The following is a 72,089-nucleotide window of genomic DNA, read 5'->3' on the forward strand; positions in this document are numbered from 1 at the left end:
AAGCTTTAATGGAATATACCTCCTGGTGTTAGACACAAGTTCTGCTGAATTGGTTCCTTTGTTTCTGTCACCCAAAATGAAAGCATAGTATCTAATAGGGAGTTAAATATATATAAATTTACATTATAGAATGATATATAATTATATTTTACATATTATTTTATATTTATTTTATATAGTTGTATATATTTATATAACATTTTATATATTATATTAAATGTATTTTATGTTATATTCTATACTTAATATAAATGTGTAACATTTTATAAAAACATAATTATATATTAAATATAAATAGGTATAAATTCACAGAGTCGGGTGTATTTTGGCGAACTTGTTTTATGTCACTATAATTAAATTCAGACTAACCTGCGAAGCACCATTCATTCCAATGGCAGATAATTTTGTCTTCCCATTTCCACTCTTTGTTTTTGTATTAAATTTCAACAGGGTTTCAAGTACAGAGAACATATCGGGTATTGCTCTATCTCCCTAATTTGTTTCTAAATTCTCTACATCTTTTGTCTTCTAATGCTCTCAAGTCACCCCTCCATGCAGCTTCCTGAAGAGATTTTTATTCTCGTTTCCTCACTTGAGGTAGGGAAAACTGCTTTTTCTATCATCACAATTTCCTTTTCACTCACAGTTTATGGCACCAATTCAAAACTCTGATTCCCTTGGAATTTCCTCATAACACACAAAGCCACGTTTTGAGAATTCCAAAAATCCTTTACTTTATTAAAATCAAGCTCTTGCTAATAAAGTGCTGTGAATTTTATTTTTACTTTCTATGCATTCAAAAAAATTCTACTTAGAAATTAATATGTTCTCTCTGCTCTAAGCTGATCTCCATCCCTACTTGAGGTAATAAATGCCAGTGGGTGGAGGGTTAGGAACAAGCAAAGGTTACTTTCTCAAAAGATCCTGCTAGACTACATCTATTTCTTGGCTCATCACCCCAAGAAAAAGGCTCAACACTGATGTGATGATGTTTCTCCTGGATGAATTCTCAGGGACTGAGGAGGACCACTGAGGACATGTCTCAGGGACCAGGAAGCTTCAGAGCCTTTTCTCTATCATCTCCTGTCCTGGGGAAAGTCTCTGCTTAAGCAAGTTGGCTGTTTTTTTATAGTTTGAAGATGTTTTCTTTTATTATAAGAGCTTTGTGAATCTATTTTTGTGCTTTACAAATAAATCTATCAGTGGAAAATTGCCTGTTTGTACAAAGTACTCATTGTCAGGTCTTAGCATCTAATGCCAAAACTCCCTACCACCAACACCATCTCCATCAGCATCTCAGCATTTTATTTTTGCTTTTCAATATAACCAATTTCTGATTCCCAATTGTGTGACATAGTCTCTCTATTATAGACTCAGAGCCCTGGGAATGAGTTCTCTGGCATCCAACAGCTTTCTGTCAATCTGGAATAGTCATTATATATAAATCATGCTGGAGGCTTTCCCAGGAAGGTATGGATCCAATTATAGGGATTATAGAAAGACGAAGAGTATTTGTCTACAGAAATGGATGAAGCGTTGCTGAAAGCCTTCCGAAATAAAAATCTCCACCAGTCCATTCTGTGTGGCTCAGTAGGATTAAGCTGTCACAAAAATGGGTAGGTAGTGAGAGAAGAGCACAGAACAAAGAAGGAAGTTTTAGTCAGAAATGACACACTTAATCAGAGATCAGGCTTGGGTAATGCCAAACATGGTAAAGCATGAGAGTGGAGGGTCTTGGTTTGCTCAGGGATGACACTAGATTACTCAGTATGTGATGGAGGGACTAATAAAAGGGAAAAACAAAGCCTTTCAGCGAAGGATGGAGAAGTCCCAAATTTCAGACAGTTGGTTAGTTACTCTTCAAGCTTTATGGGTTTTAATACTATGTGCTCCCTTACAATAGTAGAAATTAAGTACACTGATGCTAAATTCTCAAAGTTTATCATAATGTGGAAATGTTTTGTCATGAGCCTTCTCTGGGGACTGGATGACAATATGGATTGAAACTAATATGGGTTAGTGTCAGGATCTCAGCTGAGCTGTCAGGTGTCAGAGTAGCTGATTAAAGAAACAAGCCCAATATGAAAGAGTTAATCACTTTAATCACTTACTGTAAAGGTATAAGAAAAGGTCTAAAACCAGAGAAAACTCTGGGTTTTCCTTTTCCATATTCCCCTATGGAATCAAGTACCAGGTCAGGGTCAGGTGAATCAGCACAGATGTGGGGTCATCTCACTGTAGAGGGACCCCCAAACAGAGACTCTGGCAGTTTTATGGACCGTGAGCTGAGAAGTAGGGGGAGGAGGGCTAGAAGTGGAAAAATACATGGTGATGGTCAGAGTGCTGCAAGTGTCTTCAAGGTCTTCTCCCTCTCTTCCTCAGTCCCATAGGAGATTTCAGCAGAGGGGCACGTGGGTGGCTCAGTCAGTTGACCGTCCAACTCTTAATTTCGGCTCAGGTTATGATCTCAGGGTCTTGAGATCGAGCCCTGCATTGGGCTCCGTGCTCAGCAGAGTGTCTGCTTGAGATTCCCTTTCTCCCTCTCCCTCTGCCACCTCCCCCACCCCGCCAACACTCTCTCTCTCAACAAAATAAATAAATCTACAAAAAAAAAAAAAAGGGAGAGGTCAGCAGAGGCACCCAAACCAGATCCCTGCCCAAGGCCTCAGATAAAGAAACCTAGGGATGAAGTCCTCAAGACTAGAAAAGCAAATACAATTGGTCTTTGAACAACACAAATTTGAACTGCACAAGTCCACTTATATGCAGTTTTTGTTGTTGTTTTTTCTAAACACACTGCAGTACTGTAAGTGTATTTTCTCTTTCATGTAATTTTTTTTTTAAAGATTTTATTTATTCATTTGACAGAGAGAGACATAGCGAGAGAGGGAATACAAGCAGGGGGAATGGGAGAGGGAGAAGCAGGCTTCCCGCTGAGCAGGGAGCCCGACACGGGGCTCGATCCCAGGACCCCGGGAACATGACCTGAGCCGAAGGCAGACGCTTAACGACTGAGCCACCCAGGCACCCCTCTCTTTCATATAATTTTCTTAATAACATTTTGTTTTCTCTACTTTATTGTAATACAGTATATAATACATATACAAAGTGTGTGTTAATCTACCTTTCATTATTAGGCTTCCAGTCAACAATAGGCTATTAGTAGTTAAGTCCTGGGGCAGTCAAAAGTCACACACGGACTTCTGACTGTGTAGGGCATTGGCGACACAATGCGCGTTGTTCAAGGGTTGCCTTATGTGTAAGAGCATGTCTGGCCAAGGGATCCTGTGTTTTTGATTGTATCTCCCTTGAGAGACTGCAAAGCACTGGCAGTCTGACCAAGCACAAAATCTGTGTAAGGAGGGTAGCTTTCCCCAGGAGGCCTGTGAGGTAAAGCCTTTGTAGTCGCCTGTGGTCAGACCTGAAAAATCACAGATAGGTTTTAGCCAGGAACAGGACTCCTCAAGTAGTAGGTGCCATTCAAACTACTTTAAATCATCCCTTTCAAGTCACTTAAAGTAAGTAATGTAAATAATTAGTAACTTCTAATTTTATTCCTTGTGGCTTAGCCTAGGAGTAGTCTACGGGCTAAGAAGGGTGACACTTAATGCTTATTTTGCGAAGTTACAAACTGCGGAGTCTATTCAGAGGTGTCTTTTGATAGGAAACATTTGAATGAAGAGAGACACCTAACACAAATGTTTTCCATATTTGGATTTAAGGAATTTTGTAAATACTACTTATAATGTTTCAAATTTATTTTGAGCTCCATGAAAACATGTATTTTTACATTTATTATTTCTGAAGCTTCCACCTCATTTCAAGCAACATTATAGGCAGCATGCGAATTGTTGTCTAAAGTATATGCAGGAAGGAACATTAAATATTAAATGAACATACATATTGTCTGCATCTGCCTTTGTGTCATTCGGATGAACACCGTCCAAGGAAGATGGTCAAGGGCAATGGCTTATTAGTTTAGGCTACAGACTGTAAAGATTAGAACTGACAGAAACTGAAGTCTCAGTAAAGGACATTTTCTCTGTATAAAGTGTTGACTTCGATTGTGATTTAGCTGAAGGTTTTATTTAAACAGTGGGAATGAGAATTTCATAACCAAGGGCTTTTTACTTGCTTGTGGATCACCAGAACCCATTGTAGAAAAGCTTTTGGGGAAAAACATTTTTAAAAAGTGGCATTTGCTAAAGACGGTACATTAGGAAGGAGCAAAGTTCATAGCTTTCCCTGATATATTGGTCTTTGCAAAATATATCTCAGTGGGTGAGCAATTTTGGATCAAAAGCTGAAACAGTTTCCTTCCTTTCTTTTAGTCTAAATGTAACATTGTATTGGGAAATTTTGAAAGGTCTCTGCCATGCAAAACTCTGAAGGAATGTGCCTTTTGATATAACCAGTTTTCTGAATAATTAGGAATTGATGCCTTTAGCCAAGCTATAGCAGATATGTATTTCAATTATTAAAGTTGGGATTTTTTTCTTTTTTTCCAGAAATAGGATCTCTAGTGGTTTTGTGACTCTAGGACCTACTGTAATCTGTAGCATAAGCAGTGATGCAGGTCCTGGGTTTTGTGGCTTTTGTAGGTTTCCCAATTCCTCAATTGCTCCTGGGTGTCATTTCTCATGGCAATCAAACAACCTATATAAAACATCACCCCTTTCATAGAGATTGTAAATCTGAAAACCAGGTTTCCAAACCTGTCAGAAATGTGTGTAAAATAAGAATACCTATTTTCTGAGTGAAGGCTTGAGGGAATCTTCTATGAGTAAATAACACTATTTTGCCTACCTAGAGGTCATTTTTGCTTTTCTTTGTCATATTTGTTAGACAGGTGAAGCTTCTTGGTATTTGAATTCTAGCCAAGAGGGATGTTAATATATTTCCTTGGATTGCCTTTCTGATTTCACATTGAGATGAAAGGGTTTCAATGCCACAAGATAGTGGAAAATATGTGAGAAGTTCCATTTCCTGCATTTGCATCTGATTTCTACCACCTTCTGAGACAGAGATTCTAGACTCTGGTGGCCCATTAGAATTATCTAGGAGGCTTTGAAATACAGCTTTATGCTTGACTTCTTCTCATTATCTCTAAGGATACCGACTAGGCATCAGATGTTTTCAAAATCCCCAGGTGATTCTAATGTTCAGGAGGTTGAGAATCACTGGTCGAAGGCAAATTAATTATACTCTTCAACCTTGAGTTTCCCATCTATATAACACAAATGTTGGTTCACATAATGGTTTCCAATATTTTGGGGGAGAGGGTCACAAATCTCAATTTATTCTTCAAAGTGTTATATTTGTGAAAATAAGCAAAGACCATCAAATGGGAAAACCAAAGGCTATTCTATTTATTCTGAGCTTGCTGTGTAGCAAGGGCGTCAGCCACCTTCACTTGAATTTTGGTAGAGACTCAAAAGCAGGCAGAGGAGTGGGAAAGCTTTAAAGTGGGAAAAGGGAAGGCTTCAGGTGCAGCCTAACTGGAGGTTGTTGTTCTGGAGAAGCTATGGGTGGGCTCACTAGAACCACAGCATCCTATGGGATTGGTTAGGGGTACGGGTTGATCCTAAGTTGGATACTGAGAAAGAATTAGGGAAGCTGTTAGTTATTAGCCAAGTCCTGGCCATTTGGACCAATTGTTATAGAAGTTATGGTTTAGCTTCTTGGAGTGCCATTACAGATAGCAATTTGGATTCCTGTAATTCTAGTTTATAGCAGAATGGCTTCCTGGGTTGTTTATTGTAGACATGGAGGTTGGTTTCCCGGACAGGTAGCTACGGGTTGTGGGTCAGAGTTCTGTTTTTATATATAATCTGCCCATTTTCCCTTTGTATATTCGGCCTCTCACAGTTATAATCCAAAATCCTGTCACCTAATAAAAAAAAAAAAAAAAGAAAGAAAGAAAGAAAAAAAAGGAAGGAAAGGCTTAAGTTTTTCCCCACATAAAGTAGGATCTATTCTCTACCTTGATTCCCATCAATTATCTCCTTCCTCAATATCCTTGGGGGAAAGTGGACTTGCCTGAAGTTTACCTCCTGAGTGTCTGCAGCCTATTTTCCTGAGATTGTCCAGCTCATAAACATTGTCTCAGCATCTCTGAAACATCCTCTCCACCCTTCTGTTTGACCCAAATTAGATCAGTTGATACTTCTTCTCCCCTCTAACATAAACATGACTGTTAGTATCCAGCTAGTATGGACGTTTTGCAGATTATAGTGGGGATGTTGGGATAATAGTAGCAAAAAAAATAGATTTAAAAAAAGCCAGGAGTTTTAAAATTAACTGACCATATCGACCACAAGCAAATTAATTGGTCAGTTTCTGAGATTCGATCTGATACCATGTTGCAGAGTAAACTCCCCATGTCTACCTGTCCATTAATCCTTTCTTCTCCTTGTGCACTCCAGAGTCATTCCTCCCACCATACTGGCCACATTCTGTTTCACAGGCATCCCAGGAGGAAACTGAATGCTTCTTGTATTATAATGCACTGTAATTTGCATATTTGGTACAAAACTCTCATTTAGATCACGCCCAACGACGCTTATTTATCAACCAAAATAGCTTATTAAGGTATTTTCTAAAATAAGAACCTTCTACTTCTAAGGCAATTATTACAATTCCTCTTGATTATGGAAGCAAATGTAGGTTATTTTCTTTTCCTATATTTTTTCCTGTGCTTATATATTTAAATCCAATATGTAAAACAGATAAAATCACCAAATATGAAGGAAATTGAGTATAGGTCACAGGGGGGTGAAGATTTTCTGGGCAGAGCTGGATTGTAAATATTTTAGGATTTGCATATCATTGATTTCTGTTGCAGATGGCCTTAGTTGCAACTTTTCAACTGTACTGTTGAACCATAGGCAGCCACAGACAGTATGTAAATACATGGGTATGGCTGTGTTCCAATAACAGTTTATTTACAAGAGCTCAGAGCTGGCTGGATTTAGACAACAGACCTTAGCTGTCCAACACACTATCTAGATAAGACTGACTAGATTCCCACCCAAACCTCTGCCATTTCTTTCTAGATTATCCTAATTTTATTCGGTGGCCCTTGGAAATTTCCCCCGAGCCCTATTGATTCTAAGGAGAATGATTTGGAAAAGTACATTAATAAGTGTGATACATTAGAATTTAAAATTTTCAGAATCACAAAATTTTAATGAAAAAATGTTTAAGACCAAAAGTATTTCTAAGTCCCACATTTCCCAGGTCTGAATTTGGAATTGATGGAAACAAAAACTTTCTGTATGGCTTTTTTCAGGAGAATAGAAGTTTGCCTGCAGTAGAGCTATATGTGTGTATTTCTTGCTTCCCTTGGATTGTGAGATTCTTAAAAGTGGATGTTTTTCTTCTTTTCCCAATGCCAAACATAATAGGTTATATAGAAAGTAGTTAGCTTAACTACTTTCAAAAAATTGTATTCTTCCTTATTTTAAGGAATTTATCTGAATTATCAGGTGAACTTCTGATAATAAAAACAATTAAAATGGCTATGAAACCCCATTTCCTATTAAAGTCATTGACATTCAGAGGAAATATGGTTGCCTGGTTAATTAAATCATAAATACTTTAGAAGTATTCTGTGTCTAAAACATAGCCCAGAAATCATTGAAAAGTAATTGTTTATATAGCCACTTAGAAGTCCCAAACTTACTGAATAAGAACTCCCAAGTTTTATTTTGCTTTCCTTTGAAAAGAGGTTGACTGCCAATTTAACTTCAGTGACCATATCCCAGCCTCTTCTCTTCTGATAAATTTTGCTCATGAGTAACTAGGAACTCAGGCTGATTGACAGATTTCCCCTTATTGAACATAGACTAGAGGCTCATGTCAATTTAGATCTTCTCCTCCAAACTTCAGGTTTTTATTGTGTACCTCTAGCACTCAGTGATTTATTTAAAACCAAAATAAATGGATTCCCAGAATTATCCATTTTCAGGTTACATAAGGTATGCTTTCATTTAAAAACTAGCAACCAAATAAAAAAGTAAACTTGAACAACAAAACCAAAATGCAGTTCTCCCATTGAAGTACTTTTTATTTATTTTATTTTGTTGCGATCTCTACGTTTCTGTTGGGTAAGGGACAGCTTCATAGCTAGGTACAAAAAAGAAAAAGAAAAATCAAACCAAATCATGAATTGGTTTTAAATATATACCAACATTTGGGGGGCCTGGCTGGCTGAGTTGATGGAGCATGCAGCTCTTGACCTCAGGGTCATGAGTTCAAGCCCTACATGAGGTGTAGAGATTACTTAAATACATACATACATATCAACATTCATTATTCTAAAAATTGAAATGTTTGAAAAACAAAATTAGACTGAAACTTCTATTTTAGGGTAAAGGAACAAGTTAGAAATCATCAACTATGAAAAATTTGTGGTGTAATTTCATTTATATCATCATCACACATTTATTATATACAAATGCATACACCCACACATGCACTCACTAGCAATATATGTAGCTTTTCTGTGGATCAGTTGCCATCAACTGAAAAATTAAAAATATTCTGGCTTGCAGCAAGCACTATTAGTCAATCATTGAATATCCTTAAGCTTTAAGAGAAATGACTCTGAAATGTTAGTCAAGAGGAAGCATAATTTAGCTAAAATGAAGACAAGGAGTTTTGTGTACTCTTTATAATTTTTTTCTTCTTAGAAATTATTGTTCAGGGAGCCAAGAAAGATACAAAGGGAGAGAACAGTCACAGTGGTAAAAGTGGGGGCTTCTGAATCCATTATGAAAGTGGGAGAATGGAGAAGTGCCCAGAGGTGATGAATGCCCCTGCCTCTCTCCAGCAGAGCCCAGAAGACTAAGCTGGGAGTACGGTGCCTTTTGTTTTGCAGCCAGAACCAGGTATCCTCTCAGTGATGGGAAGGTGGGTTCTTACGACATGGGGTAGACAGCTTCTGTAATGGCTCCCAACTATCCCTGCCTCCTTCTATTCATTCCCTGTGTAATCTATCCCATCCCTCTAGCTATATCTAGAGACTTTCTTCTGTCAATTAAAATTCAGCAAAAATGATGAGATTTCACATTAGATTAGGTTATGTTATAGACTGGGTATTTATGTCCCCCTAAAATCCCTAAAGTGGTGGTATTTGGAGGTGGGGCCTTTGGAAGATGATTTGTTCATGTGGGCATCAGCCCTTATAAAAGAGACCTAAGACAGTATTCTCATCCCTTCTGCCCTGTCCATGTGAACTCTGCTGGACCACATCAAGAAGATGGCTGTCTACAAAGCAGGAAGAGAACTGTCACCAGAATCTGAATCTGCTAATGCCACGACCTTGGACTTCTCAGCCTCCAGCACTGTGACAAAGGAATGTTTGTCATATAAGCCACCTATCCTATGGTATTTTTTTATAGCAGCCCAAACAGACTAACAAGACTGTGGCTCTCTCACAGGGCGTCCTCTCTCACTTTCTCATTCACTCACTCTGAGGACAACAAGCTACCAAGTCACAAGCTGTCCTGTGGAGAGTCTCACACAACAAGGAACCAAGCACAGTCTTCGATAACAGCTCTTATGGACCTGAGGCCCTCAGTCCAGGAGCCCATGAGGAATTGCATCCTGCTAATCAGTACACAGTGAGGCTGGAAGCAAATCCTCCCCGGGACAGTCATGTGACCATAGGAGCCATCTTGTGAGAGACCCTTACCAGCTAAGCCACAAGATCCCTTACCTACAGAGACTCTGTGAGATAAAAAATGCTATCATTAATACAGGACTTCAGTTTCATAGAGTTAGAGTGCAAACACTCAGTTAGGCCAAGGACAAATACTGTTTGGCGTCCATTTGCTTGTGCCATGTGGTCCAGAAAAGTTCACCTAGACCAGCCGTAGAGAAGAAAGAGGTAAAATCATCTTCCTACTCTCATTTTTTAAAAAACCTTTTATTGGAGGTAATGCAAAAGAAAGAATGTAACTTTGGGTCAACAGTACATTTTACTGGATATTCTAACATAGAGATATCTAACCCCTTCAATATAAAGAGTCTTTCGAATTTCACTTGCTGTAAGCTTCTTGTGTTTGGAAGACAGAAATGAGTGAGAATTGCTATTCTCCAAGAAGTACTACAAACTGAGAGTGGCTTGGTTTGAACAATCTCTTGCATTCAAGATGGAATTGCTCTTTGCAGGGAATTTCTGAGGAAGTGATAAATACATAATCCCTTATTTAACCTCATCTCATTTATTTGTCACTCTTAATATTTCAGAGTAAACCTGTGGATCAACAAATTCCTCATAGTCTCGTTCAAAGTCTGTTTACAGGTATTTCAATATGATTAAAACTAGTTCACAGTTGATTTTTCCACATTTGAGTGATACAGAGCTGGTAGGCAGAGGCACATTGAAATCATAAATATATGACAGTTCAAAAATACTCCCCAATATACTTTGAGGGCCTGGGAGTGTGGTAGACATTGGAACTTTAGTGGTAAGCAAGACTGACACACTCTCTATCCTAATGGTCTTCTCCTTATTATTTAGTAAAAAAGAGCGTGCATTCTGACTCTCATTCTGTTGCTTGCACATATTATTATGACTTGGGGCAAGTTCCTTAAGCTTTCTAAGCTTTAATTTCTTCTTCTATAAAATGGGGATAATAAAAATATTTCTCCCGTGAAATTGTTAAAGAGAGATAACAACCGTAAAGTTCCTCATACAGGGATCATAGAAAGCCTTTAACAAAAGGTAAGTACTATACTGTTGCTGTTCTTCTTATTGCTATCTGGATCACCAACATCATCATTGCTAGAGAAAGAGAAACATCTTTTCCCTGTTCCTAACTTCTAGAAAGAGGAGTTGTCCCAGAGTACGTTATATGTCTCTCTGATCTTTTTACTCTTTCCACCTTTGGGGAATCGGGATAATTTATTGTTAGGTCACAAACTGTGACAAAAGGATACAAAATCCCTGGACCAGAGAAACAGACCATTGATGACAGAAGAACATCCAGGGCTGTATCTTGCATCGACTCCTCACACCTCAGTTCCCAAAGGACAATGTGAGAAGGCTGGGGGTTACCTGTGCATGCAGGTGCCGCATCCAAGGAGAGGAACCTTGATGTTAGGAGGCTGAGCTCACATGGGGCTGCCAGGACATCTACTCTTCTCGGCTCTTCAGGGAGAATACTCATCACCCTGGAATGAAAGCAAATGTCTCTGGGAAGGGGAAGGGGGGAGCATTATAATTATTATCCTGGGATGTTTCTGTCTTTAATTTCCTCTGGATGAACTTCTGACTTCCACAGTTCTTTGCTATTCAAACGTGTTTGCTGAGAAGACCCTACCTATGCAAATACATGAAAAACCCATGGAGAGTTATTTCCCAACAGTTACCTATTGGTAAATTAGGGAAGAATAATTTACCATGTTGAATTCAGCTCTGCCCTTTTCCTCAGTGTCTTTTCCACTGTGAGCATTGAAGTTCTAGAGAAAACCCTGGTTGAGAGAATTAGTAAGCATGCCTGATTCTGGGGTTCAGGAGGCAACTCCAACTGGCTCTAACACAAAATGACATCAGACACTTTCACAAAGTTGAGTCATAAGGTTGATATTTTAGCCTTTCTTTCATGTCTCTGCTTTCTTACTCAAGTTTCTAGGACATTGTCAAGGAAGAAGGATGCTAGCTTGTGGAGGATCCCTAAGAGATTGTACCAAATACCAGTATGTTTCTATATAATAGTTCACATTGTAGCACCAAGTTACAGAGGCAATTAATTTTATTCAATATGATTTATTTTAAAAGACATGGCAGTATAATTTAGGTTAGAAAACACTCCATCCCAAAGTATGAGGATAAAAGGTGGTATCATGTAAATCAGTAAGTTGCAATGGGTTTAAAAATGTTTGCTTACATGTTATTTTGATTAATTTCCAAAGGCTGCTAATTTTAAAAAGGGCTTTCATATCGGATAACCCTCATATTAATGTTTAAATCCATTTCACTTTCTTAACTAACTTTTTTCTAGTCATAGAGCATTTGCTTTAATAATAAGCATTTAAGGGGCATCTGGGTGGCTCAGTCGTTAAGCGTCTGCCTTCGGCTCAGGTCGTGATCCCAGGACCCTGGGGTCGAGCCCCACATCGAGCTCCCTGCTCCGCGGGGAAGCCTGCTTCTCCCTCTCCTACTCCCCCTGCTTGTGTTCCCTCTCTCGCTATGTCTCTCTCTGTCAAATAAATAAATAAATAAATAAATCTTTAAAAAAATAATAAGCATTTAAGTTGGGCTTGGGAAGGGCTCTCTGAATGTATGATCATTAAGCTGAAGCATGAGGAATAACTAGGAATTACCAAACTGGTAGGGGTGGAGTGAGAAGAGGGTTTTAAGCAGAAAGAAGAGCAAAGGTTTAAGCCCTAAATTGGGAAAGGACTTGGACCCAACGTGAAAAAAGGTGCATGTGACAGACCTTGGGACGGAGGGAGCAGCTAGTGGGCATCATAATGAGGTGAGAGAAGCAGACAAGAGCCAGGTACTGCAAGGGCTCAGAGTTCAGGTGGAGAACAATGCTTTTTATCTTAAGAACCATTAAAATGTATGGTGATTAACATAACATAATAAAATTAAATTAAAATAAAAAGAACCATTAAAATGTCAGAAGGAGGACTCTGTGATTATTAGATAATGGATTACAAGACAACAGGAATTGGTGAGCCCAGTTAGCAAGTTATGGCAGGTGTCCGAGCAGGAAGTTAAATTGGCCTGGGCAGAGTATTTGCCAGTAGAGACAGGAAAGCAAGTAGATTCCAGACATATTTAGGAAGAAGGACTGTATTTATTTTTATTGTCCAAATTGAATCCTGTGTCTTACATACCTAAGAAGCACCAGGAAATATTCACAGTCAAGTAAAACCCATCACCCACAGAACACTTTTTTTATTTACCTAGTCTGCTGCTTTTTTAGAAAGCCAAGAAGAGACTGCATAAAACATTATTTCTCAAGGAAAACATAAGCTTACACTATAAATCACACAAAACAGGTAACTAATTAAGAAACGATTATTTAGACAATTATTGTAAATCTACACTTTTCCTGGTTAACAGTCAGATGTGGAAGACAGTGTATTTATTTTGATATGGATAATGTTTCCTGTGGGGAAAACAATAAAAGAAGTGTCTGGAAGTCATAAAGTTGGATACCATTCGATGCTATAAGAGACTCCATTTTAACAATGCAAATGATATCCAGATGACTCCTCCATTAGCTAACAGCTGTCGGGAAAGGGCCTAAGACTTTCTTTCTAGCACTGAGTCCAATTAAGTTGTAAAATCCTAACTTACTAAATTAGTCTATGGCCCACTTTTTTTTTTTTTTTTAAGATTTTATTTATTTGTTTGAGACAGAGAGAATGAGAGAGAGAGAGCACATGAGAGGGGGGAGGGTCAGAGGCAGAAGCAGGCTCCCTGCCGAGCAGGGAGCCCGATGCGAGACTCGATTCAGGGACTCCAGGATCATGACCTGAGCCGAAGGCAGTCGCTTAACCAACTGAGCCACCCAGGCGCCCTATGGCCCACTTTTGAAGAGTTTTAAATAATTACTCATTCCTGCTGGAGAAGCTTGATTTTTAGAGACATTGAGTTGTTTAATTTTGTGGCATTCATCCTTGTACTCAGAGCTCCTACAAGGAGCTTTGTGGTTGTGATAAATCCATTATAAATTGGTTCTGTGAAGACAAGTCTTAATAATTCCTCTGAAGCTCCCGGGATTCATGTCTATAGCTTGAGGAAATGACCAGAAGTTGGGGCTTGGGATAATAAGATTTTAGTGAAAAGGGTTGTGAAATGATCCATTTATATATAATTTAATCAAGAACTCTTACTGAGTATCCACTGTGAGCCTGGCATTTTGCTAGGAGCTGGGAATGTAAGAAATTCAAGAAACTTATGGTTGTATGGATATGGATAGATACATTTTTAAAAATCATAATAATGGTGCTGGAACTAAATTAGAGGTGTGCTAATTGTACAATACTGGCAAGAAGGAGGAAGTGGTCATGTATATCTCAGGTGGAAAAAAGTACTTCTGCAAGGCTCTAATGTGAGCTGAGTATTAAATTGAGTGGATATTCATTAAATATGAAAGGGAGTCAGAATGCATTCAAAACAGAGGGATCAGCATATGCATGAACCAGTGTATACTTTTGAAGGGAAATGCAATTTTGGCTGGATTATAAAGTATACAAAAACTACAGCAATAGTTAGAGTTAGGAGTAAGCAGAGACAAAATCAGAAAGTATTGGAAACCATGCTGCCAATCCAGAGCTGGGTGAATGGAGCCACTGATGGAATACACCCAAATCCTATGTTCTTAAAAGGCCAAAGGATGCCAAATGAAATGTATCTGTAGAACTACATGGACGAAGAGACTTAAACTCCTAACTGTTCCAAAGTAAAAAATAATTTAATAAACAATTTCAGTTAGGGGAGTGACATGGTCAGATACAGTTTTAAAAGAATCACCCTAGCAGCACCTGTGTGGCTCAGTCAATTAAGCGTCCAACTCTTGGTCAGGTCATGATCTCAGGGTCCTGGGATGAGCCCTGGGTCAGGTTCCCTGCTAAGCAGAGAGTCTGCTTCTCTTTTTCCCTGCCCTGCTGCTCCTCTTCCTTGCTCATGCTCTCTCTCTTTCAAATAAATAAATAAAATAAATAATAAAATAATAAAATAAATAAAATAAAATATCACCCTGGTTGTAGAGTAAGTAAAGAAGTGAAATGATGCATCCATGGAGGAAGAAAGACCACATCCTATATGGTTACTAGAATATATATGTAATATACATTTTTAAATTTGAAGATGTAATTGGCTTTATTAAGTGATTCATGAATTAAGCAGCATCCCATCTAGGAAGTAGAAAGATACTCTAGAATATTTTTTTAATTAGTACATATCATAATATGTTACTATACTAATTTAGAAAAGATAAAGTGGTAAATTGGACTGGAGTAGATCAACAGATAAAAAATTAAGTAGATACGCTCAAGACCTATTTAAAAGATAAAAGAATTTGGTCATGACATGGTGGGATGTTGTGGTGAGGAAAGAGGAAAATTAAAAATAACTCCCTGATTTATGGCTCGAATTCTAGTCTGATGTAGGTTTTTTATTTTATTTTTTTTTGCTCAAATAAGCAAAATAAGATTAGAATATTTGAGAAAAAAGAACATTGCCAGAGGTTAGGTGATTGAAATCAATACCAAATATACTCAGATGAAGATTAGATTTTAATTAACTTCTTTTTTTTTTATTTTTAATGTTTAAATGTCATCTAGTGTCTCTAGAGAGTTGTATCTAGGGGTGTGGCATACAGAAGAGAGTGCTAAATGGGGAACTTGAATTTGGAATTAGTGACATGAAAACTGGTTAAGCCATGGAAGTGGATGAGCTTCTCCTGGCACTTTAACAGAGTTCCACCATAAAAGAGCTTAGTAGGGTCTCCCATCCAAGTACTAACCAGGCCCGACCCTGCTTAGCTTCCGCGATCAGATGAGATCGGGTGCATTCAGGGTGGTATGAGGGAGACAAACCATAAGAGATGACTTACGTAAAAGAAAGAAACTGAGGCTTGCTGGAGGGGAGGTGGTGGGGAGGATGGGGTAACTGGGTGGTGGGCATGAAGGAGGGCATGTGATGGAATGAGCACTGGGTGTTGTATGCAACTGATGAATCACTGAACTCTACATCTGAAACTAATAATACACTATATTGTTAATTGATTGAACTTAAAATAAAAAAAAGGAACCCCCCCCCCCGCAAAAAAGAGCTTAGTAGGGAACCTTAAGTAACAAAAAAGTTAAAGAGATCTGGAGAGGAAGAACTGACACAGAGCCAAGGAAACATGGTTCATTGAAATGGTGGCAGCCAAGACCATAAGGAGGCCAAGAGACAACAGTTTCTACTAAAAAGAGTTTTCATAGTATCAAATGTTGGATTGAAATGTGTTTCTCACACTTGGTAACAAGAAGGTATGGAAGACTCTAGCAAGCTTAGTTTTCAGCAAGTGGGAGGGAAGTAAATTCAAATGTGCATGGTAGGTGTGAAAAAAGTGTATGGTAAGTATCAACATCTCATGCAAGAAGTTTGGATGGACAGGAGAGAAGTTAAGACAGGAACAGGAAAGGGTATTAACAGAGCCTTTGAAAAGATGAGATCATTGGTGGGAGGGAAGATTTACAAAAAGAAATCAAGATCACAGATGTGCCAAGATCTGTATTCCACTATTCACTTAAAAAAAAAAAAATTAAATCCCATCATCCCATCTGTTCCTCTTAAGAAGCAATAACCACTGCAAACTATTCCTTGTGAGATCCACTGAATCTCAAAGCCACTTTGTGGAGACTCTTCTACCATCATCCCAGCACCAAAAAGGCATTCAAATAACTGGGAGCGGGTAGGAGGCTTTTTAAAAAGTTGATTAATGTATATACTACAGTACCTAGAAGAACAATGCCAAAGTTTACATAGTTTAGATCAGCACTGAATGTACACAGCTAATGATTAGAAAGTCAGATTTTAATTAGAATCCTCATGGATTTGTGAAAATTCTTAATTATTGTTGCTGTTTTATCCTTAACTAAATTTCACTCTATTCCAGCAAAATAGATCCTAAGTCTCCCCGTGGAATGCATGTAACCCATGCAATTCATTATAAAACAGTTTCTCACTGAGAGCTTAGAAGTGTCAGAATTTATGAACATCCAAGCCCATTTGATTTGATTTTGTCTCTGGAGCATGTTTACTAATGCACAAATATTATTCATTAATGTGCTAAGGGGTGTTCACTAAAGCTGAGCTGTGGAATTACCTTGACTTTAGGAGAAAAGTCGTCACTCTTCTCAGGCAAAGAATGCTGATGAGGAAAAGTCCTCCAAAGAATTGTAACAGTATAGAGCAGCCCCAGTAAATAAAATCCACTATCCCGCTTTTGTTAATGTGCACAAGAAAAGCATTAAATCTATATATTTCCCATCTATCTGTTGAGGAGGTTTTATCTCCAAGGGAAATGGTGGAGACATTCAAGAGCGAGTCTGCAGAATGGTTAACTTTTAAATTCCTGTTGTTCTTTGTTTCTGTCGTGGAGAAAAGATGAAGTATCCAGCCTACTCTTTGGCAGTATGAACACTAATCTCATCATGTTGTTTGGTGCTCAGGAAATAACCATTTCTTCCTTTGTAAGAAGATACCATTCATTTCTCATGTAAGAGAAGCCCAGAATTTGTCAGGTTAGGGCTGGTGTAGCTGGTCCCTGTCACTGGGGACACAAGGTCCTTTACCCCAGCTCTGCCCCCCTGAGAATGTTGTCTTACGCCTGCTGGCTCAGAAGAGCTGCCTGTATTCCAACCATCGTTATTTACATTCCAAGTAAATTCCAGAAGGAGAAAGAGGGGGAGATGAGATGTGTAACTTCTCCCTTTTCAATTTATAGTTTACTAAAATATCACATAGTGGATAAACATGCTCAAATCATAAAGTGCAGCTTAATAAATGCACACAAAGTAAAGAAACCTTGTAATCAACACCCAGATTAAGATATGAAATACTACCAACTAGAAGCCCCCTTCATGTCCTTTCCTACCATTATTCCCCTTCAATGGTAACTATTATTCTGTATTTTAACAACATAAATTAATTTTGCCTGCTTTTGAAACTTTTATAAATGCAATCCTAGATTATGTTTCTTTATATCCACTTTTTTTCTCACTATTACATTTGTAAGATGTATGTATTGTTGGCTCTAGCAATAGTTTGTTGTTTTCTCACTAATATATAACATATTATAAGAATTAAGTTTCAGTAAGTTTTATTGTTGACAAACAAAGGTAATTATTATAATGAGTGCTGTTAATAAACATTATTTTATGTATTTTTTAATGAACATATGCATGCATTTTTCTATTGAGTATATTCTTAGGAGTAGGAAGGTCATTTTATAACGTATCTATGATCAGCTTTAGGAGAGAATACTGCACAATTTCAAAAGATGCTGAACCAACAAATTACATCACCTCCATCTGTGTATGGGAATTTCAGTTTTTCCACAGGCTCAACAACACTTCATTATGTCTGTCTCTGTGATGTTTAGCAATTCTAATAGGTATTGGCCTCTACTGTTAATTTATACTTTTCTGATGTCTAAGGCTGAACATTTTCATATACTTAAAAGTCATGTAAATATCTTCCTTTGAGGGCGCCTGGGTGGCTCAGTTGGTTAAGTGACTGCCTTCGGCTCAGGTCATGATCCTGGAGTCCCTGGATCGAGTCCCGCATCGGGCTCCCTGCTGAGCCTCTGCCTCTGACCCTCCCCCCTCTCATGTGCTCTCTCTCTCTCATTCTCTCTGTCTCAAATAAATAAATAAAATCTTAAAAAATATATATATCTTCCTTTGAAAAGTGTCTGTTAAAGTTTTTGCCAGTTTTTCTTTCGACAGTCTATACTTACCCTGTAGATTTGTAAAAGTTTTTTAAAATATACTGTATATGAATCCATTGTGACATATATATATTGAAAATATCCACTGTCATTCTGGCTTGCATTTTCATTCTCTTAATGTTGTCTCTTATGAACATAAGCTCTTAGTTTTAGTAAAGTTCACTTAATATTTTTTCAATATAGTTAGCACTCCTTGTGTGCCATTTAAGACATTTTTACTTCCTTCAGACACAGGATGATATTATCCTGTTTCTATCTAAATAGTTCATTGTTTTACCACTTAAATTGAGATCTACATTTCAACAAGAGCTGATATTCTTTTTTTTTTTTTTATCTTTTTTTGGATGAGGGGAGGGGCAAAGGGAGAGGGGGAGAGAGAATCTTAAGCAGGCTCCACACCCCGCACAGAGCCTGAGGCAGGGATTGATCTCACGACCCTGAGATCATGACCTGAGCCAAAATCAAGAGTCAGAGCTTAACCGACTGAACCACCCAGGCGCCCCAAACTGGAACTGATTTTCAAATATGGTGTGTGATAGGGGTAAGGATTTACTTTTTTGTTTTTTCCACACGGGAATCCTTTGTTGAAAGGTCATCCTCATCCCTATGCAATGCAGGCTTTTAATGCAAGTGACTTACAAATAACCTTATCTATGTGGATCTGGGTTAGTTCTCTCTCTCTCTCTCTCTCTCTCTCTGTGTCTTTGGTCTATTGGTTTTTTTATGTGCTAATATTATACTATCTTAATTAATGTAGCTTTATGGTACATCTTGATTTCTAGTAGCGTAAGTACTCCAGCTTTTTTCCTTTTCAAGTTTGTTGTAGCTGTTTCCAGCTCTTTATATTGTCACATATGTTTTAAATTAAGCTTGTCAATCAATTTCCAAGAAAATGATATAGGGATTTTGATTGACTGTATTGAATTTATAAATAAATCTGTGGGATATTGGCATCTTTACAATATTGAGCCTTCCAACCTGTAATCATGGCACTTCCTTTCATGTGATTTAGGTTTACTTCAATTAACCTTAGTTATATTTTTGGCTGAATTTTTGTTGAGTTTCAGTGTAGGTGGTACATACTTTTCAATGGAAAATTAGTAGTTTTATCTATTTTGACACTATAAAGAGTATCATTTAAAATTAAATTTCCTGTACATAACTGATGTATAGCAATATAACTAATTCTCTATTTTGATAGTGTGTCTACTGACGTTGCAATATTCTCAAACTGATTCATTTGGATTCCAATATGCATTATTATGTCATTTATAAACAATTACAGGTTTTATTTTGCATTCCAATTATTTGTTTCATATTCTATTTTTTTTTTTTTTTAGCTTTCTTTACTATACAGGCCTAAGATCTCAAAATCAAGGTGAAGAGGCATGCTGATAAACAAGTGTTCTTGACTTTTTCCCCATTTCATAGAAAAGCTGTTGATAGCTCACCTTTTTTTTTTTTTTAAGATTTTATTTATTTATTTGAGAGAGAGAATGAGAGAGAGCACATGAGACGGGGGAGGGTCAGGGGGAGAAGCAGACTCCCCACCGAGCAGGGAGCCCGATGTGGGACTCGATCCAGGGACTCCAGGATCATGACCTGAGCCGAAGGCAGCCGCTTAACCAACTGAGCCACCCAGGCACCCCGATAGCTCACCTTTAAGTTTGAAGTTTGCTGTGGATTTTTCATAAGTCCTGTTAAACAGATTACAGAATTTTCTTTTTAATTTAATTTGATAAAAGTAGTTATGATTTGGTATTTAAATTTTTTAAAGAATATTGTTTACTTATTAAGATGATCATGTGATTTTCTGCTTTAATTGTTTACTATGATAAATCATACTGCTTACTTTTCTATTATTAAGCAAATCTAAAATTCTTCAAATTAAATTGTAGTCTTTGTAAGTCTCCAACTTATCCCTGGTTTCCTCTATTCTCAAAATGCAACTTTTCAAGGGTCCCCACGGAGAGCTTACTGTTTAATAGAGCCCTCCCTTCTTTTTTTGTAGATCCTGAATTCCACTTTTTGTCTCTTTCATAAAAATAAAGATAAAGCTATTCTAACAGTTTTCCATTTAACTTCTTAGCTCATTTCTCTGCTAGCAGAACCACAGGGAGAAATCACAGAATGTTGGACTCATTCTTTTTCTTCCTTTCTCACCAATGTTTTTTTTAATTATTTTTTATTGTTATGTTAATCACCATACATTACATCATTAGTTTTTGATGTAATGTTCCATGATTCATTGTTTATGTATAACACCCAGTGCTCCATGCAGAACGTGCCCTCTTTAATACCTATCACCAGGCTAACCCATCCTCCCATCCCCCTTCCCTCTAGAACCCTCAGTTTGTTTTTCAGAGTCCATCGTCTCTCATGGTTCATCTCCCCCTCTGATTCCCCCCCCTTCATTCTTATACTACTGCTATCTTCTTCTTTTTTTTTCTTAAATATATTGCATTATTTGTTTCAGAGGTACAGATCTGTGATTCAACAGGCTTGCACAATTCACAGCACTCACTATAGCACATACCCTCCCAATGTCCATCACGCTGCCACCCCATCCCTCCCACCCCCCCCACTCCAGCAACCCTCAGTTTGTTTCCTGAGATTAAGAATTCCTCTTATCAGTGAGATCATATGATACATGTCTTTCTCTGTTTGACTTATTTCACTCAACATAATACCCTCCAGTTCCATCCACGTCGTTGCAAATGGCAAGATCTCATTCCTTTTGATGGCTGCATAATATTCCATTGTATATATATACCACATCTTCTTTATCCATTCATCTGTCAGTGGACATCTTGGCTCTCCACAGTTTGGCTATTGTGGACATTGCTGCTATAAACATCGGGGTGCACATACCCCTTCAGATCCCTACATTTGTATCTTTGTGGTAACTACCCAGTAGTGCAATTGCTGGATTATATGGTAGCTCTATTTTCAACTTTTTGAGGAACTTCCATACTGTTTTCCAGAGTGGTTACACCAGCTTGCAGGGGTGGAGCAAGATGGCAGAGGAGTAGGAGACCTGGATTTCGTCTGGTCTCAGGAATTCAGCTAGATAGGGATCAAACCATTCTGAACACCTACGAACTCAACAGGAGATCAAAGAAAAGGATAGCAACAACTCTCTGAACAGAAAAGTGACCACTTTCTGGAACATAGGACATGCGAAGAAGTGAATCCGAGGCAATATTCGGGAGGATAGACGGCAGGGGAGGGGGCCTCTATCAGCCACTTCTGGCAAGTGATAGAGCCCCGGAGCACAAAATCTCACCAATGTTTTTACTTCTCAGTTTTTGGCTTCCATGACAAACATAATCTTTAATTTTTGACTACAAAAAAATGCCATGAGATTGGCAAAAGTGCTGTTTCCCTTGCTTCTACCAGGGCTCTTATTTTTAACATCATCGCCAAGAAACATCAAATGCCTCTAGAGAGAAAGAGACTGACAAAATATTGACTCACTTCTCTGTGCTTCTTCTCTCTCTGGAATCTTGATTTTTCTAGCTCTGTTGGCTTTGGCAACTCACTTATGCCTTCAAACTTTATTTATATATATATACATTTTTACTTTTTAAAATTCTGGTTTTTCCAACTGTTTCTGATGGGAAAATTGATGTACTACTATGTCTCCATAATCTGAAGACCTTGATATGGTGATTCCTTATTTACCCTCTAAACGTCTTAATCTACATTCCAAGATTTTCCACCCCTTTTCACCATATCATCATCCTCTTTTCTAACAACTCTTTATTTTTTTAAATAATTTTGCCCTTTTTTGGCAGACATAGTTGTTTTATTAATATTTTTTAATTGAGGTTAATTACACAGAACATAAAATTTCCCATTTTAACCATTTTTAGTATACAGTTCTGTGGCACTTAAGTACATTCACACTGTTGTGCAACCATCATGAACATCAATTCCAGAACCTTTTCACTTTCCCGAACTGACACTGTACCAATTAAACATTAATTTTTTCAATCCCCTCTCCCCCAGCTCTGGGAAACCACTAATTTACTTTCTAACTCTCTGAACTTGACTACTCTAGGTACTTTATTTAAGTGGAATCAACAGTATCTGAACTTTTTTGGCTGACTTATTTCACTTAATGTCTTCAAGGTTAATCCTTGTTGTAGTATGTGTCAGATGTTTCTTTCTAAAGTGGGATAATAATCCATTGTATGTCTCTTAATTTTTGACTGGTAGTATATTCTGTCAGATATTAGGATAACCACTTCAGTTCTCTTTTGGTTACTTCATCATGGAATATATTTTTCTATCTTTTCAATCTATGTGTGCCCTTTGATCTCAAGTGAGTCTCTTGTAAACATTATACAACTGACTCTTTTATTTTTATATTCATTTTGCCAATCTATGCATTTTGACTGGGAGTTTAATCCATTTACACTTAGAGAAATTTCTGGTAGGAAGCATTTACTTTGCTAGCTTTTTTTTTTTTTTAAATGTCTTACTGCTTTTTGTTTGTCATTTCATATTCTCATATTGCTTTTTTGTGTGTTTAGGTGATTCTTTTGTAGTGAGATTTTTTGATCACCTTCTCATTTATTTTGTGTATATTCTATAGATGTTTTCATTTTATTGTTATTTTTATTTTTTTTTAAAGATTTTATTTATTTATTCATGAGAGACAGAGAGAGAGAGAGAGAAGCAGGCTCCCAAGGAGCAGGGAGCCCGATGCGGGACTCGATCCCAGGACCCTGGGATCATGACCTGAGCCGAAGGCAGACGCTTAACCGTCTGAGCCACCCAGGCGCCCCTATAGATGTTTTCTTTGTGAATACCATGGTGATTACTTATAACATCCAAAATTATGACAATCTCTCCTAAAATGATAACAAGTTAACTTCAAATGTATACAAAACTGTACTCTTTTACAACACAAAGATGCCTACTTTACATAGCTATGTCATAAATTATGTTTTACAAATTGGGTAATCATTAAGATAAACTTTAATTATTTTTCTGCATTTACATTTTAAATCCTGTAGCAAATAAAAAATGGAGTAAACAATCAAAATTTATAATAATAGTAATAATAATACCATGAGCTATCTGTTGGTACCTGCTATCTGGCACTCAGTTCTTTTAAAAATGGTAATTGATATTTTCATTCTAAGAGATAGGCCACTTTACTTAACCAACTTCAACTTCAGAAACCCATATTCTTCTATTGTTGACTTCTCAACCTTTTTGATTACCTCCCTATATAGATGAAAATCATTGTTCTTGGGATCCTTGTCAAGTTCTAATTACCTACCAAACACTCCAACTATTTTCACTAGTCTGGTGCCTGAATATACTATAGATATAAAATTCTTCCTATTATACCTGTCCTACTTGTGTCTATCGCAATACAAGTACTAAGTCTAGATTTACTTATTTGCATCTTCAATTTTCTTTAGTCTACTGTATTTCCTAGACTATTTTCTACTTTGTCCATTAGGATTTCTGAAATTGTACCACAAACCACATACCACATCCTAGATACCCAGGTAACTTAATTACTTTTCACTCGTTACCAATAAAAATCTAATTTTGCATTCATAAACTTCCCTCATTAATTATTCATGAGATGATGTGAGGAAGACTGATTTAAAGAATCTGTTATACAATGAATATTGTTAGTATAATACAAATTATAAGAATAACCTAAATTAATCATACTATGACCAAAACCAATAAAACAACTAAATTCCAGATTTATTTTTATACTCTTTCTATTGACCTGTTTCTAGCAGTTTGCTCTGCCTCCTCATTTGAAGTTACAGCTTCAAGAAACCTAAATGAAGGGGCAACTGAGCATTCTGAATTAAGCATATAGGTAATTGTACATGCAGCTAACCACTTTTGCTGTTGATTGGGTAAGTGGCCAATCATGCTGATAATTGGATACATGCAAGCACAATTAAGCAATTATGAATGCAATAGCTTGCACAATACACTTTTTTAGACATCTATTACGTTCACAAGTAATAGTAGGCTATGCAAATTTACTCCCTTTCTGGAAATAAAAATGAACCTAGAAAAGAATATATTTTACTGAGCTTAGGGTCAATATTCTATTACAGTTAAGATTAATAAAGTAACAGGGTATTAGGCAACATTTGAATGTGAGGTGAAGCTGGATATACAGACAGATAGATGATATAGAGATAGGTAGATAAATAGATAGATGTATATATCCTCTGCCCAAAGAGATCAACAGTGCCAGAATGATAGTGAAGTGAGTCACTTAGAACTATGAATTCTATTTTTGTACTGTCTCTTCCCATTGTGGACACACACATACACACTCACACACACCTCAAGCAGATACATCCTAGGCAGCATCTCAGTAGTCTTTCCAAAACAAACTTGGCTTTTAAGATAGGATTTAACATTCAAAGTAAAGTAATGAGAACTGAATGGTAGATTAACGAGTTTTCCAGAAGAATCTCATTTTTTTAGTCTGAATTATAATTTAAAAAAAAAAGAAAAAAGAAGATGCAACTGATCTTTGGAGAATAGGACTTTTCACATTTCATAAAAAGTGGAACACTCTAAGTCTAAATTGTTTTCTTAAACATCCTATTGGTTTTGAATTTGTGAGTTTTGAAGGCCAGAAAAATTGTTCAATATTATTCTAATATTGTGCCACTGCCCCTTAATAGGCTTTAAGAAAGGCTTTAAGGCTTTAAGAAACCACTTTCCTTCCTACCATTTCTTCATCTATAAAACATGAATTATGCTGTCTAACTTTCAAAGAATTTTAGAGGGTTAGAAGCAACATATATAAAGTCTAGCACAAAGCCTGGATATAATCATTACTTACTAAGTAGTGGTTATTATTCCTATTATTCTTTATTTTAGATATTTTTTCTTTTTCTTTATGCCCCCATTTCAATTTTCCACATAAGGAGAGAGTCTCTTCCAATTTATCTCCTCCCTGCTTCACCATCCCAAATGATGTCTCTCTCATACCATGTATTAGAAGGAAATAAAGCAATAACTCTGTGGTGGGCATATTTCTAAGACGGCTCTTAAGGATTCCCACCTTCTGGTATTCACTCCCCAGTGTAATCCTTTCCTCCTCTTTAATGTAGGCAGGGACTAGTGACTGACTTTAATGCATTGAATATGTCAAAGTTATGAGATGTCACTTTTTTTAAAGTTTTTATTTAAATTCCAATTAGTTAATATACAACGTAATATTAGTTTCAGGTGCACAGTTAAATGATTCAACAAAGATGTCACTTTCTTGATGAGGCAACAAAAGACTATTGAATTCATCTTGCCCCACTCTCTCTTCGGGCTTGCTCATTCTGATGAAATCAGTTGCCATTTTGAGATCTTCTATATGGAATCCCAAAGGGTAAGGAACTGAGGGACTCTTCTAACTAACAGCTCATGAGAAACAGAGCCCTCAGTTGAATAAACTGTGAAGAGCTAAACCCAGCCAGCAGTCACTTGACTAGTTTGGAAGTGAACTGAACCCCATTTGAACCTTAAGATGACTGCAGCCTCTGCTGACGCCTTGATTAATCTTGTAAGAGACACAGAGCCAGAGATCCGGAACCAGATTCCTGATGAAAAGAAACTGTGAGATAATAAATGTTACTAAGTTTTTGGGTAAGCCACTAAGTCTAGAGTAATTTGTTATGTAGCAATAGAAAACTCATGCAAACTTATCCACACCACACTTTTCTTTCCCAAACAGTTCTGTTTGAATGATCCTTCTCCAGGGTATTTAAAAATACATTAGTTTCTGTGGTTAAAGACATGTCTTCTTATTTACAAATGCCTTCTGTAAGAAGTTTTTTCCTTTCCTAAATACAGTTATTTCCTCTCTACCTCCACATCCTAGAAAGAATAATCAGGCAGCAATTTTCTTCAGGCAGAAAAAAATATGTAATGCTGGAGTGGAAATCTAAAATACTATATTTTAATAAATCAATTATATAATGAAGTGTAAGAAAATGATCTTGAACATGTAGTTTTTTGAAAAGCAACCTGAGAAATACTAATAAGAATAAAATATTGTTCTGTTCCCAAGGAAGTTACAATCTAGTTTTAAAAAATAAGACCTACACAGATTTGAAGCCTACTGATACTCTAAGTTAATATATGATAAATGGGTTGCAGAGACAGTAAGATGTCTGGAAATAAGTAGAGAAGGTAGCTTCCCAGGGGGAGGCAGACCATGCTTAGTCCTTTGAAATGATTAAATTAGAAATTAGCCCAATTTCCAGTCTCTGCTTTACCAATTCTAGTGCCTCCCCTCCTTGATAATTTATTTTATTATCAATTATCTGCATTATCATGAATAACATTCATTTTACTTATAAATCTAGAAAATAGTACAAAAAGGCTAAATATTTGCCACAAGGCTAGTGGCAGTATTGAAATTAAAACCAAGGTTATAAAACTCTAAAAGTAGGTAAAGAAATATAGTCAACCAACTAAGTTTTAAAATTAGCTGAAAAAGAAACTAAACAACCAAAATGCATCTATCCTATTTCTTGTTTGCTACATAAACACAATGTCAAAAATCAAAATTTATATTAAAATAATTTTAGTTCAGTTTTCAATAAATTATTTTGTATCATGTTTCCATTTTAAACTCCTAGGAGACTTTTAGACTGCCTGGTTAAATAGATCTTTACGTAGTGGTACTGATGAGATGCTCTTAGTAAACTATTTCTTAACAGTTACAAAGGCATTGATCATTCTAAGAGAAAATGATACCTGAAGAATGTAAAGAAGACAGAAAGGGGGGTGACTGAGTGGCTCAGTCAGGTGAACATCTGGCTTTTGATTTTGGCTCAGGTCATGATCTTGGGGTCCTGGGAAAGAGCTTAAAGATTCTCTCTCCTTTCCTCTGCCCCTCATCCCTGCTCATGCTTACTTGCTCTCTCTCAAATAATCTTAAAAAAAGAGAAGAAGACAAAAGTGGGTATGATGACAAGGAGTAAGAGAGTATGACATTTCAAATAAATATAAGTAATTAATAAAGGCAAATTTAGTGAAGAGATCAAGTACGATAAAGACTTTGAAATGCCCACTGAATTTGGAAATTTGAAGCCTCTTTGTGCTTTTAGTGAGAGAACATTTAATAGAGTCATGGACAGAAGCTGGAATTTAATGGATTGCAGAGTGAATAGGAGGTGAAAAAGGGATAACAATGAGAACAGATGAGTCTTTGACAAGTTTAGATGAAGAGCATGGAATAGAGACTCAGTTATTGGAGGAAGACTTTGGCTCAGGAAAGGACTTTTTTTTTTTTAAGATTTATTCATTTATTTGAGAGAGAGAGAGAAAGTGGGGGGGAGGGGGAAGGGCAGAGGGAGAGGCAGAGAGTCTCCAGAAGACTCCGTGCAGATCATGGAACCTGAGTCATGGAACTATGATCCCATGACCCTGAGATCATGATCTGAGCCAAAACCAAGAGTCAGATGCTTAACTAATTAAGCCACCCAGGCACCCCAGAAAGGACAATTTTATAGGATGTTTACAAATTGTAATGAGAGAGAGTGATCTAAAGCAAGACCTAGGAAGTGGAGTCTGGTGCTCTACCCTAGAGAAGGGTAGACTGCCTTCTAATGGGAGGGGAACAACTTCTGGGAATGGAGAAGTGTTATGAAGAGAACAAATATAGACAACTATCTGTGAGAGGCTTTGTATTTGAGAAATATGGTATCTTTGTCTCAGTTTTCTCTCTGCTGCGTAGAAGGAGGATGGGGAGATAGAAGTTAAGAACAGCAATGAAGAGATACTGGAGAAAATTGGCCAAAGACAAAGGGCTGGAGTATGGCCCAGAAGACACACACTGGATGGAGACCAGAAACATTGAGTGGTGCCAGTCAGCTTTTATACAATTTCTTCTATTGGTACTCAGCATCATTAATATTTTATTATAACTGGAAAAAGTGAACCTATTAATGCTTTTAATTTCTTGTTTCTATAGCTATATGTGACATTCAGGTCTTTTGTCTGGAAAAGTTTGCTAATCATTGGCCCAGAGAGAGCTCTGGAAAATCGAAGTCAGAAAATTAGCTGCATATTGATCGCTGAGAAACTTCTTTTGATTAAAGTTATACCATTTCGATCATGTAAAATTAATTGGCTGTTTTTATCCTCTGTGGTATAAGCATAAGGTGATGTAGATACAGAAGTAATTAATTAACAGGACCTAAAATACACGCTTTCTATGAATTCATTGGAAGATGATTTCTGTTTTGGTTTGGAGGTGAGTGGGTATAGTTCTGTTAGACTGGACTTTTTCAGTTATGAAAACAATCACTCACCTTTACTTTTTGTCTTTCAGCCTCTCTATGATATTCAAATTATTTTTTGTGATGCATTATTTTAAATGAAGCAATTTTTTTTTATTTAAAGGAAAGCCATTTTTTTGCATACAACTGGTGATGAAAAGCATGCTTGCTAACTAATATTAATTTTTTCTTCCAAGAACTTGTCTCAAAGTTCAAGTGAAGTCAGAGGCTATTCTTGTAGTGCAAGACATTATATGCAAAAAAACATCTTGTACCTTGAGTCATAAAGTGGAGATTTGAGGCTCACATCTGACATTTACTAAAATTTGGTTTGGGGCAAGTGGTTTAAACTCTCTGAGTCAGAATTTCCTTATCATAAAACAAGGATAAGTTCTATTATCCAGGAAGAATATGTGAAAAAAATGATATAATATTTCTGAAAGTGTATGGTACAACATAAAGCATTCTAAGATACTGTTCTTTTATTTGAGAAGCCTTTCAAGAAAATTTCCAACTATAATTATATCAATCATTTTGTTTTCATACATTTCTGCTAGCGTGGAGGCATTTGGTCCCAGATTATAGAAAAGTCAATGAAGACTGGTCAAGCCTAAAATCATGTGAGACATAATATTCTGATTTTTTATTATATAGGACACTTTTAAAAGTTTGGAGAAGACAGAAGAGAAGAAACTAAAAAATAATTCATAGATCTGTAGACCTAACACTTAAAGATAATGTTTTTTTTTTTTTAATCTCCCTTCCCATTTGCTATATTTTGGATTTTTCAGAGAAAGATGATAGATAGATGATAGACAAATAAATAATAGATTAGTGTGTATAGCTTGTATTATAAACAAGGGAAACATTTGTCTGTCTTACTTTAGCTTTCATAGACATGAGTTCAAAAGGTTCCATTTTGTGGACATCACTATTGTCATTTAATAGTATATTTCCTTTTTTTTTTACAATTATGTATAATGTACATAAATCTTTGCTATATTTAGCATTTTCTTAATCCCTACAGGACCACTTCCTTAGGGTTGATTTACTGGAAAGGTTTACTTCTTCTTCTTCTTCTTCTTCTTCTTCTTCTTCTTCTTCTTCTTCTTCTTCTTCTTCTTCTTCTTCAGAAAACTCTCTTCTTTATAAGGGCTCAGACTGTATCTTTCACCTTTGAGATTGCCCAGGTTACTTAACATAGTATTTCAGACAAAGTCGACACCTAATATTTGTGAGTGAATTGTTTGATAATCTCAAAAGCTCGTTCATTCTCTAAGTTGAAGATATTGGTGTCTTCCAATGGCTATGTAGAGAAATGGTGTCATGCAGCGCCTATAATGCTTTGTGATATGAGAGGGACATTTCAAGGCTAGTTGGGCAAATGATAATGTAGGCAGAGCACATCCACAAATTAGATAAACAGATGGGCTTTTATTGCCGGAAATAATTTGTTCTTGGAAGGAACATCTAACACTGGTGACTGTCATATTCTGATAGCAGAGTGACATTTGGTATTGGAGTCAGAACTGACCTGGCACATTTCTGAGGGATGGTATTTCTGAAGCAAATGGGTAACAATTATTTATTAAATAGTAAATTTAGTAAATTATCTCAAATTATATTGACTTAGTTATATTATTTATTCCTAAATATGTTATATTTTTATAAGCAATGAGTACTGGAATTCTCATTGGTGTTAAAACTGATCTTAGTTTATGGACAATTAGGTTATCACTTCAAATAAGTATAATCAGGAGCATTTCATTACAGTGAAACCCAAGGGCTGAAGCACAAATCTGATGTGGCTTCTTAATACTTACATGATAATAATAATAATAATAATAAAAATAATGGTCTGCAATCCTCAAAAGTCCAGATAAGTGATACAATGTTATTTATGTTTGTTTGTATTATGAACAATTTGCTGTAAAGAACTACTTCTCATGTATTTCATAGACTTCATTTGTATCTTCCAGAGCCAGTGCTAATGTCATGAACAGATTCTCAATAACTGCTTGCTGATTGATTGTTGGAAGGATGGATGGATGGATGGATGGATGGATGGATGGATGGATGGATGGGTGGATAGCAAGAACAATAATTTCCCCATGTCTAGTTTATTGTCAAACTGGTTACATGTTTTCTTTAGTGCCTGAGCTTCCTTGAATTCTGATATCCTACTAATGAATAGATCATCCTGGGGCGCCTGGGTGGCTCAGTCGTTAAGGGTCTGCCTTCAGCTCAGGTCATGATCCCAGGGTCCTGGGATCGAGCCCCGCATCGGGCTCTCTGCTCAGCAGGAAGCCTGCTTCTCCCTCTCCACTCCACCTGCTTGTGTTCTCTCTCTTGCTGTGTGTGTCTCTCTCTGTCAAATAAATAAATAAAATCTTTTAAAAAAATGAATAGATCATTCTTTAATTTACTTCTTTATTCACTCAGTAGCTATGTTTTGGATGTCTACCATGTGCTCAACAGTGCAAATGGGTTCAACACAGCAATACCACCAAAGTTCAATTGCTGCTCTAAGATTATAATCTGATAAAGACGTGGCATTGTGCCATTGAAGTCTTAGTGCTATCAAAGTATTTATCATGAATCCCTAATTTGGGAAGAGAATGGGGGCGAGGAAGAGTGAATGAGAGAGAGAGACAAAGAGAAAGAATAAAGAATTGAATAAAGAGTGCCAGCTGTATGTCAGGCACTGTTGATAGATCTCAGAGTCGCAATAGTGAATAAAGAAAGGCACAGTCACTAGCCTTGCAGACTTCACCATTTAAAGGGCAAACCTTATACTCCGGTTGAGCTAAAAGATTGGTTCAGCTCAGTCAGGCAAGGAATGGTGGGCTTCAGGGGATAGGACACTCGGATGTTGAAATGAATGGACTAGTGATTGATATAATTGGAAATCAATCTTTTCCATGTCCTCAATGAAACCTAATTGACCTGAAATAAATCAACCCAGAGTAAAGTCAGTTGAATATTTGAGTCAAGTGAGCATCTACAATATGCCTGACATTTTCTCAACACTATCTTTTTAACCCTTCTTGAAGTGACTGTACACTTTAATTTGCAGATGAGGAAGCTAAGTTAAGAAGTAGGAAATGTTGGCAAAATCACACTACAACTATATGTTTTAGTAAGGATTCAAAAGGAGATTGCAAAGTTCTGGTCTTGGAATGTTTGCATTTTTAATAAACCTTTTAAACCAAAAGTAAAAGAGAAGATGCTGAAATGTCCTGACTAGGATCTTGCAATTCAACTTTTGATTACAAACACAAAATGGAATAAAATAAAGCAGTGAAAGTGAGAATTCAAGAGAAAATATAAATACATTTATAGTTTTAAGAAAGCATTTAATGTTTCTTTTAATATAAATGTATGACCTGATTTTCTCAGCAAACTCTTCTCAGTTTCCTATTAAACATCCCATTCTCAGCATAACTCATTGCACGCTCTGTGCTTACTATAATTTATAGATGTCCACGGTTCCAGGAAGGGAATGACCTCTGTCAATACTATATAAATAAGACATAAGGCTGCTAGGATTTTCAAATCAAAGGAATGAAATTCTCTCAGGGTTTATGTAGAAAGAGTGACAGATTACAGATTTATTTATTAAAGCTAAAATAGTTTGAATAACATAAATGCTGCCAACATATTGTCTGTATACCAAAATCAGTGCCCAGAGTAAAATTGAAAAAAAAAAAAAAAAGCAGCACATATGAACATTATGAAGAAATATTTCTGCCAGTTTATGTTGGGGGAAAGTCAATAAAAGTTCAAACCATAATGTGCTACTAAATCTCAATTACTCTTTGTGGTACCATTAAAACTATTATGTAGTTTCATTTATTTGAGAAAATATATTGATGGTTCCTCTCTCAGTTCTGGTACTTACCTAGTAGGGTAGATATAGAATAGAAAACTTTGTAGGATATCAATTATTTCAAGGGTTTTGTTTAAGCATCTTTGCCTTCACCAAATGATGAATTTGTCAAGCATATAATAGGAACTTATAGCTTAGCCCTTTGTACAATAAAATGCCCAAGCTATGAACAAATCATAGGTCAAACACAGCATGAATCAAATTAGTATAAAAGAGTAGGTGAACATTTAAGAACTATATATTAGCACAGTTCTTTCTTTCCAGCTGTGAGGGCCTAAAAGGAAAACGTTTTTCTGTGCTCACATGTCTGATACTAACTACCCAGAGTTAGCACAGACCCCACAGTTTAAAGGCTTTCATCCCAAAGGACTGCCTCCACTTCGGATGCTAATCTCAAGTCTGGGCCTCCTATACTTCTGACTGATTGGTTATAAATAAGGGGTTCCCATGACCCTTTTCTAAGATTTCTAAGACAACTGAGCCACCCAGGCGCTCCAGAATGATATATTCATTTCTGAGTGGCTCACAGAACCCAAGAAAGCGCTTAATATGACTGATTTATTGTGAAGGATACAACTCAGAAAGAGCCAAACGGAAGAGATACATAGGGTAAGGCATGGAGGAAGCAATGTGACCCTTGTCTGCCTTCTCCAGGCAGCTGTTCTCCCAGCATTTAGATATGCTCACCAATCCTGAAGTTCTCCAAGCTCCCTGGTTTAGGGGTTTTATGGAGGTTCCACTATATAGGCATACTTGATTAAATCTTTGGCCATAGGTGATTAACTCAATCTCAGCTCTTCTTCCTCCCCACCCTCCAGAGGTCAGGGAGTGGGGCTGAAAGTTCTAACCTCCAATCACATGGTTGGTTCCTCTGGAAACCGGTCTCCATTCTCCAACAGTCACCTAAACTGACATAAACTCAGGTGTGGTTGGAACAGGCTCATTATGAATAAGAAAAAATATTCTTCTCACCCCTATCACTCAGGAAATTCTAAGGATTTTAGGAGTTCTGTACCAGGAACCAGGGACAGAGACCAAACAATTTCTTATTACTTCACAGAGATAATTCAATTTAATCATTAATGAATGGGTATTTGTGAATTCCAATAACCTGATTGTACATATAAATATGAACTTCTAGATTTTTCTTTGAGTATGACTCAAAATATTGATGCCTTGCAATGAATATGAGGTTTTTATTTATTTATTTATTTAAAAGATTTTATTTTTTTATTTGAGAGAGAGAGAGAGAATCTGGAGCAGACTTCCCAGGAAGCACAGAGTCTGACGCAGGGCTCAATATCACGACCCAAGAGATTAGGACTTGTGCTGGAACCAAGTCAGAGGTTAACCGACTGCGCCACCCAGTGCCCCGGATGTGAGGTTTTTAAACAGAAGAAGGGAAGAAAAGTCCAGGCAGATAGAGCTAGGAAGAAGATGAATAAAAGTTTTCATGGTTAAAAGGGTTTGTTTTATTGGATATGTATATCTTATATATATACAAAGAATAAAATGAGAGGGAAATTCTCCAGGTCTTACCCTGCAGAGCTACTTACATGCCATATCAATAGAATGTCTATAGTATGGGTAAAAATTACCCATATGTTAATATGTATAAAGTCTGTGGGAGAGCAGGAAAAAAAGAGAAACATGTTTTTCAACCTTTGGAAATATGAAAAAATATAAAAAAGTAAATAAAAAATGCAATATATACTCACATCATTGGAATCATTTAAGAACTGCCTTCATCTATCACACAGAATTATAATTTCTTTTTAAAAATCCAGGGAAACTGAAGTATCTTGTAACACTCAGATTTCTTTCATTTGATATCAATCAGAAATGAAAACTTGAGTCAATGTATTTGTCTTCCACAAGTAGTTTTTTCAGTTTGCAGTTCTTTTTAAATTGGTCTTTTTAATTATCAATGTGTCATCCCTAACAGAAAATGGAAAGTAATTAAATAAAAATAAATACATTTCAGAGTTCACTGGAGAAAGAAGAGATGGCTATCTGTTTTCCTCTAACTCTTCCAATAGTTAATTATGTTAGTAATACATTTTCATTATATAAAAATTAGAAAATTTACATAAACTAAAAAAAGAATTGGGACATTAATGTTCCTTTCCTAGAGATAACTATTATTATCATTTAGTGAAGTTTCTCCCAGATTTTTAAATTACATATTATTAATTAAATATATATTTTTATAAGATCAGGAAAGACTATTTTTCCCCACTAAATCGTATGTCAAGAACATGTTTTCATATTACAAAAGTACCCTCCCCTGTCACTGGTAACAATGTTTTATTAATCTGCTTGTGAATTAATAATGAGTTTTAACTCTTAAAATAAGAGATAGAAATTTAAATGCCCAGGAGGAGTCAAGCAGGTGACTTAAGTCCCTGAATGTCAGTAGGGGCCTGTACAACAGAGAACAGAAGCCTAGTCTAATGGATTTTAACTTTAATTTAAAATTAAAACAGAAACAAACATCACAATGCCAGCCAAACCAAGCTCATCTCTAGGGTAATGTTGCCTGAGGATTGTTACTTCGTCCCCCTTTAAGGTGACTAATGAACTAATTATGGAAATTTAGATTGATAAAAGACAGTTGAACAAAATTAAGCAGGTACAGAATGCCTAGATATCCTCTTTTACCCTATTTTACATAAGAGGCTAAAAGAGATTATTTCCTAAGAACTAAGACTGGTTTTAGCCTATTGGAAATTTACAGTTTTCAAAGTTGAATAATTACTACCAAAATGCATCTTTAAAAAAAATAGTAACACAAAGTGCAAACTCTCTGGGGGGATACATGCAAGCACACAACATAATAAAAATAGTTGTCTCCAGGAAGAGAGGTGAGTAGCTAGGAGACACGCTCTTTGTTGTATACTATTAGTTTGGATAATGAGTTTAACCATTCTGTTGGTCTAGATACGGGTTTGTCTAGCTGTCTACATATAGTTTTCTTTTTCTTTTTGCTGTTTAATATTTGTTATCAAGCTTTTGAAATCTGAGAATTCATAGCCTTCATTGATTTTGAAAACTTTTTAACTGTTGTACTAGTTTCTTAGGGCTGCCATAACAAATTACTACAAACCGAGTGGTTTAAAATGACAGAAATATATTTTCCCACATTTCTGGAAGCTGGAAGTCTAAAATCAACATATCAACAGATTGGTTTCTTTTGGAGGCTCTGAGGGAAAATCTGTTGAATGCCTCTCCTAGTTTCTGATAGAACACAGGAATTTTTGACGTTCTGTGGCTTGTAGACACATCACTCTGGTTTCTGCTTCTCTCTTCACAGGTCCTTCCCTTCTGTGGCTTCTTGTTTTCTGTCTCTTACAAGGACAGCCATCATTGGACTTATCCTAATCTAAAATGATCTTCTCTCAAGATCCTTATCTTCATGCCATCTGCAGAGATCCTTATTCCAAAGAAAGTCACATATTGAGATTCTGAGTGGACTTATCCTTGGGGACAGGTGACATCATTCAACTCAGTACAAGTATTATCTCTTCAAATATTATCTCTTTCTTATTCTATCCTTTTCCTCTGAAATTTCAATTAAATGAGTGCAAGGTCTTTTCATACCGTCTCTGAAGTCTCACAGTCGATCTCATAGTCTCCCTCTCTCTGTTTTCACGTCTGTGATATACTCTGTAATTTGTTCATATATGTATTAGTTAGCTTTTACTACTGATCAAAATAGCCTGATCTTGGAATAATAACGTATTCAGCTCAAGTTTCTGTACCTTAGCAATTTGGTCTGGGCTCAGCTGGTTGGTACTTCTCATATGGGGTGGGCTCAGCTGATCATGGCTACGCTCGTTCATGTGGCTACAATCAATTGAAGGGTCAATTACTGCCGGCTGTTTCATAACAGCTATAGCTAGAACAGCTAGCATTACTGGGGCTTCTTCTCATTTTAGTCTCTCACTGTCCAGCATCTTAGCTTGGGTTTATACGTGTTTTGGAGGCGGTATTCCAAGAGTATGAGCAGAAGAGTTCTAATGCTTTTTGAAAACTAGATTTGACACCAGCACAGTGTCGTTTCAGTTATATTCTATTGACTAAATCAAGTCACAGAGCCACTCTGGACTCTTTATAAATTTTTAATTTTGATATCTTTATTTTTGTTTATAGAAGCACCGCTAGAATATATTTTAAAATTATATAGAAATAGGGTCCTCTTTCTGTCTCATGTTTTATATTCCATTTTTAACGCATTTATTGAGTTATATGAGACATATAACAAACTGCATGTATTTTAAATATACAATTCAATAATTTTTGACATAGGATACATTCATGAAACCATTATGACAATCAAAATAACAAATATATCCATCGTTCCCAAAAGTCTCCTTGCATATTCTTGCAGTGCCTTCTTCCTACCCAGCACTGTCTCCTTTGTCCTGTGCTCAGGCAACCAATGATTTACTTTTTATCACTGTAGATTGTTTTGTATTTTATCTAATTTTATGTAAATAAAATCATACAGTATGTACTCATTTTTTGTCTAAAATATTTCACCTAATATGGTACTGAGATCCATCCAATTTGTTATGCATGCCATTTGCTTGCTCCTTTTTATTTCTTATTACTATATGAATATGTCAAAATTTATTTATCCATTCACCTATTGATTGAATTCAAGTTGTTTCAAGTTTTTGGCTAGTACGGAGACTTTGGGGACTTTTTAATGTATGTTTGATGAAAATACTTTGTCAAAATGTTGATTACAAATCCTTGCTGTCATTGTTGTTCTTGCTGCCGCCGTTTTTCCAGTCTGTGGCTGTATTTTCATTATCTTAAAAGTAGCTTTTGATGATCATAAATTCTTAATTTTAGTGAAGTCTAATTTACCATTTTTTGCTTTTGTGGGTCATGGTTTTGGTGTCATAACTAAGATATATTTGCCTAACCCAAGGTCAAAAAATTTTATTATGCATTTCCATCCAGAAGTTTTATTATTTTAGGTTTAAAATTTAGCTCTATAATCCACTTTAAGTTAATTTTGTATATGGTTCAAGTTATGGAACAAATTTTATTTTTGATTATTGCAGGTGGATATATTATTTTGCCATCTGTTCCAAAGACTATGCTTTTCCTATTGGATTGACTTAGCATCTTTGTTGAAAATCCATTGACCATTTAGGTATGAGTTTATTTCTGATCATTTCATTTTATTTTATGGTATCTTTAAATGTCTCTTGCCAATAGTAAACTGTATGGATTACTGCAGCTCCATAATAATGTCTTGAAATCTTTCATGCTGTTTTGGCTATTCTCAATTTATTTGAAATCCATTTAAATCTAAAATCAGTTTGTTAATTTCTACAATAAAACCGCTGGGACTTTGGTTAAAATTAGTTTGAATTTATCTTCAAATTTTGTGAGAATTGATATTGTAACAATATTACAGTTTCTGATTCAAAGACATACTGTAACTTTTAGTAATTTTGGTTTTCCTTAATCCTCTTAGTAATGTTTTCTGGGGCAGTGTATGGGACTTGAATATATTTTGCACAATTTTTCTCTAAATATTTCATCTTTGTTGCTAAATAAATGGTATTTTAATTTTTTTAATAATTATTGGTAGCATATAAAAATAGCATAGATTTTTGTATATTAACCTTGTAACCTACAACATGGCTGAACTTACTTATTAATTCCAGTAATCTTTTTGTTGATTCCATAGATTTTCAATGTGAATGATCATATCATCTACAAACAAAAAGATTTTTATATTTTCTATTCTAATGTGAATGCCTTTTATTTCTTATCCTACCTGATCCTACTGGTTAGAAACTCCAGTACAATATTTAATAAAACCGTTGAAAAAGAACATTTTTGCCTTGCTCCTAATCTCACGGGAAAATTACTTAGTTTTTCACTATTAAGTGTGATATTAGAAATAATTTGGGGTTCTGTTCATGTGCTTGCTTTGGTTTTGTTTTGTTTTTGTAGCTGTAATTTATCAACTTGAATAAGTTCCCTTTTATTCCTAGTTCTTTGCAAATTTAAAATTAGGAATATAGATGAATTTTGTCAAATTATGAAACGATTCCTTTTATTTCCAGTAATATTCTTTGTTTTGTTCTGAAATCTAATTTGTCTGATTTTAACATAGCCACTCCAGCTTTCCTTTACTTACTGCTAATATGCGATATCTTTACCAATCCTTTTACTTTTAACCTATTTTGTTTTCACATTTTTAAAAAAGATTTTATTTATTTATTTGACACACAGAGAGAAAGAAACAGAGAACAGCAGAGGGAGAGGGAGAAACAGACTCCACACTGAACAGGCAGCCCGACATGGGGTGCAATCCCAGGATCATGACCTGAGCCAAAGGCAGACACTCAACCGACTGAGCCACTCAGGCGCCCCTGTTTTTACATTTAAAATAAGTCTTTGGTGGGGCGCCTGGGTGGCTCAGTTGGTTAAGCAACTGCCTTCGGCTCAGGTCATGATCCTGGAGTCCCGGGATCGAGTCCCGCATCGGGCTCCCTGCTCGGCGGGGAGTCTGCTTCTCCCTCTGACCCTCCTCCCTCTCATGCTCTCTGTCTCTCATTCTCTCTCTCGCAAATAAAAAAAATAATAATAATAAAATAAAATAAAATAAGTCTTTGGTAGGTAACATTGAGTTGGCCTCCTTTATTTATCCAATCTGCAATGTCTACCTTAAAAAAAAAAAAAAGATTTTTATTTATTTTTTTGAGAGAGATAGAGAGCATGAAGGGGGGAGGGGCAGAGGGAGAGGAGAGAGAATCTCAGGTAGACTCCATGCTGAGTGGGGAGCCCAGTGTGGGGCTTGATCTCACCACCCTGAGATCACAACCTGAAACGAAATCAAGAGTCAGATGCTTAACCAACTGAGCCACCCAGGTGCCCCTGACAATATTTACCTCTTAATTGAAGTATTAAGATGTATTACATTTTATGCAGTTATTGGTATAACTGATTTTAAAATTACCATGTTACTACTTATTTTCCATAGGTTCTGTTTTTTTTAATCATCATTTTTTTATTATTTTTTATCATGTATTTTATCATCCATATTTTGGAATAATTAAATATTTTTTATGATTCTATTTATTCTTCTTTGTTAGTTTACTAGGTATAACTTTTTTTCACTTCAGTGTTATGCTGGGTTTTATGGTATACATCTTTAACTTCTCATCATCTACTTTCAAGCTATATTATACAATTTCATGTATAGTGTAAGAACCTAAGAAGTGTATACTTGTATTTCTTCTCTCATTAACTTTATGCTATTGTTGCTATATAATTTATTTCTGCATATGTTATAAGACCCGATTTATATTGATATAAATTTTGTTTAAATTGCCAGTTCCGGAGCACCTAGGTGGCTCAGTTTGTTAAGTGCCTGACTTTTGGTTTCAGCTCAGGTCATGATCTCATGGGTTGTGAGATCCAGCCTAGCACTGGGCTCCGTGCTCAGTGGGAAGTCTGCTTAAAGATTCTCTCTCTCTCTCTCTCTGTGCCCCTCCCCCTACTTGTGGGTCCACCCTCTCTCTCTCAAATAAATAAATAAATAAATCTTTAAAAAATAAGTAAATAAATTGTCAGTTCTTTTAAAGGAACTTATATAACTAAAAATAAAAAGAAAGTCTTTTATATTTATTCACATAACTACTAGTGACAGTGCTTTTAAATTCTTTTTGTAGATCCAGATTTCCATCCAATGCCATTTTCCTTCTCCCTGAATTATTTTCTTTTCTTTTTTTTTTTAAGATTTTTTAAAAATTTATTTATTTGACAGAGAGAGACACAGTGAGAGAGGAAACACAAGCAGGGGGAGTGGAAGAGGGAGAAGCAAGCTTCCTGCCAAGCAGGGAGCCGGATGCGGGGCTTGATCCCAGGACACTGGGATCAAGACCTGAGCCGAAGGCAGACACTTAATGACTGAGCCACCCAGGCGCCCCCTGAATTATTTTCTTTAATATTATCTTTTTGTGAAAGTCGACTGGTAATGAATTATTTAATCCACTAATAAATAAAATAAATATAAGATTTCATATTTCTGTTAAAGTCTTTACTTCATCTTGGTTTTTGAAAGATATTTTCATGGTATAGAATTTTAGGTTAATAGGGATTTCTCCAACACAAACCCCCGCCTTGAATTTTAAAAATATTGTTCCACCATTTCCTGGTTTGTGTTTTCTCCCAAAGGAAATTAGTTTCCATTCTTATCTTTGTCTTCTCCATATAATGGGTCTTTTACTCCAGCTGTTTTTAAGACTTTCTTTTTATCACTGTTTTTAAACAATTTGATTATGATGTAACTTCACATCATACATTGTTTTTTGGGCAGTCATTTATTTCTCCCATTATAAATTTAATAATACGACCATCCATCCACCCACCCATCCATCCACCCATCCATCCATCCACCCACCCATCCATCCACCCATCCAACCATCCAACCATCCAACCATCCATCCATCCATCCAACCATCCATCCATTTATCTATTCACTAACAACCAGCATTTATTAAGTATCTCCCCTATATCTAGCTCTGTGTTAGTAAGTAGTAATAAGAGACAAATAATTGTCTTCTACTATACTTCTTTATGGGGAAGGCAGATTCTTAAAACATGTACACATAATCATGTGTTGTCAGAACAAATATAGAAAAATGTGGTATTTAGTAGAATCACCAAGGGGGGGATGATCAATTCCACTTAGTTTACCCTGTAGTACAAAAAAAGAGGAAATAAATATTTGTAACTCTTTCAAAATCATTAATTCCTTTCACTGTCTCTGAAATTATATCTGTGGTTATGAGAGGGTATGAATTGATCCTGGACATATTTTTTAAATGGGAAAATACCTACACAAGTAAAAATTTAATGAAAAAGTAACTAAAATTTTAAAAGTTGCACCATAACAGCATTATTCTTCATTCCAGAGTATATGTTGAACACCAGTGATGTACAAGGCACACTTTCAGTCACTGAATTTTGTGACTAAAAATAATGCATTGATAGTTTTGAAACTGACCCTTTTTTTTTTAAGATTTTATTTATTCATTTGTCAGAGAGAGAGAGAGAGAAAGCAAGAGAGTGGCAGGCAGAGGGAGAAGCAGGCTCCCTGCTGAGCAGAGAGCCCAATGTGGGGCTTGATCCCAGGACTCTGGGATCATGACCTGAGCCGAAGGCAGCCGTTCAACTGACTGAGCCACCCAGGCGTCCCGAACTTGACCCTTTTTTTAGAATATGTTGTAGGTTATTATTTATAAAACTTTGAACTTTCCATGTTAAATTTTAAATTATTGGAAGGCACAATCATTATAAATGTAAAACTTTATAGGATTATACTCTATGATGTCAATATAGAAACAACTATAGTTTATCACATAAATCGAGAAGAGCTCTAAAAATGTCTCATAGGACTTTCACCAAAAAAGGTGCATCTATGTTTAGCAATTGAGTATTAATCTTTAAAACATATATCTGTGTATATATATGTCATAGAGATCTATTCATCTCTGTATCTACCTACCCATCTATCCACTTATAACTCTCCATCAAGAAAGCTTATTTTTAAAATCACGAAGGAACTTTGTTTTTTTGAGATATGAAACTTGTGCTCAGGGATAAAACAAAAGGAACCTAGCAGTTTAACTGGGCACATTGGTCATGGGCCAACACTTTGGATTTCCACAAATTATGGGATCCAGAACTACTGACTTCTGTTCTAAAGGATATTATTTTGCATACCATGTATGTCAGAATATAGCATACATGGCCATATAATGTAAAAAGACAATGCAACCAACTAAGTATCATACCAACTAAAATACCAAATAAATTTTGAACAGTGAGAAAAATAAATAAAATAAAACTACTGACTTGATATTTATGAGTAGCTTACAAAATTTGTTTTAATTGTCCCATTACAAAATTTGTAAATTTTTGGCCATGCATTGAGAATTTTGGATGTTTATTTACATTAAGATTACTGAGAAAATATATCATGTCATCCAATTACAGTACAAAAATGTACTTACCAGTGTTGCAATTTTGACTCTAATGGCTGGTACTTAATAGTCAAACAGTAATTGATTGTTTAATAAAATTTTTTACTACACTGACCAACCCAAATCCTATGCATATTCTCAAACTAGTTTATTAAGTTAGACAGAACAAAAATTAGTATGTTTAAAGTGTGGCCATGAAAAAATCAGAAAGCTCAAGGATTTAAATTTCATTCACATTTAGTGAATATTTTCTACGTATAAGGCATGATATTAGGTGATGTAAATAAGAACATAATATAAGCCTTGTTTCATGGAGAATCAAATATGATAACTATGTTAAATACAAATGAAAGAAAAGAGGTATGAGACAAAGAGATAGTACAGACGAGGGAGTGATTAACTGTTCTTGAGAGCAGACAGTCTGTAGAAGAAATCTTGCTTAAACTGACCACAGAAAAAAGTAGAATAGTCATTCAGGAAACCATATGTTGTACAATAACCTGGAATGCAAAATGCAGATTTATAGCAGGAGAGGGGAGATGAGTCTGGAATGTAGACATGATCTGATTCTACAGGATCTTGTGACCTGTGCTAATACTAACATTGTGCGGATAATGGCAAGCCACTGAGAAATAGTTAAAGCTAGAAATCGAGGTAAAACCAGTCACACAAGCGCGCACCTCACACACACTTAAAAAACGTTATTTAATTTGTATTTCCAAAAGAGAAAAAGAAAACAACTAAATCTTCCCAGAGACATACTTGTTTTGGTTTTGGAAATGCATAGGGATTTTCAAGGCCAACGTTCACTTTTTGCAGATGAAAAAATTAAGCTTCTTCAAAGCTAAATGAAATTTTTAAGGTCTTACCACGGACCAGATACAGATCTGGACTAGAACACAGGTTCCCCAATTAATTGTCCAGAGTTATTTGGAGATTCAAAATCACTACGATTTGGGAAGGTTTTTGCAAAATACCAGCCATTAGCACTGATTGGTTCCCAACCATCATTCTCTTAAAATAGCTCTTATTTTTAGGTTTTATTAATCCTGGCTTTAAGGTTCTTGTCTTTCAGATGGATATTTGGCATATGTTTTATTAATAGGAGTAGTATTGGTTTTTATATGGCTTTCTACACTCTGGATCTGATTGAAAACAAAATGAATGTCTCTGAACATCTATCTACCCCTCAACCCCAGCATGAAAGTCCAGATACAGAATAGCTGTGCATTGGCAAAGGCCCAAAACTGAAACAGAAGGAGATGCCAAAGGTCTGATGACAGAGTCAAGGTTTTTGGCTTATCTGTGAAGGAAAATTAACACATGGGCTTTAAATGAAAAATACCCCATCTCCATGCAAAATGCAGCAACATTAATTATAAGAGTAAAGTCTATTCATATCTTATTTCAGAAGAAGGTGGGTTATTTTTCATTCTGGATGCACTGATTGTTATTCAATAACCTTGTTGGATTTTGCCCTTAACTGCATTTATCAACTACGAGAGTTGCTCAGAAAATAAGTTTATAAGGTTAATAATTATCAGCACATTATGCAGAATGCAGAAAATTTGGTGATGGCTTTATACTATGCTGGCATGTAAAGGAATATTTCAAAGGGCTCAGCTCTGGTTGTGACATGATATTTCATTAATTAAGAATGGCTGTTCTCCTACATATGTGCTCTCCACACAAGGTATACGCCAAGATTTAATTTTCTTAACTAAAAAATTTTCAACTGCAAAAACTCAGGATCAATTTGTTGATTTGATGAAAAAACCCCACCAATACTTAATACTTTTAAATTACTATTTAAGGACGGAGCCATTCTGCCAATATGTGGACTTTAGTTTTAAAAGTGAAGGTATGTATATGTTTCTTACTGTGTTTGTGGTTATGTGACCATATGTGGTTATGTGACCATAATAGTCTGCTCAGCTCTCTTCTCAAAGCTGTTGATATATCATGGAATTTGTTGGCACTAGAGATTTACAAGAAATTGTCACTTTTGCTTCCGAACTAGCATATTGCCCTGGTAATTAGAACTTACTCTGAATGCCCATTGTGTGCCAGGCACGGTTATGTACATTTCATTTCCCCCCCAGCATTATTGAGGTTTAACTTATATTAAGTAAAGTTTTAGTGTACAATTTAAAATTTAAGCATACAATTTGGTTGTCATTACTGCTAAAATCAAGATATGGAATAATTCCATCACTATATAAATTTCCCTTGGGCATATTTGCATTCATTGCTGTCTCCTAACACAAAGTACTAGATGACCACTATTCTGTTTTCAGTCACTGTGATTTTGCGTTTTCTAGAACTTCAGACAAGCTTAATCATATGGTATATTGTTTATTATGTTTGATTATATCCACTTAGCATGCATTTAAAATTTATCCAGATTGTGTGTATTAATATTTTGTTCTTCTTATACTTGAGTAGTATTGCGTAGTATGGATATAAAAACAATTTGTTTATATACTTGCCAGCCTGTGGAAGTCTGGAGAATTTACAGTTTGGGACTATTAAGCATAATGGTATATGAGCATTTGCCTGCAATTCTTTCAGGAAACAAATCTTTGGGTGAACATACATTGTCAATTCTGTTGGGAAAATACCTAAGAAAGTAGTTGTGAAGTCTTATAATGGGTGTATGTTTAACTATATAAGATACTGACATTCCTGGTTTCTAAAGAAACTGTACCACTTTGCTTTCCCTCCAGCAGTACTTAAGAATTTCAGTTACTGTACATCTTTACCAATATTTAGTATTATTCAATTTAACCCATTATAATGGATATGTGTGCCTTTTTATTGTGGTATAATTTACATTTCTCTAGTGATGTTTAAGTAGTTTTTTATCCCATTTGTTATTCATATATTTTCTTTGTGAAATATCTATCTTTAGCCTTTTTTTTATTTTACTCGGTTATTTTTTTTAACGTTACATTTTAAATGTTCTTTATATATTTTGGATACAGGCCCTTTGCTTACTTATATGTTGTGTACACATTTTCTCCAAGTCTGTGCCTTGCCTTTTCATTATTTTTAACTGGGTCTTTTTTTTTTTTTTTTTTTTTAGATTTTATTTATTTATTTGACAGAGAGAAACAGTGAGAGAGGGAACACAAGCAGGGGGAGTGGGAGAGGGAGAAGCAGGCTCTCCGCTGAGCAGGGAGCCCGATGTGGGGCTCGATCCCAGGACCCTGGGATCATGACCTGAGCCGAAGGCAGGCGCTTAACGACTGAGCCACCCAGGCGCCCCTTAACTGGGTCTTTCAAAGGTTTTTAATCTGGATAGATACCATTAATACCATTTTATCATTTTTCATTTATGTTTTGTACTGTGTGTGTCCTGTTTAAGAGTTTTTCCTAATTTAACACCACAGGGATTTTCTTCTATGCTTTCTTCTAGGTGTATAGTGGTTTTAGCTCTTTTCTTTCAGTCAATGATCAATTTCAGGTAATTTTCGTGTATGGTTTGAGATACGGCTCGAGGTTAGTTATTTTTTTTTTCTCCTTAGAGATAATCAGTTATTTTAGCACCATTTATTGAAAAGAATATACATCCCCCATTGTATTGCCTTGTCACCTTTGTCAAAACACATTTCACTGTGTTAAGTGTGAGTCTATTTCTGCCCACTCCATTTTGTTCCATTAGTTTTGTTGTCTATCATTATGTGAATATCATAATGTAGCTTTAGAGTAAATTTTGGAATCAGGTAATATAAGTCCTCTAATCCTGTTATTCAGTTTCAAGAATGGCTAGTCTTATATATTATTTAATTTAATCCTAATAACATGCTCTGGTGTAATTATTACTATTCCATTTTACACATAAGGAAACTAACGCAGAGAAACTATATACCAAATTTGAACATTGATGGTGTAACTCTAAAGTCCATACTTTTAACTACTATGCAGCTCTGTCTCTCTGCATATGAACAATATGATAGTAGGGCTGTGTATGAAGACAGTGAAGGACAAGGTCTTTATCTATAGTGTGTGTGTGTGTGTGTGTGTGTACACATTTGCAAATTCAGGACAAAAACTTTTGCTATTATTGAGAAAATAAGCATTGCCTCATTAACCTCCATAGATTTAACTTCACAAGTTGTGCTCAGTTTCAAGGTTCTCATTGGCTTTCCTGATAAAGATGGGTCTAAATCCTTAATTATATTGCCACATATGCAGTGTTTTAAACTTTTATTCAGCACTAATGACCTCTCTAAAGTGTTTGAACTATTATGAATTTTACCATATCAGTTTGTATATTTATTTAATACAATGACTGACATTTTATTATGAAACAGCTGTGTGCCTGACACAATATGAGAGTCATAACAGTTGTAGGCTGTGGTGGAGGAGGTGAGTGACAAATGTTAATTTTACCAATTCAGAGGGATTATTTTTTTTATATATATATAATTGTGGCATTAAAAAAATACCCTATGTGCCTAGAAAAAGGGGTAACTGACTGCCTGGGCTCTCAGACAATAGATCCAGGAGTAGTTTTACTGGATGCACAAGAAGAGGGAATGGCATCACAGAACATGGTACCATCAAAGAATGTGGTTTTCTATGTGCCTAAACCAGAGATGCATGTGTCCAATCACTTGATAAGGACATAGGTATTAGAACTATTTTCTCTAGATCTAGGAATTAGTTTATATTACATTGTCTGAATAGTGACCAAAATCACAAAATAAAATAGGAAAAAGTCATTTTCTGGGGCCAAACGCTAAATGGAGTTGGTAATAAATCTGCCCCAATAGATAAAATCTTACAAACTCTCCTCCCAATATTTGAGCTAATTCCTAAAGAATTGATAGAAGAATTCTCAGTTGTAAAAGGGAAAATGAACATGTTAGTCATATGCAAAATCTGAACCCACAAAAGAGGTTTGCCTGCCCCTGGCATGGTTCCCACTTCAGTGACATATACATGCAGAGACAAGACTGGGAAGGAACAAGGATCACACCTTTACAATAATCCATGCAGGAAGTGCTGACAGGTCTATACTAACAGTCCAAATGGAAAGATATTTTTGAGGTAGAATCACTGGGATATAGTAATCATTTGAAGAGAACAGATGTTTGAATTTTTCAAATCATAATTTTCCTTGCAATATAAACATTTTTCTTTAAAAAGAAAAAAAGAAAGCTCATCAAATGGGCTCTTCAGGACAGCACTTCTTTATATTTAGCACTAACTTTAATGTTAACAGGGAAAAGCTCCTAAAAGTAATAGGATGGGAGAGAGAGTGGATGGTTTTCCTAGTCCTGTGTTTCATGATGAATAAAGGCCCATCTGGCCCCAGCACCATCGTCTCTACCACCCAAACGACGTCCCACGATGTATTCATGAGTTCCAACTTTAGCATGCCAGGAGCCAGTCACCTTCAAACTGGCAAGGCAGACCACCATAGAATAAATGGTCATGTATTTTAAAAACCCAGCATTTTTCAATCTTGAGAAAAAAATGATGGTGTGAATTAGACCATATGCCTGTTCTCTGAATGCAGTTATTACTGGCTCTAGCTAATTTCGCCTAGCCCTAGATACAAACTAATGAAGATCTACAGCCTCAGCATGTGCTGAGAACCTTCCCAACGGTGTAACCAAGGATCTGAATTGGGAAGCAGGAAACAGGCTTAACTCTCTCTCTCTGGTCAATATGATGCAATTAAATAAATATCTTACGTGTGAAATTATCTGTGAGGGTGCATGTGTGCTTCTGAATGATGAGTTGAAAAGTAAAGGAAAGAAAAAACAGTCATTCAACCGGTTAATATTTCTATATGATACCAGGCTATTATTTGGAATGACACTGGCACTCAGTTACCTGGCCTGACTAGTTATTTATGGCATTGCCTAGACATATCTAAAAGATGGCCATCAAGTCTCAAAATAGAAATATACAGAATGGAAAAAAAATGCACCAAAGATAGCATGCCCAAACATTGGGATAAGATGGTTTTTCATCCTGAAAATGAGCCATTTTCAGCTGCATGATATCAACAGAGAGGTTTAGAATTCTAAAAAAGAAAAAAAAAAAAAATCAGCCGCATCTGGCTCTTTAGTTCTGGTATAGTCACTCACCTTTCTTGTGATCTTTAAAATGTTCTTACTTTTTCTATACTTTGTTTTCCTCATTTGGTTCCTGAACGTCACACTTCAAAAAGTATTACTAAGGCAAAATACATTTGTATTGTGCTGATCCTCTAGCAAGGGAAAAACAAGTGAATTTATTTTTTCTTAGTTCTTCTCTTTATAATTAATAGAAGTTGGATCTATATTTTTCTGGGAAGAGAGGGAAATTCCTACCTGGTTTATTCAGCACTAATTTTGGCCACAATTATTCTGACTGGGGCTTTGGGGAGAAGGGAAGATGCATGCGATGCTGTTTTGGAAAGACAAAACTGTCTGACATGTAAGGAGAGGAAACTAAAATGTGAAGCGGGATGGGAAAGTGCCTTCGCCAACATGCAGCTCTCATAACCTGGCTTGCTGACTGAAAGGCCACCACTAGAGGTATTCCCACGAGTTGGAAGACAGAATCATAAAATTAGCCTTCATCAAATGAAAACAATCACCTGATACATGTCCCTATTGAAATCCTTGAACATCAACATATAGTAAATCACTAGAAGAACTAGAAATCATTTGGCAGAGAACACAAATTCTTTCCAACCATCTTAGCTTTCTCCATCCTCAGAAGTTCCTTTCATATACTCAGGATACCCCTGTGTTAGAAAGGAAAAATCTTTGCTGCAACCTCTTCATAACTCAAGCTATTGTCCTCTCATTCTTTTGCTTTTTTTAAAAAAGATTTTATTTATTTTTTTATTGAGAGAGAGCACGAGAGCACAAGTTGGTGGGGGGCTGCCAAGGGAGAAGCAGACTCCCAGCTGAATAGGGAGCCCCACTAGGGGCTTGATCCCAGGACTCTGGGATCAGGACCTGAGCCAAAGGCGCTTAACTGACTGAGCCACCCAGGTGGCTCACCCCTCATGCCTCTGCTTTTTTCCACTCTTCTAATCACGTCTTCATTCCTTAACAACTTTTAATCTGGTTTTTGATTGTACTATTTTATTGAAATACGGTCACTAATATCCCCCTATCCTCCATTTATATTTCATTCTCCCTACCAAATCAGTAGCATTTAGCATTTTCAATATCCCTCTTTCCTTGAAATTAATCTCTCTTTTTTTTGCCTCTGTGGCTCTCAACACTGCCATTCTCCTACTTCTCTGGATCATCTTTCTGTCTCTTTGGGTAGTTTTGCCTCCTCCTGACTCCTTAATTTAGCATTCCCTGAATCAGATTTATCTCCTCTTAAAATTTGAAGGTTAGGGTTAACCTTTACTAGATGGATTCACTCTAGACTGGCTGCTGCAAGCTTCACAGAAACTAGCTACACTGAAGGCTTAAAGGCAATCAGTCCTGGAAGAGGGTTGCAAGGTAAGTTCAGTGCAACAGTTCTGCCAAGGTGAATAGCTATGACCACATACATACTCACTGGCTTGAACTTCAGTCCCTGATCATACCAGTGGATGGGCTAAAATCCCCATAAACAAGAATGCTGGAATGATAGAACAGAATTCTATTATTCTATTCTATTCTATTCTATTCTATTCTATTCTATTCTATTCTATTCTGTTCTGTTCTGTTCTGTTCTGTTCTGTTCTATTCTATTCTATTCTATTCTGTTCTATTCTATTCTATTTTATTCTATTCTTCTATTCTATTCTATTCTATTCTATTCTATTCTATTCTATTCTATTCTATTCTATTCTATTCTATTCTATTCTATTCTTGTATCTTCAAGGCTCTAACCTCTCTTTCCTGATCACCCCAGAGGAAAGGAGCTCGGATGTTTTTTTAGCATGAGTACTCAGATATTAGATCAGGCTTGGAGCCAAGGTTCCACCATATCACACAGTGGTTGAACCTCAGTCCCTGACCATGCCACAGAAATGCAGGCACCTCCCCAGTCCAGCAGTTTAGAAGCCCTTTGGACCAACAGCCAGGTCTCACTCCAGGAGTCTAATGCCTAGCCTGTTCAGACTTCCGTGTGCTGTTGCAGAATGCAAAAAGCCACAGAGGTCTGCACGCCTGCTTCTACTCCCATTTCAGTGAGTTTTCTCCACTGATGCTGTTCCAGAAGGTTGCTGTGTTTGCTTCCTGATAATTCACATTTGCCTGATCCACAACATTTTATTTTTCCCCTCAAAGAAATCATCCGATTTCCTGACTTCCCTCTACTTACTGAGTTCAAGGGCCGAAAATGATTTCTTAAATCTGTGTCTCCATTCCTGAGCTGATGGTTGATACAGGTAATAGTTCTGCCCTACCAAATTCAATAAGCAGGCAGCAGAAGTCATGGGCATTTTTTGAATAGATGAGTGAGAAACACAGTTCAAGCAGTTGTTTTTTTGTTGGGTTTTATTTTATTTTTTTAAGAGATTCATTTTCCCTTCAAAAAATAGTTCATTTGTTTGCTTCCTATCTTTGTGAAGAAAGCAATAATTGACTCTCATCCAAGTCCTATACCCTGGGGTCATTTCCGAATCTTGTCTCTCTGTTTCCATGTTGGTAAGAGTGGGATTAGGGGATATATTGCCAGCTATAAATTTTGATTGTTTTACATTGTCATTTCTCACTGGACATCATCCACACTCTGGGCAAGAACCAGGCTGCCACACCACTATCTGATAGTTGTGTTATATCTTCTGTTGTTACTACACTTTTCTTTTGTATGTATCTTGTCTCCTTGTCTAAATGGACAGTTCTCTAAGGGAAGTGACCTTTTTTTCCCACAGTAACTAGAACAGTTTTGTGCATAACTGCTGATTAAGAAATACTGGTTGATTTTGATTAGATGATGATAGTGTGAGGGCAGACACCCTTCAGTTCTGTAAGAGAATAGAAACAGGAGGGGGAGAGAAGCATCACGGGGTATGGAGGAGCGAAAAGAAATTAGGAGGTGTTCAAAGATGTGTCATCCATTTTGCAATTTTTTATTGGAATGAGATCTTCTTAAAGATCCTACAGGCCACTCTGATCAATTGTCCTGAAAGCACACGGATTTCAGCTCTACTGCAGACAGCTGACACTTTCTAGCCTGATGACAATCTGTTCTCTAATCAATCACGAAAGCTTCCTGCTTTTCCAGTTGGTGAGAATCATAGAAAATTTAGACATGGGAACATTTACCACATTCTCTGAGACATATAAAATTTCTTTCAAGAAATTTCTGGGCAGAATACAAAAGGAGAACACACCAGACAGAAGAAAGAGGCACACGTTTTCCTGGAGGGCTACAGCTCTTACAAATGTCTGACCTTGTTTGCAGAGTTCAGGACAGCATTACTGGATTTCCCCATCTGAAATTAATGCCATCCATCTACATACTGGCAAGTGTCTAGAGAGGCAGAGCCCAAGGAACCAGCTTGCAGACTAAATGGGGATTGAATGCCCAGGTTACCTGGATTTGGGGAGCAAGATATTTTCACACGTGCTCATCAAATGAACATTTGTTCTGTAAGTAATTTCATTTTGTAAAATTACTGGGAAATTTACTGGAATTATACAAAACATTTATCAAAATAAATAAATAAATAAAAGGCCTGGATTCGCTTGTGAGGATTACAGTGTTACTACACGTGTTTGGGCCTATACCCTAAAGTCTGTGTATCAAAATAAAGTTTAGTACATAGAAATAGTGTGGTATCATCTTAACTTTCCTTTGTCTTACCTCAAAATTCCAAGGCACGGGTTTGCTTGTCTGTCTCTCCATATGTATGTACGGTTGTTTTATGTGAGATTATAGCTTAAAAACAACACACATGCTTTTAATGGTGATTTCCAGAACTACTCCTTTCCTAAACCTTTGAGTGGGTTTATATCATCTATGGACAGATCTAAGAACATTAGAATCCCATAAAAGGGACCCATGAACTGACTGAACTTCCTCCCCAGCTCTCCAGCTTCATCTGCAATGACTCTTTTTTTGAACTGTGTGTTCTAGAACTTGAATTTTATATACTTCTCTCAAATGCATGGCCATCACACTCCAATATGCCTTTCCACTTGCTATTCCCTCTGCCTGGAATGCTTCATACTTTTTGTATAAACAATAAAATCATAAAACATATCTGCTTTGACAAAGAGAACTAAGAAGATGCCTACTCTTTGTTCTGAGAGGCAGAAAGAGAAAGAGAAAAGGTACAGAGTCAGGTCCCTCCTACGTTGTGGAGAATTTTTCCTTCACCACTTTCCTCTGTCCATGTTATTATTAGGCCTCTCGAATCTAGTTTTTCAACTGTAAAAAGAAAGAAAATGATATATGTGTCATATGGCTTATTACAAGGATAAGATAAGGTCATATGAGATGTTATAAGTGAAGTAAATACTAGTTTTTGTGTTCATTTCAAGCCATCATTTATATGGCTTTGTCACTTTCTTCCCAGCTAAGGTTCTTATGATTCTGTCAGTGCTATTTTTTTCTTTAGGATTGTCCAAGAACTATCACCAGGAGACATCAATCTCCTATATATTTACTTTTGGAATTTGTCATCAGGAGGTTTGTCTAGATTCAGATCATTCATTATTAAAAGAAAATATCATCCAATTTAGCTTAAGAGCTTTAGCAAACATGTATAGAGTGAGGGTGGAGGTATTTTCAGAATTTAGAGACCTTAGTACAACTATATTTCTGGCCCTTTCTCCACCTTTTCCTTCCAAGATAACAAGATCCCTTCCCCTAACTTTTCTATGTGTCTCTTCTTCATTGTTTTCTTGGTAGATAAATTTCTTCAATGCAGGTTGTAATTTCTGTTGTACCATGACTTTAGCTCCTTTACCTCTCTACTTGGTATAACTTACAAATCTGGTTTCTAATAGCATAGAATAAAAGCACCTTTGTCCCTTAGTTCCAATTCTTATTAGCTGGAGAAAGTATTCTTGTGCTGGACTACTCTGTTCATGGAAGTTAAGGTCAACTGGTATAATATGGCCCCTGATGGGCCCTCCACATCTAAAAGAAGTATTATAGAAGATGATTTATGTTTGAAGGCAAAAGCTAATATCTCTATGAAAGAGTTCACTTTCAAATCTTACCAGGACTGAAACTTCCTGAAATCTTCAAGAAGCTTCAAGATCTATCAGATTATGCCTGACCAAGGGACAGGGTAAGGAGTAGATCCCAGAATTGACCTCAGGTTTTGGATTCCAGGAACTTTTCCTGTTCTGCTTGGCTTCTGGTCCGCTATACAGAAAGCCTCCTTCTGTATGCAATCATCTCCCTTTGTTTCATCTAAATTACCTGAGTTCCCTGAAGCTTTTTGCCAAAGGAAGGAGAATAAGAATGTAGAGCAAGTGTGGGTGTCCAGTTTGTCCCTATATTTGATCTACAGCTTTCAAAAAAGTGTTCTGGAAACTGTAAGTGGCAGAAAACTCACACTCACCTGGCTGTGGTGAGCATTGTGGTTGTCTTTCCAACACTACTTTTACCTCCCTCCTACCTCATTATGTATACCCATGTAATGAAGGTACATTGATCCACTCCAGCATCTGGGTGGGTGAGTTTAGATTTGTTTAAACCACAAAACCAGTTAATACTTTAGGAAATCTATTTCTAAGCATACCAGCCTTGATATTCCTCTGGCCACAGGGGTCACGTGAGAATGAATATTTATGTAAATGAATGTTTCTCATTTACTCTGATTGCATCTTGTACCTATCACTGTATAATCAGTGCATGAAACTTGACCAATGGGACATAAAGGTGGAATTTTATCAAAAGAAATGTTTTTCTGACAGATTTACTAGTAAAGCAGGTCACTTTTGCCTTGGACAAAGAAACATATAAATCAGATTTCACTGGCCATCTTATTACTATAAGAAAGACACTCTTTATATGAAGCTGTTATCATGGAAATTAAATAAAAGGAATCGAAAGCAAGTGGGTCTTAGTGACATCACTGACCACTGAAGTGAAATAAACCAAAAGCTCTTCCTACCTTTAAACTTTTAAGGTACGTAAGTCAATAGGTTGTATGTGTTATTTAAGCCATTTATAGCAACATTTTTTACTCCCATCCAAAACATCCCAACTGATACCCTGGCTTCAGCATAAAAAGGCAATTTTTGACTTACATGTCAGAGATTTTCCAAAGTATTCTATCTTCAGGCATGACTGGATACAGGAACTCATATGATTACATTAGGATTTATTTTGTCTTTGTTGAATCTTTTACTTAGTTGGGTTCATTTTCTGGTTTCATGAATAGATCCTGGAAACTCAGTAGATTGCTATTGATTTTATAAGCTCCTAGTCTCAAGTCCCATGGAAAAGACATTGTCATGGGACATTGCCCAGAATTCCTAGGCCATACCTCATTGTTTCTCATTTACTCTGATTGCATCTTGTACCTATCACTGTACAATCAGTGCAGATAGGAAAATATGCTGCTCAGATAGTCAAATGGCTACCTCTGAAGCAAAGAGTAGAGTAAACTCCCCTAGCAGAACACGGTAAGTGTAAACTAAGGGAAAGGAGTGGTTCTCCAGAGGAAAATTGGATATGGTGATCAGAAGAGTGGATGAATTCTGGACAGGAAAAAAAAAATCTATTAAAGGTGCTATTACATCAAATTAAACTACAATAAAATAGAAATAAACCTTAAAGATTGATAATGGTAACTTCAACATTGAAAATCAAGGTTGAAAAAATTAAGTGATTTTTCCAAGGTCATATTAAGTGAATTACAGATCAACTGGGCCTAGAACTCAGGACTTCTACTTAGTCAAGCAATATGTCCTTAAACATGAGAAGGTGGTGATATGTCAGAAAGAAAAAATAGTTAATTATTTCAGGCAGGTTTCTTATGCAGTATCACTCTGGGAATATTAAGCTCACTGAGAAGAGGATAACTTTTTGCTCTTTGGATTCTTGGAGGAGAAAAAATAAAAAAAAAGGTGCTTATATTTAACAAAAAACAACCCCATTGGAATCTAGGGAGAAAATCCCTTCACATATATCACAACATATCGCTGGGGATGGGGGGAGGAACAGAGGGAGAGGGACAAGCAGACTCTATGCTGAGCAGATGCAGGGCTCGATCCCAGGACCCTGAGATCAAGACCTGAGCTGGAATCAAGAGTTGGAGGCTTAACCGACTGTGCCACCCAGGGGCCCCTATTGTTTGGATTTGTGCTGCTGCTTAATAGTCATCAGAAATGAGGGAAATCGCTTTGATCTTACAAGAACAGTTTCTTCACAGGAGGAATTAAATTAGTCAATGACTTATATCTCGCTTGCAGAGCATCTGAAATTCTGACTCTCATCTAAAAAGGCAAGAAGAGGAAGAGGAATGTGTATATGGCCTATTCTTTTCCATGGAAGGAGTCATATTTCATTGAAACTCCTTCCCATGAAAAGTAACTAGTCCTTTAACAAAAAAAGGGAAAAAGAAAGAAGAAAAGATAGTTGTACAATGACTACAGGTTCAACAGCTTAGATTCAGACAGGAACAAGGAGGAAAAATGAAATATTTCTGAATTCAAGGGCTTCCATTCAAGAGCCAGAGAGACAGAGTTTGAAGTCATGGGGCTAGTCCTTTGACTTCTAGAGCCACTGCTTAGGTTTTCATTTTATTTTATTTATTTATTTTCATCTGACACTGTCAGAAAGATTTCTAAGTATTTTGCAGGCTACTCACATGTTGGAGTCCCAAAGAAGTTTGGGAAGCATCATAGAGGTTGTGATAATACATTATTTTTTTCTTATAGAATAGGCCAGAAGTTCTATTTTAAATCTTCTTTAATATAAAATAAACATAAGGGCACCTGGGTGGCTCAGTTGGTTAAGCGACTGCCTTCGGCTCAGGTCATGATCCTGGAGTCCCTGGATCGAGTCCCGCATCGGGCTCCCTGCTCGGCGGGGAGTCTGCTTCGTCCTCTGACCCTATCCCCTCTCATGTGTTCTCTCTCTCTCATTCTCTCTCTCTCAAATAAATAAATTAAAAAAAAAACTTTAAAATAAACATAAGAAATTCTCAGATAGGAACTTGAGGCAGAATAGAGCAAATCTAACCCATGACACAGGATTTTGTCACAACAGAGGCGTCAAATAGCTTCGATGTATTGCTTCATGAGGAGGGATTTTGTGTCACTAATTTTCCATTATTGGGGCTATGCAGGGAGCTGGGTTGCAAGGAAAAAGAAAATATTCCTCAGGTTATTGACCTTATATGCTATTCAGGTGGGAAAAAGAAAAAGAGGTTTGCATCAACACAGGTGGATGTAGAAGGAGATAGAAAGAAGAAACACAAGATTCTATGAATTTCTGACCATGTTATTGTGAACAAAGTCTTTCATCTGTGTATCCATTGATTCATTATTCTTCAAATATTTCTGAATATATCCTATGAGCCAAATGCAACATTCCTCATTTATTTATTTTAAGAGTATTCTTGTAGGACATTAGGTACATTTATTTTTTTAAGTACATTTATTGAAAGAAAGAATCAGAAAAGTGTAAGAAAACACCTACGTAATTAAATGTGTGTGCATACATACATACATACATATGTACATACGTGCAATTTGACATAACTTTTTTTAACTTTCCATTTTGAAATAATTTTAGTTTTAACCAAAGTGTTGCATAAAGAGTACAGAGAATTGCTTCTAGGTATTTATGTCAAAGAAATGATCAAGCACATGTGTGTGGATTTATAAATAAGGATGTTCATTTCAGTGTTATTTATGAGCAAAATTGTGTGAATGATTTAAGACAACATCAATTGAAGACAAGTTAAATACATTAGCATACACTCATGTTGTCAAATATTTATAGCCATAAAAAATGGTGTTAAAATTAAACATTTTTGTCTCTATCATAGCCACAATGTTATTATATACTCTTATAGTCACATATAAAATATGAAGGAAGTTTATACCTAAATAGTAGTTACCTCCAGGAGATGACTGTAGTGTTTCCTATCTAGTATATGTTAAGGTGGTCGAGTTTCGTCAAACTAAAAGCAGAATTTGAGGAATAAATATCAGCTAAATAAATCAGAACTATTGGCCTACGATCCTCTGTTTCTTATAGCATCGTCTCACCTAAAAGTTTAAGTTTACATGTTAGCAGAGAATATGACTCTGCACCTTATAATATCTTCAGTGACATAGAAAGGTGGTCACCGCATAGAAATCCCATCCACCTTCTTGCAGATGCTTTAAAGTCCACAGATGGAAATGGGGTTTAAATACCTACACATCACGAAGAAGTAGAACAATGACTTAAATTCACATTGTGTGTCAATACTAATAATGCATCCCTCTTTAAAAAGGGAATTTTGAAGAAGGCAGAGAGAAGTGGTTGAAGATAAACCTGCCTTCGAGGGGAAAAAGACAGGGAGACAAGTTTGTGGACACTAAGATAGTTATCCCTAATTTCTGATTTTACAGATTTCCTGAGGGTTAACTTACACTTATTCATACAAAAGGCCATGTTGTATGATCTTGAAGTATCTGCTTTTCCTTTTATTTCAAAATATAAGAATATATTTTGAATTTATTCTATTTCTCTTGTTCATCGATGGTCTTTCCTAGTAGATTGGAAGTTCCTTGGGGTTAGAGGCTCTTTTTTTCTGTACCATTACAATCCTAGTTCTTGGATTTTTTGCAAATAATACACATCTAAAATTCTTTATTGAGTCAATGTACATCTTTAGGAAAAAAAAAAAAAAACAAGAGAAAAGGCTTTGGAAACATATAGATCTGGTTGGTACACTGGCCCTGCTACTTACTACTCCTTCCTTCTTTTTTTCCATGTTTCCTTGCTTCTCCCTTTTTGTTTTCCATCTAGAAATATTTACTTCACAGAATATCAACAGTATGTGAGGCCCTGTACTAAGTTTCACTCAAGCAAACCAAAAATCTCATAGCCTCAATTTTTATCAATGACAAAATGAAGATAAAATAGTTATCTTGTAGAGTGGTTCAAAATATTCAGTGCAATGAGGAATAATGTATTTTAGTCTTCTTGCACTATTTTCACAGTTTGTTAACTTAATAAATAATAACTGATAAATATTAATAGTATTATAGTAATGTATAATTGTATATTCTTTTTGCCTTTATTCATTTATCTATATTAATATCACAGGTATTTATTGAGTATTTGCCTGATCCAGAAAGTGTTCTATAGATTTTGAATGTAAAGATGAATAAGACAGAGTCTTTGTTCTCTGGGATCTCAACACAGTGGAGAATGTTTCATGGGGGTACTAAGATACCAATTTACATTCTTTGTCTGTCCATGTTAGATGGTCCCCCAAACACCATATTTTTACCAAGTGCAGTGAAAAGCTCTTAAAGCTAAGTTAGTCTAAGTCACTCACAGAGGTTGCAAGATTGTCCTGAGTAATTCACTACTTGGCTGACCTTAATGTGACAGGGTGAAGATCAAATGAATGAAAGCAAGTGAGGTTTTTTTCTTCAAGACTCCATATTTTTTTTCCCTCAAGACTCCAACTTTTTAAGGGGAGACATTGTCCAGCCTTGCTCTCAGTTGGCCTAACTAGGCTACTGGTCAAATGCCACGTGGACTGGTGATAGGATCTGCATCTGCGTCTAGAATAAATATGACAGCCTTCCCCAAGTCTTCTAGAAACAGAAAGCAGGAGGTAAGTTGACCTGGATTCCAGCAAGAGCCATGGAAACAAACAATATTGAGGGGATAAGAAGATAAACAAAACTTTGGGATAAAGTTAAGCTTTCCATTGAATGAAATCAGAATGAACAAGGTAAAATATCAGAAACAGTTTTGGGCAGATCTTTTTCCTCCTTACTGGTCATTTCTCATATAATGCATAGATGGATCTTTCTAGCTCAAATGTATAGCATTGTGACAGACTCTCAATTTCTATAGAGTCTTGAGGTCCTTGGACTATGAACAAAGAGAGCATGGATTAGAGAATGGGACAAGGAAAGGCTGCCTTAAATCTGCAGATGGGTATTTATGGCAATCTCTTCTACACAAGTGCTACAAATGTTAGAAAATTCCTGCAGGCTCTAGTGAAGGACATGCCAGCTACCATTCTAGACTGAACCCAACTGACTTGAAATTACAAATGCAGTCAAAACAGAGTGTTGGGGAACCTCTATGATACACAAATTGGAGGGAAAAACATAAGGGAGATTTTGTTGGCTATAAAGAAATTTTCTTTTGGGTCTAAATAGAGACAATTTAGTCTCCAATGACAAGTCCCTCTAATTATGTTTCAAAGAAAATTGAATTCTTAGGAAGGAAATCTAAGTATGACTTTAAGTACAGGATTCCTGGATGAGAAGCTTCCCTTTAAGCATGAATAGTTCAGAGGGTGGGAGCCAAAGGGAAGCAGTATTTGCTTTCCCTGCTTCCTAGCTACAACGCTGAAGTAAGCTCCCACATAGGCAGCTGCAAATGAGTTCTGACTGGGACAGTTATATAAATGTCACTGTAAGCTGTTATCTTATCAATTTTTTTTTCTTTCTGAGTCCCAGCATCATCTTTCATGGGTCCTGGATTACTTAAGATAAAGAGAGGGCTTAGATATATTGCCACAATAAAAACAAAGATGTCTCAGACACTGGCTTTATAACATTAGCTACTGATGGAGACCGCTTGAAAGGATATGTGAAAATAAAAGCAAACCCAGCTCACTCATTGCTCAGGCAGTAATGAGAGTCACACTCTCTAAAGACCCTGGACACTTACTGATTTATCCATTACACACTTTGCATCTCACTTGAGTCAATAAATGCAAGACCACTACAATGCAAGCCACAATGTCTTTTAACATATATTAGGTGAAGCATCTAGAATTTTACTAATAAATCTGGATTCTGTGAGTGAAGCCCACTCGACTTTCTGAATAGTAATATGTATATCCAAGAGTGCCACCTCAGGGAATGAGCACATACCTGTCCCCTTGTCTGATTGAGAGGTGGACTAGGAATGGACATTAGCCTCTGAAGTGCCCCATAGAAGAGTAAGCAGGTAAGAAAGGTAATTGCAATTTTGTACGTCTGTGAAAGAAAGGAAGCCTGAGCAAAATGAAAACAACCTGTTGGCTTTTGGCTATGTTTTCCATTAGATAATGGGGGCAAAATAATTGTATATTAATTCTTAGAGAATTTTAATTCAGAAATTTGTGGTTGGTCCAGATTGTATTTTTGCTCCTGATTGTTCATTCCCTCCTCTGAAGGAGGATCATACTTCATGCTCCATTGACTTGAAGTGTCTCCTTGTGGCAGGAGTATATGTCCCTGCTCCGTATGACTTTCTTTGGCTTCGCAATGTAAGCAGAAGCGCCAAAAAACCACCCCTGCTAGCAGAATATTAAGAGCAGTTGTATTGAATGGCCTTACCTCTTTGCCCTCCGCCACCAGACTGCTTTTTCAACTTGGGTCCTAGAATTAGAACACAAGGAAAGTAAATGGAATCAAGCTGCAGTGGGTAGATGCTAGTGGGAGGTAAATGCCATTGCAAATCCAGAGATTTGGGGGTCATTCGTCACCACAGCATGGTTTAGCAAAAGCTAATTAATATGTGATCTCAGAATAAAAATAAATGTATACTGAACCAACATATGCCTTTAATATTTCAAGTATTCTTACTGAACTCACCCATCTATTCATTCAACAACACATAATCAATTGCCATTTGTTTGGACTTTTTTTTGTTGTTTTTTTAAAGATTTTATTTATTTGAGAGCGAGAGACAGAGATAGTGAGAGAGAGCAGGAGCATTCTAGGATTTTAGCCTACCTCTTTCAACTCAGAGTTCAAGATGCTTTCTACTATACCATGTTGCCCATATGGTTGGGTTCTATAACATGTATTTTATTTTCTAAAGCAGGAAAGTTCTCTGGTTTGTCCTCTGTCCTCAAATTGCCCCCAAAAAATATGTATTGAAAAGAAAACTTCTAGATTTGCTATACATCACTTGTGAAAAATCGTTCAAGAAATAATTCCTCAACTCATTCAGTCTCATTAGTTTTCTCCTTTGAGGGATGGAAAAATGGAACTTTCTAGCAAAAATCAAATTTGTGCATGACAGCCAGTTGAGCTCAGAGGTCAAAGGATGAATTTGGACTGCTTCAGTGCATTCCCATCCGTTCAATCTTTTGTCATGCTTGCACAGCAGGTAGGGTTTGAAAGAGAATCTGCCCTTGTCTAGAAGAAAAAAAATTTTTAAATGACTGAAAATAATCAGACCTATGCTTGAGAGCAGCCACTGCCAATGCCACTTCCCAGGGCTCAAGTAAACCTCTGTTAGTCCTTAGGATTGGCAAAATGTTTCAGAAGTAATGTTCATGGCCCAGGATAGGTCTAATATTGTGGAGTTGTGTGATTATATTTGAGGGTGGGATAAGAGGATAGAAGAAGCAGGAGAGAATTTTTCAAGGCAAAGTCTCAAAAAAGATCGAGCACGTCCAAGAATGCACAAAAGGGAACATAAACAGGTAAATCCAAAGCCAATGTCACTAAATGCCAATATACCCGTCAAGCTCGAAGGTCTCATGGACTTCACTAGTGCAAGTTTAATTTTAGCTCCCAAGCTTGTTTTTCCTAGGGCTGAGTAAGAAGTAAAGAACAAGGGTCAGAAATAGGAATAAGCATTTGAAATAAAAATCAAAAGCAGAAACCTCTACTTGACTCTTGTCCTAACTCACATTTTAAAAACTCTGTTTCCATGTATATGATGCACTTACGTTTAAGAAGAAATGGCTTGGCAAATTCAGAAAAGCTGGTGGTATCAAGTGACTGCATATTTTCCAAGCCCCAGACTTTCAAAGTCAGAGCAGTGTTCCCTGTTGGGACTGTGAAGTGCAGGTGTTACAAAAGCATAGGGAGGATCTCATCACCTTGCAGCACACACACTTTTATGATTTATTACACATTAATGATGTCTACATTCAAAGAAGTAAAAGATGTGGTCAGATTTACTTTTGAGATTGTGGTCTTCCATTTCTTGGTGGGCCACACCTTCTTCCTCTCTTTACGTCAGATAGCGTCCTTCCCTCAAGGGTTTTCAATTGCTAGCTCTTTCAAAACAAATCTTCACTGAGCAAAGCAGTCTTCAAAGGATTTCATCTTGGTTTTTATGTACACTGGTCCCTTCCTTCACAGGGCCCCGGGCTTGGCCTCTCTGTTGAAGGATGGGTCATCTACCCCAGGACGGAAGCCACGAAAACACCCCCAACCATCTCTGCAACAAGACTAGGAGAAATCTTAGAGTCTTCAGCACTGCGGAGTGAGACAAATAAAAGTTTTACAACCTGAAGAATTTTAATCCAGGATCTGCTGCCAACGAGGGGAGAGAGTTTTAAGTATAAGTAGACTAGAAAAATAATTTAAAATCCCGAGACAATACTTACGTAGTAGGGGGGAGAGTTAAGAATGGCAGTTTTGTTAACAGTCACAAATACTAGAAGGGTATAAAAATATTCTTCAAAGATTACATTAAAAGAAACCTAAATGGAACTGTAATTGCATAATGAGATGTTATTTTTTTAAAGTTGAAACATTTCTTTTTTATTCCATGAAATATCTTTTTCCTATTATAATTATAAATATTTAATTTGGGGAAACAGTCTTACTTTGATGGGAGCCTCTAGATGTTTAATATTTCATGTCTCCAAAGAGACAAAACCCAAAATCTAATCAGATCATTTGTACAACTCAGTGCTCAGAAGCTCTGAACTCGATATCCATTTCTCTTTTGATCTTATGATACTATCTCAAATTTTGCAATGTATGGGCTGGCTACATTGGAGAAGTAATCAATAAACACACCTGATATAAACTGGGAAACAAGGGGGGGAAATGCATTGAAAATAAAACGAAAGTGAGTAGTAACTAAAGTTGTTACTCCCGCAAGTGGTCTTGAGGGTCTGTTTATATCTTGACTCCACAACATCATTTTCCATTATCTGTTTTCTTCTCCTCAGCATCTCAGTAGGTTGGGGTCTCTTCCTGGTGAGTGACTCAGACTTTAACTGATGAGGATTGCAGACACTGAACAGTCTTGACAGTGTAAGGTGAGTGTGGCACAAGAAGGTCCACTGAAAGTCACCTCGGATCACGTCTTACTTCTCTCTGCTCTCACTGTACAATTTTTTGATGATCACAATCAGTCACCTCAACCCACAGTACTCTCCTTTGTGCCTATTTATGCTGTCTCTGGACGATCCCAAACTGGCCAAAAACCTGACTGAACTTCTAATTAAGTGGAATCATCGGTGGTCCTCTGGTGGAAGTGTTCTTCTTCTTCTTCTTTTTTTTTTTTTAAGATTTTATTTATTTATTTGACAGAGAGAGACACAGCGAGAGAGGGAACATAAACAGGGGGAGTGGGAGAGGGAGAAGCAGGCTTCCCGCTGAGCAGAGAGCCTGATGTGGGGCTCAATCCCAGGACCCTGGGATCATGACCTGAGCTGAAGGCAGACGCCCAACGACTGAGCCACCCAGGCACTCCTAAAGTGTTCTTCTTTAAGTAATCAAAAACAAGGAGTCACATACACACTGCCTAATGGGAAACAGAAGCCTTGTGAATTACAAGATTATATCAACCTGGGTCACACAATCATTTTTGAACTAATGCGTCTGTTGCCTTTTTCTGAGAGATCTGCATTTAGTATTTTTGTGTATCTATTTTCAAGCGCTGTTCCCACATCCCCTACCCTCTCCCTTACTCACTCTCTCTCTCTCTCCTTTATGTGTTCGTTAGGATAAGTTTAGGAACAGAGTCAATACGAGTGGATAGAACAGGGAGGGAGTTAGGGGATTAAAGGTCTAGAATGGGAGGTAATAAATTCATTACCTGTTGGTAGTAAGGTCACAAACAAATGTCTGTTATCAGAAGAGCTAGATGAAAAGCAGAGGAGAATGAGGCCAATCTGTGCCTGCCCATCACTGCACGTGACCTCAAAAAGGAATTCAGAGCAGAATGACTGCTACTTCATTTCTGCTTTCCAAATTGGCTTAAGTTTGTCTTTTGTCACATACTAAACTAGAAGCACATAGTTTCCAGATTAGCCAAATTGTCACAGCTCAGTCCACCACACTGGGTATCTATATTTGTGTCTGTGTGTGTAAAATTGTCATAATATTAGATTAGTATAGTAATTATAGCTTTGTATATATCTTTAACACTTAAATTATGAGCATTTGCCCATGCCATCAAGTTCTACATGAATCTACCAAAAAAAAAAAAAAAAAAAAAAATCAAAGAAAAAGCACATTGGGAGCAGAGAAGTGGAAGTAACATTTTAATTGTCCCTTGATGGATGGGGGAAAAATGTAAAACAGAAGGTGGCATTCAGGCAGAGGAAATAACATAAACAAAGAATGAGGAGAATGCATAATGTGTTTAGGGAACAGCAAGTAGCTTGCAGTAGACCAAATACAGGGTAAATACAGTATTGAGAGACATAATAGAAAAATAGATTCAACTAGATTGAGACTGACCTTAAACTCATGTCAGAGAGTTCAAACTTAATGCTATGGACAATGGGGAGCCAATTAATATTTTTAAGCTTGGGAGTGGCGATGAGGTTTGCCTTTTAGATAAATCACTCATGAGGAAATATTGGAACTGGATTAGAGAGGCCCTGGGAGTAGAGCAGAGGGAACTATTAAGAGATAATTGGAAGCATTCTGGAAAGACACAGTTCAGAATTAACTAGGGCAGGGGCTATGAGAAATGAGATAAAAAGAGAAATTTGAAATTCATGATGGTGGCCAAATCAATGGCTTCATGACTAAATATGGAGACTGGGGCATAAAAATGTGTTAAAGTTGATTTTGCATAGTCTATCTTGGGTAGATATATGGAGAGTAAAGCTAATTTAAATTCACACTAGAGGCATTTTAGGCTTGAAATAGAGTGAGCATTACGCAATATAGCCAGAATTGTTATAGTGGTCTTCAAGGGAGTCCCCATAAAGCCAACCATCAACTGCTTAAAGTAGTGGTTTCCAGACATAGTATATCATCTAAATCATGAGATGAGGGATAGAGGGATTGACGGGATAGAGGAGAGGGGCCATGGCTTTAAAACACATCACATATCAAGTTATATTCCAGACAATCCCAAATCAGATTCTTAAGAGATAGGGTCAAGAGATCTGTAATTTGAAGTTCTCCCAGTGATTCTGATAGTCTGCCAAGTTAGTGAGCTTGACGGCTGATCTGAACAACTTCAAGAGTACCGATCACAACACAGTTTTTGTGAATGTGAAGTGCACAATGTACATAGCACTAAGCAGTGACCCTGGTTATGAAGAACCAAGAGTCTTATTCTTTTTTTTTTAAGATTTTATTTATTTATTGGAGAGAGAGCGCACAAAGGGGGGGAGGGGCAGGGGGAAGCAGACTCCCTGCTGAGCAGGGACCCCCCCCCCCAAAGACTCCATCCCAGGATCCTGGGATCATGACCCGAGCTAAAGGCAGACCCTTAACCGACTGAGCCACCCAGGCTCCTCCCCACCCCCCAAGAGGCTTCTTAATGAGAAAATAACCATAGGAAGATCACAAATGGAATAGAGCGTAAATAAACAAAAATAATCCCAGATTAAATTAATAAAAACATAAATTTTTCTAAGGATGATCATACTGCAGGCCACAAGATACTGAAATAGTAACAGTAGCAAAGCTTCTGTTGTGCAAACTTGCAACCTTGCCTTTACATTCTTTAAGCACTAGAGTGTTCAGACTCAGGAGGGCAAGAACTTCGTTCTTCTTTACTGCTGTATCCCTAGCACCTAATACAGAGACTGGCATATAAGTGCTCAATAAATATTCACAGATGACTTTAGTCATTTATTCAACATATAATAATACTAAGCTTCGTGTATTTTTTTAAAAACTTTTGCTAAGTGTCAAAATCACATAAACAAGATATTGTCTGTGCCTTAAAGGAGTGAATAGCTTAAGAGTAGAAGATAAGGGTGCCTGGGTGGCACAGTTGGTTAACTCTTGGTTTCGGCTCAGGTCGTGATCTCAGGGTTGTTGGATCAAGCCCCCTGTTGTCCTCTGTGCTCAGCAGGGAGTTTACTTCAGATTCTCTCTCCCTCTCTGTCCCTCATGCTCTCTCTCTCTCTAAAATAAATAAATAAATCTTTAAAAAAAGAGTTGAAGATAGGTTCATAGGTAAACAAATAAGATCAAGGATGTGTTGCAGGTGTATGGAGTAGCAATGAAGCAAGGAAGCCTCTCAAGGTCAACCACAAGTACAGAAGCCTAGCTAAGATCAGTCATCTGAAGACCAAAATGACATTGCAGTAGAGATGTGCAAGGGCACAATAATAAAAAATCATATAATTAACATCAAGAATGCATACTCAAAGCTAAGTCATTTTTTATATTTGCCTTTATTACGTGACTTTTGTTAATGTGAATTTTCTCAGCTGTTGATAAAAATTTGGAAGGGCCACAGAGATGTTCTGTCAGTGTACTCTGTACCCTGTGTACTTGGCTTTGGGACACATTAAGGAAAGCTTTTCTGGTCCTTAAAGGAACAATTCTCTTTGGGAATTAAAATATGCCATGATTCTGTTTTTTCCTACTATTACTGTATGATTTCTTGTCATAAACTTGATTCTCTAAATATCTTTAAAATGGTGTTTTGTCCTGAGACAAGATGCCACAATAGAAGAAGGTACATAACACTAGAGAAACATAGAAGATGGAGTTATCCATTCTACTAGCCTGAGAGACCCATGATTCTTCCACCTTTTTTTTTCAACTTATCAGTCTTTTTGACTTTCTGGAGAAGACATTAGTTAAGCAAAGTCTTAGAATATAAGTAGAGCTTGAGTAGGTAGATGGATCTGGGAATGAGAAAAATATCACATGAGGAAGAAGCAGGTGACCACAGACATTTTGCAGATAATGTTGCTTTCCAGGGATAGCAGAGATTTCAGCAAGGCTGGAGTGAAGGCCGAAAGGAACAGAAAGGCCGAAAGGAATAGAGGTCAGATCGTGCTTTGTTCACTTCTATGTCCCCGGAATCTAGGACAGTGCCTAAACATAGTAAATGCCTGCTTTATTAAAAATAATTTAATAAGCCAAAGTATTGTAGAAACAGTTTGGAATTTATCCAAGAGGAAACGGGAAACCACTGAAGGATTTAAAGTAGATGAATAATGAGATGGGTTTTATTTCGTAAAGGTCAACTTAGCAGCATTGTGGTATCCTGAGCCATTAAGAGTATAAAGATCAATTAGGCGATTACTGCAATGGTCCAAACAAGAGTATATTAGGGTATCAAAACAGAATAACAATTGAAATATGGAAGTGCCTAAGGAAATCTATTTTTAAGTCTTGGGCAATGAGTGGATGTGAAGCATAATAGCTGAGGATGGCTATTGGAAGGAATTCACCAAGATAAGAAATAGAGGAGAAAATGTTTGGGGAAAGATCATGAGTATAGTTTCGTGCATAGTCCTTTTTGAGATGTTTGTGGGATATTCCTGTAAGGATATACAGAAAGTACTATGGACTTGGATCTTAAAAAAGAGGTCTAGTCTGGAGATACAGTTTTGAGAGCAATTGACATATAAGGTCTGTCATTAACACATATGTGATAGTTAAAACATGTGAGCAGATGACTTTCTCAAGAAGAATACCAGATGAGAAAAAAGAAAACTGGTAAAATATTTAGTATTGCAGGGTGGAAGAGAAGGAAGAGCCTTCAAAAGAAGTTGAGAATCTCTGAGAATAGCAATAAACTCAAAAGGGAAAAATAAAAGTCATAGGGAAATAGTAGTTCATGATCTAGGTTACCCAAGTACCTAACTCTATGAACTCATGGCTGAAGAATAGCTAATATTTTGAAAGGCAGAACTGTTAACTAAACAAATCAAACCTGTTTGTCAGGTTTATGCCATCAATTAATATGAGTCCAAAACAAGTTATCAGTTAAGCAAGTTTATATGTCATTTTTCTTAAAATTGTTTTATCTTCTCAAATAATCCTTTTTTAATTGGAATTTCCTAAATTCCTGAGTTAAAAGACTTCTTGAGATATTTTGGACTAAAATTGCCTCAAATTTCTGAGAGCCAAATAACTGAAGTTTACAAAATAAGTAACTGCCTCAGGACTATTCAGCATCTGGATATCTTTCCTAAGTATTTGGATAAATAAACATTATACCTCGGAATTACTGTTTGTGATTCGAGTATTGCAGATACAAGTTCTTCAAACACAAGGGCTTGCCTATAATAGTTTCTCTGTAAAGATCATGGTAAAGACAGAACTGTACTAGCACAGGATCTCAGATCTTGAGATAGCGAGTTATATGAACAAAAATGAGAGTTCTGACATTAATTATAAACATAACTTTAAGATCAAGCAATTTGAACAGACATTTTGAACCATTCCACCCCCAATACACATGCACACTGGCCTTTAAAGAAAGATGACTCTTAATGGATATATCTGCATAATGGCCTTTCTATGTTACTTTCACTTAGAGCTAATTGACTATGGATTGAGAAAGATTAAAAATGGATGCTTATGGCCTAAGGTGCCAAAGAATCTGACCATGCCTCTATGGAATATCAAATTTCCCAGGAAAAGTTTCTAGAAGCAAGTTGCCTACTAATATCTTTTACCACCCACCCACCTTTATGTTGTTCTAATTATTGTGGTGATGGAAAAAAAAAATGAGACTTTATTATAAGTTGGAGATTTATAAAAATTTGTGTAAAGTCAGGTATGGACAAGAATATTACCTGTCTCCCAAGACCTATGGTCTTCCACGTGGCAGGCAAATTCCTCCAATGTTTGACTAGCAAAAGGCCTTAGAACCCTAGAATCTTTTAAATTAAGCAGGCTCTGCTAAGTTTTGGTAGTTTTAATAGGTAATGCGGAAATTCAATAGGAAATATCAAATAATGTAACTAGAGACACTTAGTTCATTTGGAATATATATGGGACTAGAATTTAAAACTCCCATCTCCAGAAATAATGCATGTCCATTTGTATGTTTATTTATTTTAACTAATCTTTACTGCTCTTGACAGCCAACTCAGAAAATCAAAGGTTCCAGAGGATACTTATCTCATGAAATAATTTTGTTGCACTGTGAGCAATGTGATTGAAGATTGACCTTCCTAAGACAAGTCAAAAAGTTTTTTTAATACAAACTCAGATTGTGATAAAATGAAGTTAAAAAGAGACATAATTGGTTGCACACACACTAATACATCATTGAGCTCCCACTAATCTTTTAATCTATTTAATTCAGAAACCTTAAATTAGATGTAGAAGAAACTCATGCTATTAACCACAACAGTGGAACAAGCCATTAGCAATGGACCATGAAGTTATATCTCTTTCCCCTCTTGCAATAAGAGTGATCAAGTGCTTTGATTGATTCGAACATCTTCTGTGTTTTTTAACTGCATAAAGAAGTTGTGTCTAATTTACCTTACTCTATGGAAATCACATTAAAATTATGTGAAGATAAAAGTGCATCCTATAGATCACACTAGTTTATAATATGTTCCAGAATTAGGATGAATGATTATCTTGAATAGTTTTAAATGACTTAGAGTGGAAACGGAGAAAGCATTCCCTTATTTCAAGCCATTTACTGATCCGTCATGGTCTATAACTTATTACTATATATATCCATATATATCCAAATATTATCCTATCCAAGAGTCCTCCTGTGACTAACTGAAATAGTAATCCCAAAGATTAATTATTACACAATTTTATTTTATTAATTGTACTAAACCCTTTTTAAAGAAAACCTTATGTGTCCATTTGCTTTTCTCTCTCTCTTTTTTAAAAGATCTTATTTATTTATTTGAGAGAGAAAGAGAGAGCATGCACAAGCAGGGGTGGTGAGGAATAGAGAGACAGGGAGAAGCAGACTCTCCACTGAGCAGGGAGTCTGAAATGGGGCTGAATCCCAGGACCCCGAGATCACAACCTGAGCCAAAGGCAGACACTTACCTTACTGAGTCACCCAGGTGCCCTTCAATTTGCTTTTTTCTTTAATTGTTCTGCATAATTAAAATGGAAGCTCTATCAGACCAGTGGCTTTGCCTGTCTTTGTCACTTCTGAATTCTCTTCGCCAAAAATGTTATCTGCTATAAAGGAGAAGTTTAATATTCACTATACATTCATTAAATAGTTGGATAAATGAACAAACTTTTTATTATAATGATATTGCCAAAATGTTCTACAATTCATGGCTTATAGTTATATCTTTACTAAAGCCAGATTTTCAAACACAAAATATTATTTCTAAAATCAGTCAAAAATCTTTTGACAGATGAATAAGCAGAAACTCAAAAACTAAAGAAACATGAACACATTAACAAGTATGAACACCAGCAAGATCAGGAAAAGGTGGCAAGTATTTTATCTTTCACTGAAATAGTCATTCACTGCATCATTTGGCACAAATACTAAGTTTATGGTTAATTGATAAAGGTAAGTACTATTCCTGCCCTCCTTTCCAGTTCTATGCATTGATTCACTTAAATGTGTATTCCTTAAATATCTACCTATCATCTAACTGTCCCTAATTCTTACCTATATCTAACGTAGGAAAAAAATGTTCTGATAGACAAATACTAATAATAATTCCCCAAGCACATCTCTTAAGAGCACAAGCAGTAAAACAACACGTAAGTCCTTCAGAGAAAATAACTTAAAGACTCTTGAAAGCAGTTTGTTGGAATGAAAACAAACAAACAAACAAACAAACAAAAGCCAAGGGATTTGGGAGGATTTCCCGTTTCCTCTCAGGGACCTAGAGAGCAAGAAAGAACATCACTTCCACCTATAAAAGGGGAAAAAAAAAAAAAAAGCTGAACAAAGGCAAAGTAATGAATTTTCTTGAACCTGAGTCTAGGTTATTGGCAGCTAGCTTATCCAAAATCTAAGGCAAGGCAGGCATCTGGTCTAGGGACCTATGACATGCACACTGGCTTATTTGGAGTAGGCACAACAAGATGCTGACAACAAGAGTTCAACTGGAAAGGTTGGAGAATTTGGTAGAGGCTCTCCTTGTACTAGCAAGAGGGTATGAACCCTTGAGGGCCACATAACATGGGGAATCTGAGCCTTTTTTAGAGTGTTTCTTCACAAACTCCACTGGGCACTCACATAGAGGATTGGAGAAAGTTGTAAGAAAATGTGCCATGTGGTATTATCCTCGGGGAGGGAAATGGAAGCCACAGCAGGAGAGAACACAGTATACACCCAGACCCTCCTCCTTCTATCTCTTTTATGGAGCAAAAGCTTTCATCTCTGGGGGGGGCAGGTAATGAACGCAATCATCCTGAGGACACTGGTGAAAACTCGTTGCAGCTGGGAAGAGGAAAAACAGCCAGAG

This window comes from Mirounga angustirostris, unplaced genomic scaffold (genome assembly GCF_029215605.1).
Source record: "Mirounga angustirostris isolate CCGP_5_RB_7025 unplaced genomic scaffold, mMirAng1.0.hap1 SCAF_3, whole genome shotgun sequence".
In the NCBI taxonomy this organism is placed as follows: Eukaryota; Metazoa; Chordata; class Mammalia; order Carnivora; family Phocidae; genus Mirounga; species Mirounga angustirostris.